We start from the raw sequence: 60,948 nt of genomic DNA on the forward strand, positions 1-60,948 counted from the left end.
AGTGTGTCCCTGCCAAGCTCTCAAGCTTGTTTTAGCTCACTTGTGCCATTGTCTCACATCCCCATTTAAATCTTTAGGTTGTAAGCTTACAGACTATCTAGAAAAGTAACCAACAGATGTATCACCAAAAGGTGAAAAACACAAATAGTAAAATATTTTACAATAAGTAGTACTTAGCTTTAGATCACGAATAACAGCCTCCCTAGGTCGTTACCCAGAAGCGACCTATATCATATATAGAAAACCACAACAAACAATTCGGGATATGGCTGTGTAAATTAGATGTAGATAAGTGTAAGCATTCTCAAGGTGCCTCCCCCGATGTAATGGGGGGCCAACAGATCTCTCTGATCACCTCCAGATAATTATACTTCCACAGGTCAGGGTAAAAAAATTAGAAATGTATTCAATAAAAAAGTAAGCAGTCACCAATCAGCATAGGATATGAAGAGCAGAAAAAAAAAAGTCCAATGCGTTTCATTCTAAATGAACTTCCTCAGGGACCGCAATAAAAACAATTGAAATGTATCAATACATATTACAAACAAACATATTGACGTTTGTTTGTAATATGTATTGATACATTTCAATTGTTTTTATTGCGGTCCCTGAGGAAGTTCATTTAGAACGAAACGCGTAGGACTTTTTTCCCCTGCTCTTCATATCCTATGCTGATTGGTGACTGCTTACTTTTTTATTGAATACATTTCTAATTTTTTTTACCCTGACCTGTGGAAGTCCTGTGGTGGAATAATTATCTGGAGGTGATCAGAGAGATCTGTTGGCCCCCCATTACATCGGGGGAGGCACCTTGAGAATGCTTACACTTATCTACATCTAATTTACACAGCCATATCCCAAATAGTTTGTTGTGGTTTTCTATCTAGAAAAGTATAGTGTGTATATATGATCTTCAGGGTCCTCTTTACCTTTTGTATTGGTCTTTCCAATCCCAATTTTACAGTGCTGCAGAATATGTTGGCACTTTATAAATGCCTGTAAGTAAATAAATATTAGAGAACCTAAACCTTTGTCATAATAGACTGATCCCACCTATAAGGGCAGTCTTAATTGTATGTATTCTGTACCTAAAGACTGATATATCACACTCCTTTCCTTAAAGGAATACTATAGGGTCAGGAATACAAACATGTATTCCTGACCCTATAGAGTTAAAACCATCATCTAGCCCTTGCCTCCTAAATATAGTAAAAATCCTAACTGCTGCAGGCTCTGCCTCTGATCTGCCTGCTTGGCTGACATCATAAGAAGTTATGAACTGAGCCAATCACAATGTTTTCCCATAGGAAAGCACTGGATTGGCTTAGACTGTTAGAGAGGCATATCAGTGGCAGAGCCAGCACAAGCCAAATACAGCTCTGGACAATAAGTTTGTCCTGATAGAGATGCATTGAATCCATGCATCTCCATTGGGGAAAGTTCAGCGAGACACTGAACTGTGCAGCACTGCCCCAAGAAGCACCTCTAGTAGCCATCTGAAGAGTGGCCAGTAGAGGTATCCCTAGGCTCTCTGAAAAGAGTGTTTACTGCAAAAAGCATGAAGGGAATGATTATACTCGCCAGAACAAATACAATAAGCTGTAGTTGTTCTGGTGACTTTAGTATCCCTTTAACTGTATACTTGTGAGCACTAGTTTTTGAACAGACTAAACTTCTACTTTTCCTTGACTTTGAGTACTCACAATGACTTCTGTGTTTGCAGCCCTTAAGGTAAATGGATAGATACAATCAACAGATATGACTGTAAATCAGAGGCTTTATAATATTGCTTCTGCCATTTGCTAGGAGTTGCCCACCTTTGGAATAATATCCAAAAGCTCACAAGCTGGTATATTTCAAAGACAGTTTTGAAGAAACTTGTCCTAAATGAATTCTGTGCCATGTGTTTTGATTTGCTCATTTGCATTTTGTAAGTTGCTCTGCCAGGAATTTCGTGTCTCTCTGATGTAAGATTACCGTTTAAGATAACATTACTACATGCTTGAGATTTGAAATGTGATCTAGTTCAGTGCACGCCATGAACAGCCATCTCTTAAATATTGTCTTTTTGCAGACCGATGTACAGAAGATTCTAAGGAATGCCAGGAAACTCCCAGAGAAAACTCAGACATTCTACAAAGTATGTGTAATAACTGTAAATTATTGTATCAGTATTTAGGAAAGTTGTTACTCAGGAAATGCAGTAAATGTTTCCACTACTGATTAGTGTAATTTTAAAAAGAGGAAGTAACTATCTCCCTGAGTTAACTGAGGCCTTGTTGTATAGAAAACCAGATGCAAATTAAGATGTAATTGTTTTAATGGGTACACTTTAGTATTAGGCAGCAAGACAGTTAATTTACCATGCGATCAGGTAGACCGAATAGTAAGTAGGAATCATTGCCTCTGTGTAGCCAATACTACTAAGTGAAAGCATGGTTGCTGCTAACTATTTTAGTTTTTCTAGAATACATTTTCCATACAAATTGGACAACTTCTTGACTGGTTGATATCCCTTTTCTAACATTTGGTTAGAAAAATAACATCGCTTGGGGGTCTGTAGTACTGCTTACCTTTGGTACCTTCCTTTTCATTAAGTGCTTGTTTTGTCTCTTTCCTCAGGAGTTGAACCGCCTACGAAAAGCTGCCTTGTCCTTTGGGTTTCTGGACCTGTTGAAGGGAGTGTCAGAAATGCTGGAGAGAGAGTGTACTCTTTTACCAGACAATGCACACCCGGATGCTGCCTTCCAACTCTCACATGCTGCTGCACAACTTAAACTCGCCAGCACTGGCAGCTCTGAACACTCCGTTTATGGCCTTAATATCATCCCATTACAGACTGATTTTTCTGGAAGAGGCTCTGACCGGCTCTGAATTTTTCTTTCCTTTGTGCATTCTGTATGTGCATTTGGATCCTACCCCCAAATGTTTGGGATTATACCACCACTAAGGAGATCAATTCTTTTTCAGGTTTGACAATTATTCACGCACTCAATTCAATGCTCCTACAGTGAACTGGCAATCTTGTAGGTTCAAGCTCACCAAACCTGAAGGAATAGCAGGCTTCAAAACTATGGAATCATGTGGATTTCCAGAACTATGGGATGAGAACATTCCTTTCTCAGTGACCATGCACTTGCAGTATCGAGAAAAGACATGATAAAATGTACAAAATGTCCACCTGCATCATATGGTATTAGATGCTGAACACATTGTCACAAAACTGGGATCACCTATAGAAAAAAATAATAATTTCACGCTCCATCCTGAAGACTGTCTGAAATGGGTTAACTATTGTATAGTCTTTTTGTCCCCCTCTCAAGAGACTGAAAATCATTTTGGAATTTTATATGCCCACCCCAAGTGTTTTGTTCTATTAATATATCCTTGGTAGAATTTTCTTAAAGTATTCAATGTTTATGGTCAAACAGTGATTTGTCAAGGACACCATGTTTTATTTTTAAAATCTAATAAAGAGAAAAAATATATAAAATAAATTGCTTCCCTCTCTGTATTGAAACTGTTCATATGTTGTCTTACACTCCTGACCATAACAGAGAAAACTTTCTTATACATTATATCATACCTGCCTTGAACCTGATCATACATGTGGCAACAGTTGCCACTTTCTCCATGTTTGCTGTGGATTCACATGCTGCTACTGTGTTGTTTTTTTTTTCCATGCTCCTTTGATTCCCTCTTGCACAGTCAGCATTATTAACCAAAGACCAAATTTGGACCAGGATATTCAAACTTTAGTGAATAACTTGCACGTGAATTCAACTTACCGCTGGGCAGTTCTGTTAACATGTCTCACATTGGGTTTTATTTACAATTTTGAATAACAAATGTTTAAAATATTATAAGATTACTTGCTTTCTTTAAAATAGAACTTCTGATTTAATCTAACTGAAACATTTACTCCATGATTTTTTTATTCTTGTTTATAGCTCTACCTCTGTTTACTTTCACGGCCATGTTATTCTGAGCTGGATTACCTATACCAAGCATGATTTGGGGTGGGGGGTGGGGAATAAGAATGCACTATGGAGAAAAAAAAAAAGTTGAATTAACCTATCAAGAAATAACCCGGTCTGAAATGTTGGTCATGACAGTCACTCTAAATGATGAATTCTAGTTTCTCATTTTACTGATAAGTCCTGTGATGCTATGGATTTTATATTGCTAATTGTAATGCATATTCACTATTCAGAGAAACTTGCAGAGTGGGTGCTGTTTAGTGTGTGTGTGTGTATAAATAAAAATGCATTGACAGGCAATAAGGAATTTGAGAAAGCAAAGATAAAGCTTGGTTTTTAAGAGTTATATCCTCAAACCACCACAATTCCTGGTTTAATAAATAAAAATCCTTCAGTAAACTTATCCCGCACACATGGGATCAATTCTAATATCTGCTGGGATCATGTGGTACAGTTTAGTGAAATTAATCTGTAAAGGAGAGAATGACTTAAACCACATTAATCCGGCTCTGACAGCGCTGCAGTTTGGCTACATTTTACATTCTCAACCCTTCCATTAACTCCTTCATTACAGTGAACAGGGTAATTGTAATTTTATTAGGACTGTTCTCAAGGATGTGGAAATATCACCAGATACCTGGAAATATGCAGTACCGAGCAGCCAGTTTTTCAAATTAATTTACCCCTGCTGCCCTGATGGGGATTGGTGCTGGGGCAGGTAGCCCACACCTACAGTGGGTGCAGATCTCCATAACCATTGACTCGCAGTCTGTCGCTCTGTAGTGAGCCAGAGCACAGCCTCCGTATGTTCCCAGCATGCGCTCAGACTCATTGAATGCTGAGACAAGGGAGTAAATACAGAGGTCTGCATTAGCCGGTCCCCCACTCGACCACCAAGCAGTGTTTACCCTTGCTGGACCACTAGGCATCATTGCCTACATTCCTGCATGAAGCCAAAACAGTAGAGGGGCTACACAGCATAACACCATCATACACACACATACAAATACATTACACAGAGCCAGCACACACATTGCAAATACACTATGACAAAGACTATGGCAGGACAGAAGGTGAGACAAATAAAATTGCCATGCTCAGCTATTTTTGCCTCCATTTTTCCATTGAGATTTAATATGTGAAAATTCTGAGTTTAGCAAATAGCCCTGTAAATGTCAAGGGGTCCAGATCTTTTTCATTTAAAATTGTGTCCTAGTCATACTATTGTACATTTATTTATAAAATATTTTACCAGAAAGGATACATTTAGATTTCTCTAGTTTTCAGGTATGTCCTGGGTACATGCCTCATCTTGTATTGCTTTATTTATGATGTCTGTCATAAAATACAATAAATCCACATCCCTGCTGCTATGCACAAAAGGTTTAATCACTAAATAATGTATTTTAGTGAACTGAATATAGAGTTGGAAAATTTGGGCACAATAAGCCAATAGCTTATTTGGAAATATTAAACTCTGCTGCAAAGGCAGCAGGCAAAAGAACTGAAGTTTTTTCAAGCTGTTTTTAGATATATCCCCAATGTAACAAATGCATGCAGCAAGTTTTCATTTTGAAAACATCTACTGAACAGTGATATTTATTTATTTTGTATTTAGGCAGTGGCGTGTCCCTTTTAACGATCTAGACAATCACTAGAGTGCATATTGGTGAAATAGAAATCTAATTTCATTTAACTTAGAAAACGATCACTCGCTACAGTCCTTGACCCTGTACTTTTTTTCAATTAAGTTTTATTTATTTAATGCTTTCCTTGTCCAAAATCTATTAAAGTAACTTCTATGCTTTGGGGACTAAACATCACAACACAATAACAGATACAGAGAAGGGTTTAAATTTTATTTTTTTTTTTTATATATTTTTTTTTAACAATGCATTATATCAGAACCTGCTGATGCGTCCGGATTAAAAATGTAACTTTGTAATTTCTACAGATACAGCATATTGTGGACCAGGCTGAAGAGTGCTACTTGACTAAAAAGTCAATTCCAGTGAATGGTTATTAAAAAAACAACAACACAATATTAAAACATGTGGCTAAAGGTCTTTAAAGAAGATCTGTCACCTTTTAAACTTCTCTCATTTACCTTCATAAATCATCCAAATGTTTTGTTCTACTCTTGGATAGTGTCATTTATTTTGGATAAGTTATAAGTAAGGGACTATTCTACCTTTGCATAAACTTGTACAGCTCACAAATCATAATTTGTAAACCAGCTGTCCTTTACTCAGCCACTACCCCTTATTTATTCTGAAGATGCCAGGACATAGCGGCTTTCACAAAAGAGGTAGATAATATTAAAGGGAAGTGGTTACGCTTTCAGGAGTCCACTGGTGCAGTCCTTCCATTCAGTGTTAAACCATTTTAATGGCTTAATGCCAATACAAGTCCCCAGCAGCCTGTCCCACTGTGCTGCTCGGCTAATGAGTGGCTACACTAAGTGGAAGGACAGTGCCATAGGACTCCAGGCACAATTCAATGAGATTAAATTATTACAGTGCCCAGAGAGTCACTTTAATCTAGTTGAACAATTATAAACATTTTTTTTTTACCAAGATGGCTCTTCCTGTGATCTTTTGGGAAAGTGACAGTGCCCCGTTAAAGCCTTGTTCGTGACTTGCCAAGTAGTCTAACCCCTACTAGAACGGATTAACTGTTAAACAGCTAGTCCCAAAACTGTATGAAACAGATAGAGGTGATGTGTCCATGCAAGACTCAGTGTGCGCTTTTAAAATGTAATTGATAAATAATTAAACATCACAGAATTTTCCAAAACAAGTCTAAAACTAAATTAAATTATGGTCCCCATAACCGTCAAATTGTATCACCCAGGCTCAGAATTAAAATACTTTCAAAAAGTAAAAATAGTTTTTTTCAGGACAGATGTGTTAAAAAAAAAAAAAAAAAATAAGCTGCTTTCAGTGCATTTTCCTCTTCCGTCTGCCCAAGCGCCTGCGTCTTTGTTTGTTCATGTGACGGCAATTGATAACCAACCCTATTAGAAAACAAGAATATATATATAAAAAAAAAAAAAAAAAAAATCAATTTCAAATTTCAATCACAGGACTCTTCCCAACTGTAAAAAATTATGTAAGAAAATAACAGTCTTCTGCATACATGGGTAATACCAAACAAATGATTAAAAAGTAGCACATTTATTAGAAAACATAAATAATTACATTTGGCATCACACAGCAGTCCTCATATGCTAAGGTAGTTCCAGTATGATATCTGAACAATTGTATCATGTGCATAGAATAACACAATCCAAAAAAAGGGAAAAATCAAGAAAAATTCATAATTATAAAGTAACTGAGCCACCCACAAATACTGTAAAGGGGAGAGACCACCCAAGAAGACGACCCAGAAAAAAGTAAAGCCCTAGACGCGTTTCGCACCACTCCTGGTGCTCTCTTAATGTGTACTTATTAATATTTTTTCTAATAAATGTGCTACTTTTTCATAATTTTTGGATTGTTTGGGATTACCCACGTGTGCGGACTGCTGTGTTATTCTCTCGTAATTCAGATGGTTCTTAAACTGCTCTTGGTCTTTGGTGTGGGGAGAAGCCCTTGAATATAAAATGCATGATTTAAAAATTCTAAACTTCTCATCCGTATATATACACATACATATACATATATATATATACACATACATATACATATATATATATACACATACATATACATATATATATATATATACACATACATATATATATATATATACACATACATATACATATATATATACACATACATATACATATATATATACACATACATATACATATATATATACACATACATATACATATATATATACACATACATATACATATATATATACACATACATATACATATACACATACATATACATATACACACATATACATATACACACATATACATATATATATACACATACATATACACATATATACACATACATATACATATACACACACATGTCTATAAACCAAAAAAAAGCAGATGGACTCACCTGCTACCAGGAAAACCAGGTAGATAATCAAAAAAATTGAAAAACTGATGGCAACATTCAGAAGTGGCACCCGGAGGCTGAATCTTTCTGTCTCATTGAAGACAGGGATCGCTTGAACAATGGAAGCAGCTGGAAGGTAAAAGTAACAGTTTTAATCCATATTAAACCAGAAAATAAATAAATGAATATGAAAGAAGGTCAAATAGCATACAAGATTTCAGGTTTCACATTGTGACTGAAATAAATAGCTGGTTTCCAAGCCAATGCATGTTTATTCGGTAAAGCCAAAATTTACGCAGAATAGTCAAAGCTCGGCTATTTAGACTGAACTTAGCCATTTAGTTTTCAATTTACCATAATTTGCTGTATAATAAATACATTAAAAAACAAAGTGCAAGAGAATACCGAGAATGGACCACAGCTTAAGTAGCTTAACCTTTGGTGGGTCCCCACTCAGATCTCAAGCTGGTTTTAGCTCATTGTGTGCCATTACTAGAGAACCTAGACCATTTGCATATCAGAGTGACCCCACCTAAATAGAGAGTCCAGATCTGAAATGCAGGCTGTCTCTACAGCACAAGAGATACAGCAACCCCAGATGATTGTTTTGACCTTGTTAGGCCTCGTTGGGGAGATATAAGCGATACCTCTCTAGGCACCGTCAGCAAGGGGCCAATGTCTGGATTACCCTTTAAATTGCATTCAGTTTTTTTGCTCTCCCTGTGAATAAATGCAATGCATAATTCCCTGCAAGTAGGTATACATATCTTGTACATATCAGTTGTACCTTCTGCCAGACCTCCCAGTGGATAAAGTGGAATCCATATGGTGTATCTGATCCACGTGAGCAGTTTCCATTCCATATCGATGCAGGCAAGCATGTAGAATGGGTACCTGGAGGGTGCAAAATCATATCTTACTTCCCATAGACAACAAGCAAAACACCATTTTGCACAACCAGGAAACATTTAAGTGCAGTAGCATGCCGCAACTCTTGGTATGCTTTCACCCTCACCCCAATAAGATGTCTGTTCTTTGGTTCAGTGATGGGCTAATATAATGAGCAGAAGCAATTTGCTTGATCGGCTGCGCTGGGAACGTAAGGGGTCACCAAACCAAATGCAAAAGGGTTGGTATAATAATTTTGAAAGCATGTTCATTGGACTAACTAAAAAGTGAACCGAACTCTTGAAAGGAGGAGACACTTGCCTTTCATTTGACACAGTAGCAAAAATCCATTCCTCATCACTAAGCATTTGTAATGGTTTCTGCATGGAGTTTCCATGAAATACTTACCCATTTAATGCCATCCCAGGAATATATTATAGTACTGTAACGTAATATCTGGACATACAGCTATTTAAATGAAAAGCTTGCAAGAGGAGTGCCATTTCCGACAGATCAGTATCTCAGCATCATAATATTTGAAATATCTCCTTCATAAGCATATTAATAAGACACAACTAACCATCACCTCAACAGGATTTAGAAACCCATCATGAATTTCTCACCTGATGATTTCAATGGTGCTCCACAAATAAAACACAAAAAACACCACCCCCTTATTCTGCATCTCTTCAAGTTGGCCAAGAACAATAAATAGGATGACATTTCTTCCCACGACCTAAAGGAAATCACGAGACAGAAAGTGTGATGATCTGATGGTTGTACAGTTCTTGAATCTGTAACAGTGTATAAGTACATGGGTCAAACAGTGACGCACAGCCGAGCCATATGTAGAGTTCACGCTTCATAAGAGCTACAAACCTGTATTTAAAGGGACACTATAGGCACCCAGACCTCTTCATCTCATTGAAGGGGTCAAGGTGCAGTTTCCCTATAGCCTGTCAGCTCTAGATAGCACTGCAATGTAAATAATGCAGTTTAAGACTGAAAGTTTTAGAGAAGCATGTCCAGCATCAAGCAAAACCCTATATGAAATTATTGATCAATGCTTTCATATTGGGTTTTGATTGATGTACAATGTGAAGAAGCACATTAGCTGATAAAACCTTTGCAACTGATAAACAGCTATTAAAGGGACACAACAGTGTCAGAAAACAAAAAGTTGTTTTCCGGCATTATAGTTCCCCATTTGTGAGTTCAAACCAGTGCACAGTCTGTCTCATAATACCTGGATCACTGACGGGAAGACTCCAGTTTTCACCAATCCTATTAAGGGATTTATAATCTCCAAGACAGCCAGTGTCTGGCAAAAGTACATCATGTCAGCCATGGTGTGGAAGGTATCATAGAAAGAGTCTATAAAAAAAAGCAGAAACAAGAACAAACTGTTACATACATTGGACCACAACTAGATACATGGCTAACAAGCTAAAAAGCAGTGAATTACTAACAGAATCTAAAAAAACACCAATAACAAGCACAGGATTGCAAACAAATGGAAGTTAGGAATCCAACATGAAGGGTTTGGTCACATGAGAAAGAACGATATTTTAATTTAGACAGTAACAAAAAGCTCTTGCTCACCTTTTCCCAGGATGAAGAGTCGTACAGTCATGTTGACAAAGATCCACGAGAAACCCAAGAACTGTACCAGGTTATACATAAACAAGTAACCTCGCTTCACATACAGGAAGGCTGGTAGAACAGATAAAACATTGCATTGATTACTACTACAAAAACAAAACACAAAAGCACAGGCAGCCTTCAGCTCTGTAGGTATTTTGGATTATATCTCCTATAATGCTTTTACAGCCATAATACTGGCACAAAATGAAAAGAGAAATAAGAAAAAAAAAAGAAATGATCTAGATTTGTTAGTCCCTTCTTCCTTTTATTCTCTCAACGCCCAGATCTTCCTTTTTTGCTCCAATATCAAAACTGCACATGAACTCTTTGCCAATGGATTAAAATTAGGAAGATGCAGAGTAGACTTTTCGTGAAGTTGTAGTACAGCTGTAAGCCTTCTACAGAAGGGAACAGAGAGCTTAACTACAGCTCTCAGAACACATTTTGCTTCACAGTTAATAGGAATTACCCAACACTGTCCATGGAAAGCTATGGAAGCATTAGAATTGGTTAAAGCCACTAACCTGGTTTATCTTCAAATCCTGGGAATTTGTAACATTAAGAGTTTTTTTTCCTTGTCTTATCTATATAAGCAATAGACATAGAAGGTTAACTCTTGGGGATGCCCTGAAGTTGCCACGATGGAGAGAAGTGGAATCTTCTGAAGTATGATTCTCTGATTTAATTAATCAATTCCCAGCATAGCCTTGGAAGCTGAAAACTGTCTGAGTCTTTTTATGTAATATATACTTGTGTACACAATGACAGGTAAATATTTGAGTATAGTAAAGAATTCAGGATGTGATCTCAATGTGTGGGAGATAGCATTTAAAGGGAGTATTCACCATAACCAATCTAGCTTATTGATGTCGTTATAGTACTAGGAAGGTTTAATCTCCTATTCGTCCATCCAATATATCTGTATGGGGTAAGCAGGATACAGTAACCTTGAAATCACCATTTACTCTTTTAGCACCACTGAACCGACACAGACTCATAGTCGGATTTGACAACACAGGAAGGGTTAAACGCTAATTGTGTAAAACCAAAAAAAGAAGTATATACACTAGAGGTGAAGAAAACGTATAGCTGAAAGGGATACCAGGTGTACTTCACAGCCACCTAAGAAAATATACACATATACAAGGAAGTGGAAATCACCCAGAATACGTATAGATCCCCTTGTGTGCTTTTTTTATTTACATGTGTTTATTTTATATTCTGCTGAAACTTACTGCTGCTCCCAACTCCTACTGTGGTTACTTTGAAGGAAGCATCCATCCAGGAGTTTACATTAACTTGGAGATACGCTGTTTTTATACTTCTTAAGTGTAAGTGCGACCAATAAATTTGTTATATATTATTTTATACGTACTTCACCATATTTGATCTTCTTATTTTGCATATCTGGTTGGAAGACATTACATCTCATATTCATCAAAATACCCCTGAGTGGGTTAAAGGCCTGATTTTCTCATCCGTTTGTGAGTGTATTCATATCACATTTATTTCACATCCTTACAATATACTATTTTACGCTATGTTAGCTATTTGATTTATTTACACAGAACATATGCCTGGAGAGTCTACTTTAAATACAGGTCATTCTATTATAGATTATATCTATACGTATTCTGGGTGATTTCCACTTCCTTGTATAAGTTAAACGCTAATTGTCCTTATGATCACACCTCAAACAGAAGAACTCAGCCTTAGGTGTAGAAAAATATTTGTGCTTATCAAACTGCTTGAAAACGGTACCTACAAGGAGAAGTATCTTTGAAAGATAGAGGGAGATTCATCAAAGTGTACTGTGCTAAAAAATGGTGAGATAAAAAAATTACAATTAAAAAGGCAGAAGTCTCCAATGGAATTTGCCTGCTGGTTCTACTAGTTTGTATGGTGACTGCCCCACTTTTAGTACTTCAGATCACTTTTTAGAATGGAAAACATATATAAAACTTCCTCCACTGATTTCATTTAGATCCCTTCACCCAAATCTTACGATCTTCACGTGTTCTGGATTCTGTCCTGATCTTTGTTATTCTTTGTTCCTAGAAGACAAAGAGTAAAGCATTTTTAATAAATAGGTCAAACTAAAATTAAAAAAATAGAAAGCTATATATAAATATATAGAAAACAGAATTTCACAATCAACTATATGACACTGTCTTGTCAGAATGCCTTGAAGCGAAGAATAAAAAGCATTTATTTTAAGGCTCTATGATTGTGGAAATGTTCAACATTCAAGTACAAGACAAAGCATGATGAAGATCTTTTGGTTCAAAAAAGAATTGGAGAGCAAAAAACAAAACAAAAAAAGCACACTATTTATTCCATACGATCTATTAGACACACCTTGTCGTGCAGCTCCTTCTCGGCATCTGATTCATCGAGCCAGCGATCAAAATCTGGGGATAAGAACAATGGCTTGCGCTCCTGCTTGGTCAGGCGCAGCCACCAATTGCTCTCGCATTTCTTCACAGTGATACCAACTTGGCGCTGTGTGGACCGTTGCTGAACCTGAAAAGATGAGTGAAAATGTTCTCCAGTGTGTTGTTAACCCTTTCTAGCCATTAATGAACTTAAAGGGTTACTCCAACATCCATGACCACTTCTGCTTTTAGAAGTGGTTATGGAGGAAGGAATCTGTATGTGAAGAGTTTAGGCTTAAAACGTTGCACATACAGGAAATTGAGCACTTTTGTGCTGGAGACTAGTTACACCTCTGGCACACGTGATTTAGGCAGCCTGGAGCTCTATGCATAAATTAAGTCTGTTGTCGGTGCGCATTGGGGACAAACTAAATTAGATTAAACCTTTGCAGGCAGTGCCAGTAGTCTGCCTGCAAGGGTAAGCTTGTTAGTCCACTCCCTTCCTTCCTTGACAGTTATTATTTTCTGATAATAATACATTATTATTATTAGTTTTTATTTTTCCCTACATCCTTTGTCCACACCCTAGCTCAAAACATGTGCATGGGCAATGAATGATGAAGACTGATATGGGGTTGGGAAGGGGTGTGGAAATGCTAGAGAGCTTTGCTTGGTCTGGTGCTGTATTCAAGGTAAGTTTATACTATTTTAACATGTTTAAGATTAAGAAAAGGTGGGTGGACAAGGTTAGTAGTGCCCAATAAGGCAGTATAAATGTAAAAAAAAAAATATTAAAAAAAAAAAAAATAATAAAAATTATATATATATATATATATATATATATATATATATATATATATATATATATATTAAAAAAGGGTTATAGCAATCCTTTAAACATTCTGTTCCCTAATAAAGAAAAAACAATTTAAAAAGCAAAGTGTAGGCATACCTCCTGCTTCACAGGTTCTAGGAATTCCAAGGAAAATTCATACGTATTAACTCCTTTAGCACCATGTCCTAGAGCTTGGTGGGGAAAAAAAAAAAAGTTATTACTCGATTTCTTAAATGAGTGGAAAAATTGTTACCCCTTAAATAAAACCCCTTTAATAAAATTTAATTAAAACAAAAAAATAGTTATGCAGTCCCCATGTGGCATGAGAGAAAGAGTAGAAAATGAGATATATATATGACAGAATCCATGAGACAAAAGAAGCATACAGATAAACAAATGACACATGGGAAGAAGATAAATACATCATTAGATAACAGGATGAACAGAATAAGAATGTCAGAATTCTTATCAATCTTAAAGGGGCACACTAAGCAACATAACACCTACAGCTCACTGCTTCTGTGGTTATTCTGGAATCTCCAAGTTTAATGTCAATGTTTAGGAACAGTTTGTCATAAAATGGGGCTCTTTCGAACACCCAGAGACCTCTCTCTTGGACATTGATACTCAGTACACTCTATGCAACTAAACCACTCCCTTGAATGTGTATCTATTTCAAAATACTTGCAAAATATTGTTTACCTTTAAAGCTAACGTCTTCATGAGGTTACTAAAACACAGAAGCAAACACATTTCCTTACACATTTTGTTTTGACTTCAACTCTTGCATAATGCACGGCAGCTTTTTAGGGGCTACCTCCTCTAACTTGCTATTTAACACCTAAAAACTTAGAAAAAGCGCAATGAACACTTTAGCAGATAGGGGCCACTTGTGAAAATCCCAGGACATTTATAAAGAGCACAAAATCACACATGTTTCGGTACTCCTGTCCCTTTGTTAGTGTACAATGCCATAACCTGCTATTGGTGAGGATATCCACAATTAAACTGTGCTCTTTCATCAGCTGATCATATCAAACATGCATGGAATTTTACACTTCCTGCTGATATTAGCAACACCAAACACAGCTCTGTACCCACCTTTGAAATGCAGGGTGTTATCTGAAATGTGGATTTCAGGACTCTATAACAAGGAAACATAAATTAACATTGTCACTGTGCATGTATAGCCATCAAATATTTTAATGAACATATAAATCGGTTATATTTCTAAATTTCATTTTAGACTGGTCAGTCATTATGCAAGATGCACCATAACCACTCTCACACGGTTTAGGAACGACTTGATACTTACCTTGATATGTGGGATGCCAGTGGTTCTTCCAGTTTGATTCGCTACCATAAAGTGGAAAATCATACCTCCACATAATCGTGTTAACTCACACCAGATTTACACAGTAATCATTGAGAGCTGAATTTAATTTAAATTCATTTTTATTGCTACCCATTTGAAAACCGTTTGACTTCTTTCTAGGAATCCATCTCTTATCTCAGCTTTCCTGAGCCAAGTCACTGGGCGTCAAGAGCAGTTAAGCCATTCTAAACACATTTCTACTTGCATATGGGGCAGGGTACAATTACCACTACAGTGGGTACAGTTACACACCATATCTTTGTTATAATTTACTGCAAAATCTGTATATTTGCTAGGAATTCTGCTAGCACAATGTACAGATAAAACACAATTTTATACATGGTGTGTATATATGACGAGTAAACTTTATATTAAAAACCCAAGATAAGCAGTTATTTATGGTATAAGACATCTCAGAATGTTTTATTTTAACACTGTCAAACTAGCATGTGCATTAAAATACTTTAGCCTCTTACTAGCATTACTTTACAAATTAAAACAAAATGCAGCTGCACGCAGCACATGCAATGATTTCTTCTAAGACTTTTTGTGGCTTTAATTTCCATTAAAGTTTCATTATTCTATCTAGCACGATGGTACATTCAACACTCTTCCCACAAGTATCAGTGGTTATTGCAAGAGGAAACAATCATTTGTGTAAGCCCTGTGATATATGCAGAGTAGAAGTTACCATGGGAACAAACTAGAATGTATGCAGAGTAGTGTGATAGTAGGTATTGTAGGTGGTCTCCATGGCAACTTCTATTTGCTCTGTTAAAAGTTTTGGACAAAGCCTTGCTCAGGTTTCAATGACAGAATGAAAATAAAGTTCCTCTTCAAACTGCACCCACTTACACCACTTCAATGACTTTTTAATACAGCTAAATTGTTTACTGAAAAGCAACTTCCCCTTTCAAACAGAGATAAGACAATACCAGCCAAAGAAACCGTTACTTGAACACCAACCCAAATCACTATGCACATTATAACGTAATTGTTTTTAGTATCACTCCATTGGCCATGAAAGTGTAACCTCACCTACAAAGTTAAGGCAAAACCACTAAAGAGAGTCCTACACTAACAATGTTACAATGCTGCCGCCCACCCCATGTGTTCCCTATTCAGGGTTAATAAGTGTGTAAAGATTTAGAAAATACCCCTCTTTATCTCATTAGAGATGTTAACTGTCAGCTTAAAGGACCACTATAATGCCAGGAAAACAAACTCGTTTTCCTGGCACTATAGGGTCTTTAGATCCCCCCCACCCTCAGGGTCCCACTCCGGGCTCCCTTGGCGCTGGGGAAATCTCCTCCCTCTTCCGACGTCAGGGATGAATGCGCATTCAAATTGTCCATAGAAACTGTCCTATGGACATCAGCATCTTCTCACTGTGATTTTCAATGTGACAGCCACTAGAGGCTGGATTAACTATCAATGTAAACATAGGAGTTTCTCTGAAATTGCTATGTTTACAGCTGCAGGGTTAACCCTAGATGGACCTGGCACCCAGGCCACTTCATTGAGCTGAAGTGGTCTGGGTGCCTATAGTGGTCCTTTAAAGAAGCAAGGTGAATTGTTAGTGTAGGACTCCCCTAAGATGTTTGCCTTGACATTGCAGGTGAGCTTACACTTTGAAGACCACTGGATTGATAATAATAAAATAAAAAATCCAGTCAATTAAATGAGCATAGGGATTTGGGATAGTGCACAAGTAACTCTTTTCTTTGTTTTTTATTGTATGTATTGTATGTGTACTATGGTCATTGCTGCCGCCCAGGAGTAGTGGGAGCTTGAGCGCAGGACTTTGTATGAGATAAGAGAATGTCTCACTACAACGTCTAGTTGTCCTTAAGGGGTTAAACACCAAAACCTCTATATTGTAATTGTAGCTGTTTTGGTGTATAGCTGTTGCTCCCTTAGTCTGAAAATGAGAAACCATTTTCTGCGAAATGTCATAGTTTACATTTTGTCAAAAATGTACCTCTAGTGCAGCTTCTTCTTAGAGCACTTTAGTTAATGAAGCACTTTGTGTGTGAAGAGTGTCTCTTTATTTTACAAAAAAGTGCAAATTTCATTATAAATTAATCTTGTTATACCCCCTGGCTGTCAATCAGACAACAGGTCCTGTTATTTCCTGGTTTGGTTAGATCAGTGGAGCTAAACTCAATAGGCAGCCAATTGCTCAGAGCAATTACCTTGCAAAGACTTCTCATTGAGAAGTCTGTGATTAAACAGCCACAGAATGTCTGGGCGGGGTAACAAGGGGAAGGTTTGCAAAGGCTGCAGATAACATGCCACTTTTACAAGCTGTTTTTAGATGTACCTATACAAATTGCAAATTACTATATTATTAGGAGGTATATTTACTAAAAATGTTTTTTTTGTTTTTGGGCCGTGGAATAGACCTTTAGGATCCATTAAATTGTTAAAGGTGTTTCACATTCGGTGTCATTACACACAGCATGATTAAACAGAGCACAGCCAACACTTCACATAGTGGACTAGGGATTAGTTTGTCGAATCTCTGATTACCACACATGTAAAATGTGTCCTCAAAGCATCTGACTGGATAACACATTATTATTATTTATATAGCGCCAGCAAATTCCATAGCGCTGTACAATGGGTGGACTAACAGACACTTAATTGTAACCAGACAAATGGACTCACAGAAACAGAGGGGTTAAGGACCCTGCTCAATGAGCTTACATGCTAGAGGGAGTGGGGTATAGTTCCACAGAAAAGGTGCAGCCCTGGAGAAATCTTGGAGGCGAGCATCAGATGTGGGAGTACGGACATAGGATAGTCGTAGGTCTTCATCAGAACGCAGGGGCCTCGACGGGACATACTTGTGTATTATGGAGGATAGGTAGGTTGGAGCAGCATTATGTAGGGACTTGTAAACAAGAATCTTAAATTGAGCCCTATACTGGAAGCCAATGTAGGGACTGACAGAGGGGTGAGCAGACAGGAAAATGAGCCTTGCCGCTGCATTCATTATAGATTGTAGCGGTGCAATCTGGGAACATGTAAGACCACTGAGAAGAGGATTGCAGTAGTCAAGACGAGAAAGAACAACAGCATGGACCAGCACCTTAGCTACACCTGGTGTTAAATAGGGGCAGATGCGAGCTATGTTTTTGAGATGGAAACGGCAGGATTTGACGATCGACTGGACATGAGGGGTGAAGGAGAGGTGCGAGTCAAAGAGAACAACTAGTCAGCGAGCCTGCGAGGTAGAGGTTATGGTGGCGCCGTTGACTCTGAGGGAGACAGACACGAGAATAGCAACTTGAGAGAGGAAAGACCAGATCATCATGATTGGCTGCAGTGAAGGGACTGTGTTTAAACTGATCCAGGTTAGACCTGGACTATTCGAACACCAGCAAAAACACATATTCAAATGAACTATGCAATTATTCCTTATTGGTCTTAAACTGAATTTCAATTGAGAATTTTGTGATGGAGTAACAGTGCATGCAGCACCTAAATCTGTCTCACAATGGTGGAGATGGGGTTAGAATGCAACAAAGGCATCTACCCCTCCTGTTCTTGTTGGCACATTACAGCCACAGCCCCTGCACATGGGGTGAGAGCATATAGCATATAAAGTGAATTTCATTACGCTTGAAGATATCTTATTTACCTTTTGTTTTCCTGATTTTGGAGAGCAAATTCAACTTTTAGTGTATGTTAGTACATACAGAGTTATTGACTAAAGTGAATTTCAAATTTAAAGCCAAACCAGCTAGATTATACGGTAAGATTATCTGTCTTAAAGAATTTTTCCATTAAGGCGATTATGACCTTAAATGTAAAATTGCCTTTGAATACTCATTTTAGTGAATAACCCTGGAAGTAATTACTGTAGTAAATCTTTGAGCTGCCAACAGTAGCATTTATAAAACTTATAACACATTATGAAGTATTGTGTGGATCGGTGTTTTATTAGAATTTGTTTATCTTCCCCTGTGACAGTGTTTCATTGTCCAATAAATCATACATTATTACACTGAAGGATAAACATTTGTATTTTATTACCTATTCAGCTAAATGCATGCTGTATCCTTGCTCTTGCCCATTTTAGTGAATTTGATATTTTGATTGCAATAATTTGTAGGAGTTATTGGTGTATCACACACCAGTACACCTATGTACAGCATCGCCATGGAGGGCTCATTTAGTGACAGGTATATGGGAGGATGAATCAGCACATTAGGGAGGTGCCAGACATGCAATGTGAACCAGGGATCAATCAGGAAACTGAAGGCCACCAAACCTGCACACATTTGCATTGTAGGGAATATATCCAAGAAGGAAAAACCTTTGATCCGATTTACAAAATGAATGTGTGCCTTGAAAGGTTGCAAGTTTTTAAACACTGCAACTGATACAATATATAGTTTTATTCCCAACTAAAACCAAGGTGTGTGAAGACCTAACAAGAGATTTGTATTTCCCATGCTGGAATATTAACTAAATGAGAGAGGTCACCTATTTAGGCCTAAAGATCTCTTGCTGATTTTATGCCAGATAAGTAAAGAACTTCTATCAGTAAATCATTATATTAAACGTTCCAAATGAATTCCTAGAGGGCTTATTCACTAAACTTCGAACTGTAGTGAACTGCAATGCGAATGGCACATTTTATGCAAAAACAAAATGATCTGCACCCACACAACTTTGCTATTGTAACCTCGGTTTTCCACATTCGGCGTTTAGTGAATAAACCCTTAGGTTAGTGATGAAAGACCTGTCATTCACGCTGATGTGGACTACGTTTCAGCTAAAAAAAAAAAAATAACGGAAGCCTAGTCTTCAGAAAAGAGGTGGCTAACGTTAGCCATGAGTGCTACCTGGACATCGCTGAGCTCCACCCGGAGATACAGCTCATGGTGCCGCTGTGCCCAAAACACCTGCGGGGTTAGACTCATCCTGGGGCCACACTTCCAGCCACCGCCGCTTCCACTCCTACAATACTGTCAGGACACTGCAGGCCCACCGGGCGGTGAGCAGCACAGCTGGGGGGAGGAGTCTGAAGATCAGTGAGCGCCATTGTAACTGAGGGCAGAATACCATGACTGAAGGTATCATAGCACTCTGCTCTTACTACTACTGGAAATTATATCTACATCATAGATTGAGTAATGATGATGGGGGGGAGGGGGGGGATATCTATCCGAATTCTATGAATCTTTACATTGTAACTGCATTCTAATCATCCTTTATCTCTGTGGATATCAGTTCCTCTCTCCTCCCGCCAGCAGGGGTCGCTGTTCGCCGGGCGCCCTGGTCGGAGCACATCGTCCAGGAAGCGGATGTTTGAGGTCTTCTCGCACTGGGTCTGGGAGGGAGTGGGAGCAGCCAAGTCATAATAACCGGGAGAGAGCTGAGCTGGCCCCGGCCGCTGAGACTTGCTGCAGACCCCATGCTAGGTGATTGTAGGACTTGTCCCTAGATACTGGGCATATAACCTGTGCGATAGACATGGGCTCTGCACAGAGATCTGAATAACAGCGGGCTGGGACTGTGTAACACAAGGAGCATTGAAATACAGGATGCTGAACACATAATAACAACAACAATAATAATAATAATATAGAAACTATAGCGATATTTTAAAAATGATATTAAAAGTTAACTTGCAATTGGGAACAAACAACACTGGAATCATCATAGTGAACGCTAAAACAGAAAATGGTTTCTTGGTAAAAAACCTATTACACCATTTATTTCAAAAACATACCTTGATGCCATGCAAAGGGGTAAATCCTACACACATGTAGTTAGTGGGGTTACAAAATTAGACCTTCTGGAAAAAGAAAACTTTACTAAATTAGAGGACCCTGACCCTATGTGTTTGTCTTTTCTGACCTGTGGATATTGTGCTTTCCATGAGTTGGTGCTGAATTCAAAATCTTTTCAAATAATTTTTATATGTGGATTGAAAAACTGGAAACACATTATGTTATGTTATGAGGTTATTGTTTATTTTAATTAAATTGTTAAGCCATAGTTGCTTTTTGATGTAAAATCATCTTACCCAATTTATTTATTTTATTTATTTTTCTTTTCCTTTTTTATTGCCCAGGATGCAACATGGCAGCAGCTATGGAAACAGAACAAGTTGGGGTAGAGGTATTTGAATCTGCAACTGGCCATGGGAGCGCAGAGTCTAGTGGAGCCGATGCCACTCCTGAACCATTTTATGTGGAACGCCACTCATGGAGTCAGATGCGCAAGTTGCTTGCTGACACAAGGAAGTACCATGGATTCATGATGGCAAAGGCACCTCACAGCTTTACATTTGTGAAACGAAATGATCCTGAGAGTCCTCACTCTGATCGCATGTATTATTTGGGTATGTGTAATGCAGGTAGCATGCTAATTACACGTATAAGCATAGCTCCATTTTTGTATAGAGACTGAAACTGGTTATGGGTATTCTGTGATTCCTAGGATGCCAATCTTTAGTCTCTACTTTATCATGGATTATCATGTGGTATGGGTTTTATGCATCAGCTATGTGCAAGATGCCCATCTTTTATTTTTATTTCTTTGTGTATTGTGTCTGATGATGCAGATTATTTTCTTGGTTAGACATTCTTACAACCATGCTCTACAATACCATGTACTCCCAAATGTACTTTGGAGTCCTTCTATTTACCTTGTTTGCCATTATGGTTCAAAACAATCTAGTATTTCTGGTATCTGTTACACACGGTCTAATTAATCTACCCAAGTTAAATACTTGCTTTATGGGAGGCCTGACAATCTTCCTAGTTAAATATTGTTCCTCTCTCCCGAGTTTCATACCTACATTACCCACCTATTTTTTTCTTTCTTGATGCTGTGCGAGATTCTTAACGCCTGTTGCAAGGATTTTCCACGTTTGATCCAATTTAGTTATACAAGTAAAACTATATTGATTTTATTTGACAAAGACTACTCAAGGATATTTTTGGAGCTTGACTATCAACTGGAACGCAGCGCTTAATAGACATTACATTCTCATCATTGCCTTATTGAGAATAGAATGGAATGCAATGTCTTTAATTGTATTAAAATCCAGGGCCAGCAGCGAGTGGATTGGCTCATATATACACCAATATTGATTCAGATATATTTGTACCTATTTAGTTGGGAAACATACTCTACACACCAACAGTGCAGAAATGCATCTATTCTTTCCATTTTAAAATTATTATTTTTTTTAACATTATTTCTGATGGATTGTTTTTGCAAACAGTGGAAATACTGCTTGAATAACTGCTTTACTTGTCTCCACTTCCAAAAAGAATTTGTAAGAGACAGCTAGCAAGTAACATGCGACTATTTTTAATCTATTTACAGTGTCTCTCCGTTATGAGAATCCTCTATATACATTTGATAGAAAATAAAGCAAATGGAAAATCAACAACGTACCTGTTGCTTATTTTGATTTTTCACTCAAACTAGAGGAAACTACTAAGCATTCTTATATGTATATTCTGTGCTCACATATTCTTCTGTATATAATGGTATTAAGGAGACCATAAGCTGAGAGATTTCATGGTTGAAGTGATGTCACACAAGTAGGTTTGGAGTCTGGGGATTTTATGCAAGCAATTAGCATTTAAAAATGAGTATATGTTTTACAGTGAACTTATGATCAAAATGTTTTACTTGCGTTAAATGAGAAGCCAAATACGTTGAATACATAATGTATCACAAAAATACATGAAGTATGCAATGTAAAATATTGAGATATACTCTCATCCAGCACCGCCATCTTCTGACCTTCATGAATGTTACTCTTTATGTAACACCCACATCTGATCCGCAATCCAACCTTATATGATTTGCCCTGCTCGGGGAGGCTTCACAAAGCATGGCAAACCTCCTGTGTGATACAAACATGCAGGCTTCATTGCCAGCATGCTGACATCACTCTGTTTCTATACTCCCTAGCAAGTGATAGCAGCTTCAGCTATGGCGTTTCAACAGAAACAACAGCACATGCGCTGTGGTTGCTTTGCTGGGAAGAGTAGAAGGACAGCCTGTTTAAAAAGGATTGCACAATCATTTTCAGAGGTATATTGAATGAAACACTGCTTACAGGTCTATTTAGATTTTTGTTTATCTCCCCGATAGTATTTATTAATTTAGATGAGGAATGGGATTCCTCCCTTTGCTCCCCAGCTCTTACTGTCTCATTACAATGTTATTTCATTGTTTACTGGTTCAGGCCTTACAGTAACTACTTTTTCACTTATAGAATCAATCACAAGTAATGGGTCTCATAAAGGAGGCAATATGTATTGAATGTTGTGATTGTGTTTTTGACAGCTTACTTATATTGGAATGTTGACTAAACTGATTAAAACACTGATTTTAATAAGTTTTGATAAGCTTAAACCTTTCTATCCTCCTCCCTCCCCCCATCAAAGTAAGAAAAAAGCTAGAAATTACCTGCATACTAGCGGCAAGGCCAAGCTCTTCCCTTTTCTTATCCTCCTCCGCTGATGTCACTCACATTGGATGTAGACTGAGGACATGGGCTACGTGGAGAACGTTTGCTTGCTAGTGACTCTCCAATGCTGCTGCTGGAGGTTGCCTATTACTTGCAAGACTTTATATTTTGTATTTGAAATTGTCTTGTGTGTCATTTTATGGCAAGACAGGAGGCATTATATTTGCTTTTGCCGTTTAACCATTCACTGAATACTGGTCAAGCATCTTGCATTTATATATGGCAGGTCTCATTTGTTTCAATTATTCTATCTAATTGTTATAGTTTTTGGTGTACATAGCTCTCTTAATTTTATCTGCTGATGCCTTTTCTTTTAGCAATGTCTGGAGAGAACAGGGAAAATACCTTGTTCTACTCTGAGATTCCGAAAAACATAAATCGGGGAGCGGTCCTAATGCTGTCGTGGAAACCACTTCTAGACACATTCCAGGTGAGATAACAGACATTTTCTGTAACTTCATAATACTAGTACATAGAAAGGGTAGGCACCATTTGGCAATCCAGATGTAGTGGACTACAACTTCCTGATGCTTTGCCAGCAATAAGGCTGAAACATCTGGAGTGCCAGAGGTTGCCTACCTCTGATCTACAGTTTGCAATTTATTTATTTTTTAAAGTGATGGTAACACACATACTATGTGGTTCTGATGAGTGCTCCTTTTGAATCAAACAATATAAAAAATTGTTTTGGTTGGAATAACCATGGCTGATTAAAAAAAAAAAAAAAAAAAGAGAGAAATTGAAGAAAACTTACCTGTGATCCCATGCCTATCCAAAGTTTGATTCCACACCTGACAGAACTCCCCCTACTGTAGGGGGATGGATATTCTGAAGGCAGGGCTGAGGAAGGATTTAGTGTGGCATGGGGGTGCGGCGTTGCTGCCATTGGATGTCTGCTGCCAGCATGCTATGACAGATCACTTTAGCTCTTGTTCTGGGCTGGTAATGGGGACATGTGGGTTCGTGTTCCAAGGGGCGGACTGATTACCTGAAATTCTCGGAGTCTTGCCCTTACTGTGTAGCCAGGATCAAGTTGCTATCTTTCCCTCTGTCCAGCCTCCAGCTCTGCTTTGTGGAGGGGCGGGACATATTGCATTTATCCTGCCTGACTGGCTGGAGACTGGGTTGAGCAATATGGAGCAGACACACTAATTGGGGTGCCTTTGGGGTGGGCCACTAATGAGGGAGGTTGGGGCAGGGACACTAATGAGGGAGGTTGGGGATAGGGCCACTACTGAAGAAGATTGGGGGCAGGGCCACTAATGAGGGAGGTTGTGGGCAGGACCACTTAATGGGGTGGGTTTGAGGCAGGGAACCAAATGGGATGAGTTAGGGACAGGGATAGAAAAGGGAATCGGTTAGGGGCAGGGTAAATGCAAATGTACTAATTTGGTGAGTGTTATTGCAGGGCTTGACAAATTTGCTTGAAATCCAGCCAGATTTTCAACAAACATGACAAAACTCTGATGATGTGCACCAAAGCTGAGCCAGAGAATAGAAAGAGGCATGTGATGTAGTGGTTCTCTCTCTCTCATAGATATATAGATCATCATAATCACTTTTTGAATTCTGTTCCTTCTGCAGGCTACTCCAGATTATGGCATGTATTCCCGTGAGGAAGAGCTGCTTCGGGAGAGGAAACGCATTGGCACTGTGGGCATATCTGCCTTTGATTACCATGTGGAGAGTGGGACCTTCCTATTCCAGGCTGGCAGCTCTATCTATACAGTGCGCGATGGGGGTACATGCGGGTTCACGGTAAGGTCCTTCCATGGCTACAAATGTTGAAGCTGCCCTTCTTGAAAAAGTAATTGCCTGATAAGCCAGCTGATCATAGGAATGATTTAAAACTGAGTTCATTTCCACAATCAGTATGTGTATCAGTTATGTAGCTGAAATACAGTTACTAACTGGCTAGAAAGAGAACATGTTCAAGTAAATTATATTACAGACATCACTAGTTTCAGGAGTAATTTGGACAACACAAATACAATGTTAATAGGTGTGACTGGAAGCATTGAAGATATACTAGAAAAAATTGAACTATAAAGTCAATTCAAGTGCTGTTAAGGAACAAAAGATGGGCATGCAAAAGTTCCGACGTACGCTTCACCGTTCAGGAGGCCCTTTAATAGGAGCACCCTCTACCGTGATAGGACGATAAATTAGCTCATCAGAAACCAAAAAGAAAGAACTGCGTCAATGGCTATCAGTCCTGCACATGAAGGGTGTGTTGAGTAAATATAAGAAGGTGCAGATATGACTGTAAAGAAGGGAACATCCCAAAATATAGTAATTTGAATAACATTTTAATAAAGTAAAAATAAAGCCTTTTAGTAAAATTGCCATTTATGAGAAAGGACCCCTAATACCTAGCTTGTATGGGTTATAGCTATATCAGTGTAAAAAACTAATTAATTTTTAGTTTATTATTCTTTGTTTTATTTTTTTACTTTGGGAGTGACTGCACATAGTATATTTTTCATTGTTTTCAATTGTATCAAGGGCTCAGAGAATGTTAGCTTTGAACCAATAGGTTCTATACATACCTATAATATGTATCTGGCAGGTTGGCAGTGCTTGTTACATTGTGGCATTGCAATTATTTGGGCTGTCACATTAATTAGCTTTTGGTGAGGTATGATCGGTACACTACTTCTCTAGACCCACATTCACTCTCTACCTCGTTTTCGTTGGATATTGGTACTGCACCATCTAGGATGAGCTTATTCAGCATAGATAAGTTGTGTTACCTTTAGCACAGCCTTAGCTTAGGTACCCTTAAGGGCACAAGGACATGTTGTGCTTTATGCTGTATGGGAAATCACTCATTCTCCTCTAATTTGATGGGCAGACCGTTTATATAGTTAATCTCTGTCTCTTACTGAACCCCTTTTTGAAGGATTGAGGCTATCTTTACTGTCTCATATTAAATGAAACAGGCATTATCTTTTTCTACACTGCTTCTTGCTGTATGTCATTCGCTTACAGATATAAGAACAGGGTAGATGTATCACTTCAGATTTTGTCCCATTTTTTTTTTGTCTTTTGTGTGCAGGTCTTATGGATAAAAAGTGTTGTGCTTCCTTTTGGGCTGCGCTGTGGCACTTTTACTATTTATGCCCTTATTTGCACAAAAAAAAAGCCTTCAAAAATTCTTTCCATTTTAATAATTTGTCGTATTTTGTGAATGTTATTAATGATAAAATCATCAGGGAAATATAGGAGCAAACTATCAGAAATAATCCAAAATAATAATCCAAAAACAGGTATTTCAGAAAAAGCTGGCAATAAGTCATAAGTGTATGTAGGTAGTCTTATTTAAACATAAGAAACTGAAGTGAATGTGAATGTCATGGTGTCTTTTTATCTGTGTACAGTATTGTAGTTTATTTTCTGCGATTATTTTCTTCTAAATTTAATTTGTTTGCGTTTTGGCGTGTAGAAGCAGCCACTGCAGCCTCAGTTAGTGGAGAGCAGCTGTCCTAATATCCGCATGGACCCCACCCTCTGTCCTGGAGACCCCAGCTGGATTGCCTTTGTTCACAGCAATGACCTCTGGATAGCTAATATTGAGAGTGGAGAGGAGCGCAGGCTGACATTTGTGCACAAAGGTGAGACTATGTAGACTGTCACCAAAACGTTCTTCTGCAGGTTTAAGCATACAAATGTTGAGCTATTGCTATCTGTATCATAACTAATCCCAAGCATTACAAACTTGGATGCAAGTCTGTGTATAACGTCAATAGTTTCAGATAAATTAATAATAAAATTACATGGGGATTTTCTCCTTAGCGGGATTGAAAGGAATTGGCGCATGCTCAGATTTTAACTGAATTTGCAGAATATTTGTTACTATTTCACTACATGGTTGATATAAACTGCATTTAACGTGTACAGATTACATTAGCAAAGTGCAAGTGTGTAACCATGTTAAAGGACCACTAAAGTGTTTTGGGTGCAATAGTTCTGCAGTTTTTATTATTATTTTTTATAAAGCGCCAGCAAATTCCACAGCACTGTAATAGGTAGACTAACAGACAAATATTTGCAACAAGACGAGTTGGACGCACAGAAACAGAGGCTGTTGAGCTGCTCAAGCTAGCCTACATTCTAGAGGGAGTGGGGTAGAGAGGCACAAGAAGTAAGGGTTGGATGTATTTCATATATGAGGAAAAAGTAGTACACTATAATAGTTTGAAATGAAGGGTTAGTTTTTTTGTTTTCGTTTTTGCATGACACCGTTGCAAGAAAGGAAGAAGGGTGGGTTACAAGGGTATGGGGAGTGTGATGTATTAACTGTTCGATATGCTTTCCTAAAGAAGTGAGTTTTTAGTGACTTGTTGAAGCAATTTAGATTGGGTGAAAGTCTAACAGAGCAGGGAAGGGAGTTCCGTAGAAACAGCGCAGCCCTAGAGAAGTCTTGATTGGCGGAGAAGAGGTAGAGGCAGAGAAAGATAAATTGAAAGAGCACTTGGAGAGGTAGGAGGAGAAGAAGCAGTCAGCAGTATCTTATAGATCCAGATTACTGAGGATGAGAAAAAGTTGTTGAAGTCAGCAGAAATGCCATAGAGAATAGGGACCACAAGATTTTGCAGCAATTACATAATTGTATACTTTGGTTAGAGCCATTTCAACAGAGTGATAAACACGGAATCCAAACTGTAGTGGGTTAAGCAGAGAGTTGGATTCAAGGAAGTCTGTCAATCTCGTATACACAACTTTCAAGGATCTTGGAGGCAAACGGTAGTAGTGAGAAAAGGCGGTAGTTGGATGTGGAGTTTCAGTCAAGGTTTGGCTTTTTTAGAATCCGGGTTATGGTGGCATGCTTGAAGGATGAATTAAATATGCCAGAGGAGAAGGAGAGATTGAATATTTTAGTGAGGGGCAGAGCAAGAAAAGGAAACTGTGTGAAGAGATATGAGGGAATAGAATTGAGGGAACAGGTGGGGGGGCGGGAGGACGGGTGCAAGTGAGCATAGAACATCGGAAGACGTTGAGTAAAGGGAAGTATTGGTAGGGGAATGACAGGGACTGGAGATCTGTTCCCTGATCTCAGAAATCTTCTCAGTGAAGTGAGTTATTAGGAGGAGGAGCAGCAACAGGGCGAAGAAGAGAATTAAAAGTATGAAAGAGGTGTACGGAAGAGGTTTTCGGGAAAGTGTGGTTATGAGGGTATTGAAGTAGTTTTCTTTAGCAGAGGAAAGAGCCAAACTGGAGGAGTGTAGCATAATTTTATAGTGGAGCAAGTCGGATGCAGAACAAGATTTTCTCCAGCAGCCTTCAGAAGCTCTGGAACATTTTTGGAGGGATCAGGTTAGCTTGGTGTGCCTAGGTTGTGATCGGGGGTGCTTGCTAGATTTAAATGTAGGAGGCGCCATGATATCTGGTTGAGAGGAGAGGGTGTTTCAGAGCTAGGGCAGGTGAAGTTTGAGATGGGTTCAAGGAGAGTTTTGTTTTTTAACTGAACATTAAAGTGTTAGGAATACAAATATGTATTTCCAGAATGAGAAGGTTTTCCCTACATTAAGGTGCCGCCCTCAAAGTGAGGATTTAAACGGTGAGTTTTACTAACCTTTACTCACTTGCCATGCTGGTCTTGCGCAGTTGCTATTCCTCGATTCGGAGGTTAGTGCTCCATGCTACAGAAATCATATGGTCTCTATGAGAACAACAGATGGAAGAGCCTTGTTTAACTCTGCACAGAGGGCACAAGCACCTCTAGTGGCTGTCAGGAGGACTGCCACTAGAGGGGAATTTAACCCTTCCATTGTAAATTTTGCCGTTTCAGCAAAACGGCAGTGTTTAACATGAAAGGGTTATAATTACAGTTCCAATGCACCCAGGCCACTTTATTGAGATGAAGTGGTCTGGGTGACTTAAGTGGTCCTTTAACTCTTCAAGGTAAAACATTGCTGTTTTGCAAAAATGCATACTTACAGCTATTAAAGGCATTGGATTCAATGCTTTACTATAAGAAGCACTGGATTGAACCAGCAGCAATCAAGCAAGCAAGAGACAACTACTCTGAGGGAGTCTCAGCAATAAAAAAAAAAAAAAAAAAAAGTGCGTAAAATCCAATTTTTATAATTTTATTGTAAGAGGGTGGCCCATTCTCCTATCTATGGACTACTGCACTATAGCATTAGAAATACAGGTGTGTCTGTACCTGCTCTCAACCAGTTGATTTTAATATTTTAGAAGCACTCTTGGGCTGTTTGGACTGTTTAATCTTGCATAAATACAGTCTCAGGTTTTATAGTATCATTTCGCGAAGCAGTCAAAGGTTTATAAAAAGGTTCTTAAACGGCATTAGCTATCTCTTATCTGCCTTTGATTTTGATCATTCATTCAAATGTCTGTCTGTTCCTAGATTCAGCCAGGGTGGAGGAGGATGCAAGCTCTGCTGGTGTTGCTTCCTTCGTGCTTCAGGAGGAGTTTGATCGCTATACTGGGTTCTGGTGGTGTCCACGTAACGAGAAAAGTAAGAATCTCTTAATTGTTTACACCTCTTTGTTGTTCCACTTTGTTTGTTTGGTTTTAAAGGAGCCCTCTCAGCATCCATGAAAGGCAGGGCTGGTGCAAGGATTTTTGCCGCCCTAGGCAAACAAATATTTGCTGCCCCCCCCCATATGCTCTGCCCACTATGTGACATCACGATGCCCCACCCATAAGATCTGCCTTACGAGCCAACGCCAGTGCTGCACACAGTGTCTTTTATCTGAAAAGAGTGTGTTTACATTAAAAAGCCTGCAGGGACAGGCTATAGACACCAGAACCACTACATTGAGCTATAGTGGTTCTGGTGACTATAGTGTCCCTTTAATGTGAGGTAAATTAGAGCTTAATGCCACTAATAATATACTGGATTGTCTACTTACCACCAGATGAGGACAAGAGGATGATGATGGGCTCAGCCTGCTGTCTGGCTTTACTGGTCTGGTGTTAAAACAGACTATCTGGAGGCATTGCTCACAAAAATCAACGAAACGGAAGCAGGTCCATTTTTTGGGACACCTTACACACATCACAACCTTACCGTTGTATGCCCATAAGCCTTATGCCAACAAGGCCCACCTATAAGTTTGCTAACAGGGAGTGGAGTGTATGTGTGTAGGGGATGTGTTATGGTAAAGGATGTAACGTGTGTGTGTTCTTATGGGATGTAGTGTATATGGATACCAGTTTGTGTAAGGGATGTAGGGTGTGTGTGTGTGTATGTATGTATGTAAGGGATGCATTGTGTGAATCTGTGGGTGTGTAAGGGATGAAATTTGTGTTTCTGTGTATGTCATGTAATACAGTGTGTGTGTCTGTAAGGGGTGCATTGAGTGTGTGTAAGAGATGCATTAAGAGAAGCAGTGTTTGTGTAAGGGATGCATTGTGTGCTTCTGTGTATGTGTGCAAGGGATGCATTGTGTGTGTGTGTGTGTGTGTAATGGATGCATTGTGTATTTGTGCGTGTGTAAGAGAAGCATGGTGTGTTTCTGTGTGAGTGTAGGATGCATTGTATGTTTCCACGAGAACTAAAATGTGCAAGCTTTGTACAGGTATGGAACCCGAAAGACGGCACTCACATTGATGAGAAGGACAGCACTTGTGTCTTAGAGCTGCAATATTCAAATGGAGGTGGGAATAGTTGCCAATAATTGCCAGAAGGTGGGGGATCACTGTCTTCCAAAATATATAAATATGTAAGCAGCTTGGACTCTTCATATTTTTTTAATGGTTTAGCTGAGATATAGTGAGAGGGATATTATGATGGATGGAATGCATAGGGGAATAGAAGAGGGATCTAGCATAAATAAAACAGACATGACATGAATCGGATGAAGCTGACAGGGGAGGGAAGTTGAAAATGCTGAGGGAATAGTAGATGAAACTAACATGAATGAGGGGTAATGATATGGAATCTGGAATAAACACGAAACTCCTGTACCGTGTAGTAAACAGAAGCTCCTGTACCGTGGTCTGCGCAACCCGGCCACTCTACACTGAGTGACTGACAGGAGGGAGCGCTGTGCGCTTCCCTCCTGCCGGGTCACTCAACTCTTGCCCCCATCCGGGCCGGGGCGCCCTAGGCGTCTTAAGTCGCCTATAGGGTGCGCTTGCCCTGATGAAAGGAATGCAATTGTTGTGTGGTTTCCTTTATACATTTATCTTAAAGTACCACTCCACACTTGAAATAAAAACAGACCCCCCCACCCCCCAGTTTAGTAGATATACTCCCAATGATTAAATGCATGTACATTTTTATGTATCCATTGGGAGTATAGTCTAAAACAACTTGCAAAAGCTGCAGTTCTTATGACTGCAACCTTTGTATGCCCCCCCCTTTTTTTTCTTTTTTTTTTTTACAGGAAATGACTTTCAATCACTTCACAGAGAATTCTCCAATCAGAAGCCTCTGTTCCATTCTATTTCAGGTGTCTCCCCCAGTCACACTTTGTGTCTTAACCCCGGACCCTTTTAATGGTTTTTGCTGTATAAGCCCACTCTCTTCCATACCTGCTGTATTTCCTGTGTTCCTGCAGTATGTCATGCAGTGACTTAAGTTTATGGAAGTTGTTGTCCAACTGTTCTACAGAGGAAAGCTGACCATTTTGGTTACAATGCTCAAAAATGCCTGCTGTTCCCATAAAGCAGTGCTATTTTGAGTTAAAGAAATTCTCCACCGTAAAAAAAACAATTGCTATTTAGTAGATGTACCGCCAGTGAAAACATGCATCCATTTATTAGTCATTGTGTGTGTATATCTAAAATCAGCTTGCAAAAGCTGCAGTTCTTATACCTGTAGCCTCTCCTTATTGAGAAGTCTCTGAATGGTGCCCTATGTGCATGTGCTGCACCTACGGTTGGGAAGGATGCTGGTCTGAAGTCTGTGGAGGGGCAGCAGGAGAGAATATAGGCGCGCTAAGAGGATCTAATAGAAGGAGGAAGGAGAGGAAAGAGGTGTGATGACCCTGTATACAGAGATGTGTATATTTGCTGCTGGAGGTGTAACTCCACCTTGGTCACATTTTATTAGCCAGCCTTAGGCCATAATGGCATCCAGCCTCTGAAGCCCTATAGAAACAGATGTTCTTCTGGCACCATTAATGCCAGCTTAGCACTTGGCAGGACCCAGCTTAGTGTTATACCATTGTTAAATAGTTTGCTCCATTACTCTGGAACAGAGCCAGGGTACTCTTGAGAGTCACTACAGTAGGCTGCATGGGCGTACATAGAGCATTTGGCACCCGGGGATCCCCACCCCCTTATTATGCCACTGGTAGACTCTAATGGTTGTGATCATCCACTATTGTGTGTACATTCTTGCTGTAGCCAAATTATGCTAAAGCATCATTACTCATTATCAGCGTGTCTTTATTTTCCAGCTTCATCTGGTGGTCAGATATTGCGCATTCTCTACGAGGAAAATGATGAGTCAGACGTGGAAATAATTCATGTCACCTCTCCAATGTTGGAGACTCGAAGGACTGATTCATTCCGTTACCCCAAAGCGGGTGAGTATGCGCTTCAAGTTGCAGATGTTTTCCGGATTCCTTTATAGCACTCTCTAAGGGAATGTTTATTAAGTGCTTTGCAACCTGAGCTAGCTCTAATATATAGTCTTCATGATAACATTGTACTTCAGTAACCAGGAATTGACAGGAATTGGCTAGGGAATTTAATGCCAAAATAGATTAACTAAAACACGTCTGTCTCCATGTCTTTCTTATTTTTTCTCCTCCCTCTCACGGCTCTGCTATTTTGGCCTGAAGTTTGAAATTACCTTGTGCATTCATAATTTAGTGAATACATTCATAGTGTTTGGTGACACGGATGCTTTAAATCTTTGACTGCAGGAGTGGAATAAAAGAGTTGCTTTTAGATGTTTCTACAATTGCTCAGATGCTCAACATTTTAAATGATTACAATTTGCTATTGTTTTTCATAAGACTGCAAGATGAAAGTAACAACACTTTGTCATTGTATTACTGGAGAGCCATTTCTGTAATCACAGTTGGTGATTGTTTACTCAGTCTGCTTCTGATGTGCTTTTCCCCCCATTATTTTCGCTTACATCTCTCTCAAAATCTCATCTCCTCTTTCAGGTACCTCAAACCCTAAAGTAACATTTAAGCTGTCTGAGATTATTGTGGATGCAGAGGGCAGAGTGAGTTATCTTGTTTTTGTTTCTATGTTTCTCTTCTGGACATATTCTGTGCTATTTACAGTTACATGGACTTTTGTTTAAAGCACTTACATTGAAATGTTTTTTTATTGTAAAAAGACTGCTACAGGGAGAGTATTATAAATGTTATGTAATGGTAGCTAGCATGTATATTTTCAAAATGAGGTCTTCGCCGATATATACTGTAATCTGAAATCTAAGCTGTGTATGGGCTTGTTGGGTCTCTTCCTTGTTGTTCACTATAGAATAGGACTGGCAATTGTAGATTATGCTAACGTAGTGTACCTATAATCTTAATTTTAATAATGACAGGAGGCGAGTATTTTGCATAACTTTCTTTACTTTATGCCTCCAGCAGCACAAGTCAATCAGAAAACTTTAAACCAATCAGTAACAGGCATCACATCCATATATAAAGCCCTGACAGTCACATGATTTCCTCTTTCTTTGATGCGAAAACAGTCCATTATGACGTCAGGGAATTCAAATAACAGTCTTGAGTAACGTGTAGAACATAATTTGGAACATGACTTGAAAAAACCTTCCAGCTTTATCTTGATCTTTATCTTTATGATGGTTACTCTGAAAAGAACAGAAATACGTGAAAGGTGGTGGAACCCAACTGATGTCCACATTAAAAAAACAGTACTATATGCATCTATATTTATATTACGTTAAAAATTTTTAACATTAAACAACCATGGTTTACTATAATAATCGCCACGGCTGTAACATCCGTCAACTATATAAGCATCCCATAAATATACTGAAATATCCAAAATCTTATAATTAGACTGAAAATGATAACCAGAAAAATTAGAATTTCCCAGAGTATAGGGAGGGAAACAGGGAGGGAAAATACTCGCCTCCTGTCATTATTAAAATTAAGATTATAGGTACACTACGTTAGCATAATCTACAATTTTATCACATGACAGGAGGCTTCATATTTTGCATTTTTAACCCCTTAAGGACCAAACTTCTGGAATAAAAGGGAATCATGACGTGCCACACACGTCATGTGTCCTTAAGGGGTTAAAGCTGTGGTATGATCGAAAGGATGCGTGTGCGGTTGACGAAATAAATATACGGAAGTTGTCTCGCCGTGTCCAATTCGCCGCCTGTAAAAAATATAGAGGCCCCTCATGAAGGCCGGAGAAGCAGCCGTGCCTCGTACCGAATGAGTACCTAAAGCACGTCTCCTCCCCCGTAACGATGACAACCAGTGAACCCATCTAGACGGAGTGTTCATGGTAACTGGCTTGTATGGTTGTTATAAACCCCACCGATGTCTTAATGTGTCAATCTAAGTGTTGTCGGGATCTCCATATAACCAAACACCGCTATAACCGCACAAAGACTGTGTAAAAAACGCCGGGAACAGGGTAAAACACGGACGCGAAAAAGATTTAGTTCTACGAGAACCGTAGAGGTCCTTCCTTCAGGTGATACCGAAAAACCATATACGTCGAACTCCAGAAGATCTGATATCCGATGAAAATACAAGATAATGTGATTATGACTGACGGCGGGATAGGTTCGTGTTATCTGACTAGTTCCGAAACAAACCCAATCAAAGTCTCACAACAGTGATACTTTAACTCATGGTTTTGGACCGTATGCTACCCCACGGAAAAACGGTCTATCAAAGGTTCTTGATCGACCGGAGTGTCGTGAATCGTACTATGCGCTGTCGAAATAACGGAACGTATCCCGTTAATGGAGCGGTCGAATCGTTCCGATCGGCCCGTCGTGAAAAAATTATGGGCAAGATTCAATATCGAGGTAGCTAGGGGTAATAAAAGGATCGTAGTCCCTTTCCATACCCCCGTGACTTCCAAGTGTTCCATGTGGATAAATCATTTCGGGGAATACCTGTTGTCCATGAGTCTCATGACTCTAGTTGGTTGCGATAGTCCCTTGACATACCCGTCTCCCTTGGAAGACACCAATCCACCAACTCTAGCCGCTCCTGCGTTAACAATCGATGATGTTCTCCCTTTGATCTGCCCGAAGGCAAGTTAAAACTGAAGAAGCAGAGGATGATCCCAATTAAAGACGATCATTCTAGAAGTCCCGCTTAGCTCCTTTACCTCTGTAACGAGTACTATCGAAGTCCTTGCCGTTCTGATCCCAATTTCGTAGGTGTGCCCGGATCTCATGCAGTGAGCTTTCAGCTGATGTCTGGCCCGTCAGTGAAGTGGTCCTGGGAAGTAGTCAAGGTACTATGGAGCCTTTCCGTCATATCCGTCGAATCTCCTTACGAAAGTCGTTATCGCTGATGTGGGGAAGGTGCAATCCGTCCAATGTGGCATCTATTCCGAAGTAGAGATATGTAGTTACTCGGAACTGGAATCGAACCGACTCCGCTTCGATCACTATGAATCCCAACAATTCCAGGAACTGTGACAATAAATCTCGTTTGTCTACGCAGTTAGGAATTGGGCTTGCCAAGGGTCAGCAAGTGTTACGGCGGATACCCTTTGCTCTTCAGTGCGTCCTGACCAGCTTCCAAAACTTCTTGAGGGACTAAGTGAGCCAGTAGGTAAGTGTCCTTTCAAATCTAACCTTGCAGAAAACCTTTTCGAGGAGTAGGTCTCCTAATAGATGTATACCTTCCTTCTTGAGATGTCGGTACGTCCCCAAAACCATTGGGTTGTCCTATGTTGATGACGGTGAGAGTCTCCTGTCTTCTTCTTTACTACTTTACGTGGACCTCGGTCTGATCGTGGCATGAATATCCCTGTAGTGACACCGAGCTCACTGTTGAGGATTATCTTGTTCGTTCCTAGATGACATGGGTATTCCATCCTGAGCTTGTTTCGTACTTCTTTTCCCCGAAGCCGGAGGTTTGCAAGGTGTGCCCGGTGCTTCGGCAAAACCCCTTTTCGGATGATCCTGGGTGTCTGGTGGTACGCGAGTCAACCGAGGTTTTCCAGTGTGCCAAAATAAACTTTTCTTGCCAGGCGGGTTCTGACTTTTCCTCTTCCGATGGAGACTCTCCGTTCTCTTATGATCTCCAGAGAAGGGGAAGAATGGAGTCCTCGTACCCTGATGAAGGGGTCTGAGATGTTCAATGTGCAGAACGTTCTTAGAGACGGTTCCGCTAAGTCGGGGTGTTCTCTTTCCCCTTTGGGAAAGTCGCGTTGGGCCCTTCCCATGGTGTTTAGGTGGTAAGGTGTCCGACTTGTTAGCCAGCCTCTTGGAGAGGGCTTCTTCCCCCGGAGCTGCCCTGGCGGCTTAATCTTCACCTGGAAATTTGGTCGGTGAATTGAGGGAAATCTGACCTGTTGGTTCACACCCTTTCGGTCTGTGGAGTCAGGATTGTACAACAGTACGCTTATTGCCCCTCAGTGTGTCTCTGTGTATAACCGGGGTCACCCAGCATTTCGATTAATCGGTACCACTTTCGCAGGATCTGGGTAGTGGTCTGAGAATGAGGACACCCTCCGTAGGACCGGGACGTACCCTGGTATGGGAGACGTGAAAGTATGTATAATCTATGTATAATCTAATGGTTCATCCTTATATGTCCTAGAGTTGTGGAGTTTGGCGGTATAGTGAGTTCTCCTTCTTGGTTAAGGGAAGGGCGTACGGGTCCTTCAATTGGGGCGTAGAGGTGTCGGAACACATGCATGTAGTGTGCCCTGGTCTGTGCATGCAATGCCAGAGCATATTCTGAAGGTAGAAGCCCTGGACAAGGGCGCGGTGGTCACCCCTTCGTACCTACGCCACTAGCACCGGGTAAGACTATCCTGGGGTCATGTTGGGACCCTCTTCCAGTCTGTGGGGTACCGAGACAGGTGTCAGGTACGGTAATACACTTATTGCCACTAGTGGGTCTCCACATACCGCTGGGGTTCTCCGGGAACTGTTTCTATCAGTACCACTTAGAGATTTCCTGGAGTGGTCTGAGGAGGGGGTTGCCCTCAATAAGACCGGGCTGAACGGTCAGGAATGTCTGGACGTAAGCCCGTATGGGGAGGTACGGTAGTCTCCAAATTATCCAAGGGGTCACCCTTATTGGGTATAGTACTGTGGAGCTTTGGCAGCACCGTGAGCTCTCCTTTCTTGGTGCTGTCGACATACATGTATCCATTGTGTTCCGATCTGGCATACAGTAACAGATCGTACTCCGTGGTTATCAGCCCGTCCTAGGGCATGGGGATTAGACCCCAATATCTATATGTCCTTAGCCCTTCCGGGTCTTGGTTGGGTTCTCTGACTTCCTGAGGTATGTCTTGCCAGACCTCCTCCTCCGAGGGAGAGTCCTCTGCCCTCCGTTCGTCTATGATTTCTAAGGACGATGGAGATAATGGTTCCTCATCCTCTCATGAGGGTCTTGTGGAGTGTCTGACACAATGGTAGTATGATTTTTTCCCGTCTGTGGGGAGACAGAGTATACGTCAGTGCGTATGTGTCTACACAGTGGCTTCCACGTACAACTGGGGGGTACCCAGGTACCAAATAATCAGTACCACTAGGAGTTTGACTAGTGGTCTGAAGAGGGGTCGCCCTCTTATCGACCGGGGTGAACGGTCTTTAATGTTGGGACGGAGCCCGGTAATGGTCGGGACGAAGCCCGGTAATGGTCGGGACGGAGCCCGGTAATGGTCGGGACGGAGCCCGGTAATGGTCGGCACGGAGCCCGGTAATGGTCGGCACGGAGCCCGGTAATGGTCGGGACGGAGCCCAGTAATGGTCGGGACGTAAGCCCGGTAATGTGAGGTATCGAAGACCTCAGTACGCTTTTGCAAGGAGTCACCCTTGTGTATGGAATTTTGTGGAAATTTTGCCATTGTGGATTGTGCGTACTTCGTTATAAGCCCTTGATTGGGCGTGGTGGTCACCCTTGTACAACAAATTGTTGTTGTTGATTGTTTGTATGTAGTGATTTCTGGGTAGTTCTTCAGTGCTTTGTAACAATCATCATTGCCTTCTGAGTGTTCATCTAATTGGGCAGTGCAGCCTGAGCCTGATGGGAGTTGTTCCTGGTTTGGCGTAATACAATCCCAACGGTGAGTTACCTGCAGTGGTCCTTTAGCACAGAGCTGTAGGAGTTAACTGCAGTGAGGAGTGTGCTTAGCCTGATGGGAGTTGTTCCTGGTTTGGTGCAATACCATCCTCACGGTAAGTTATCTGCAGTGGCCCTTTAGCACAGAGTTGCAGGGGTTAACTGCAGTGAGAAGAGTGCTTAGCCTGATGGGAGTTGTTCCTGGTTTGGTGTAATACCATCCTACTGGTAAGTTATCTGTAGTGGCCCTTTAGCACAGAGTTGCAGGGGTTAACTGCAGTGAGAAGAGTGCTTAGCCTGATGGGAGTTGTTCCTGGTTTGGTGTAATAGCATCCTACTGGTAAGTTATCTGCAGTGGCCCTTTAACACTGAGTTGCAGGGATTAACTGCAGTGAGGAGTGTGTTTAGTTACACATTATATTATGTGAGCATGAAGAATTAATTCAAATAATAGGATAAACAACAAAACTTCTCAATGTACATGACAGAATATTTTGTCAGCTTCAGTGTAAAGCAATCATAATTTTTTGCTCTTTCAATCAAGTGGTGTACCTGTGATGGCACACATACTGTAATACTTTAATGGCACATAAAAACGTTAATAGAAGCAGAAAATCTGTGCCAGTTCGTGGGAATCACGAACTGGCGAAACTAAGATGGCCGCCGAGGATCTCGCGGTATCGCGAGATCCAAGATGGCCGCCATTCGCGCGCAAATTTGCCGCGCAGTCCGTGACCGCGGCCCGCAATTGCGGTCCGACGGACTCGGTCTGCACCCCCTCGCGCCCCCCTACCCACCCCTCGGTACCCTGGGACCCTTAGAGGAGCCTGGTGGTCCCGCGCGATCGCGGTAAAATGCAGCGAATCGCGAGGGACAAACAGGCAAGCAAGCAGACAGTAACAGATCCCAGCAGGGGAAACACAGTGGGAAAAACCCACCTAACAGTCCAGGGAGAAGGATGGATTTAGCAGGGGAAATAGAGGAGGCAGATGAAAAGGGAGGCAGAAAAGAAAAGGTACAATACCAAAACCAGTTAAAGGGACCACAAGATCAATATGCATTATATATAGAAAAACAGTTGAGAGCTTAATACTCTGACCTGTGCCTTGGCTGGAAGCAGCAAAGAAAGAGGAAATCATGTGACTGTCAGGGCTTTATATATGGATGTGATGCCTGTTACTGATTGGTTTAAAGTTTTCTGATTGACTTGTGCTGCTGGAGGCATAAAGTAAAGAAAGTTATGCAAAATACGAAGCCTCCTGTCATGTGATAAAATTAAATGCAACTGGATGTGTGGATGCATCTCCCATTGTGCATCTAAATATAAAGTTGATCTTTCCATCTCATCAGGTTCAGGATGTGGTGGACAAAGAACTTAGGCAACCTTTTGAAGTGTTGTTTGGAGGCAATGAATACATTGCCAGAGCTGGATGGACTCCTGATGGAAAGTAGTGAGTATTGTTCAGAACTGAATAATGTTTGTTTTTGTTACAAAGCGCTTCATATTGAATAGGACACGAGGGAAGAAATGGGGAATGTGGCAGTGAAATGCACTGGCTTTCCGCATGTATTAATCCACATAATGGTTGGGTTTAAACACCTTGCAAATGCATCTAAAATCCTTTATTTACAGTTTAGGTTTTAGCACAATGCTGCTTTCCCCTAAGGGTATTTTTTAACAAATTGTTTTATTTTATGTTATTTTATTCATTTGGTTCCTGGGGAAGTCCCATGTGGGACCTTTTTTCTTATTTTCATTTATTTTATTTAATAAACGTTCTGTAGAAGCAGAAGGATATCGTTGGCAAGCCCCCCAAATTATCTTAGGGGAGGCACCCATAGGCGATTCTAATATCATCTATGCTGTGAGTGTATTTCCAGCTGTGCAGTTTCATTTTGCTTTTACTATATTACATGTTACATTATGTTCTGATTATGTTTTTTTCTGTAGATCAGTCAGCTGTATTCCCTTTTTTTTTCTGATAGAGTGCAAATAACACCTTAAATGTCACTGTGTATCTGCAGCCCACAGAGCTTTATCTATCCAGGGATTCTCTTTAATAGCCTGTGAATCGCATTAACAGGTTCTGAGGACATAGAAACCCATCTAAGATTCCTTCTCTTTTTATAATCTAATAACTTTTTTTTTAATCTTTACTGGAATTTTAGAACTATGCTTTCCTTGAGTTTGTATTCAGAATGATCATTCACGATACCACATATTTCTTTATGGCATCAAATCAATCTACATTAAAATGTGCTGAATGTGTCCAGCTAAAAAATTGAAAAAGACCTGTTGCTGGCTGGCTACGTATGTAAAGAAAAGCTATTCAATACATCTGCTGCTCTTCCTGTAAAGTAGCAGAGGCTACAACACTAAACAAACAGTCTTTCTAGGATTCACATACAGGTACTCTTCTATTTTTTTTAAAAATTGTTTTGGAGAGTATAACTACTATATACCGCTATAAATTCATTGTGCATCTGATACTAAAGCAGTGATATCTGAAGAGACCAGGAAGTTGATAAGCTCTTCTTTAACTGGAACAGGAGCTCTGTTACCATTACCAATACACTTTTCTTCATTCATAAGAGAGAAAATTAATTGAATGTGATTGGTAGGTGACAGTTGCATTCCATTCATGTTGAGTGCTTCTCATGCCTATATTCCTCAAATGAAAAAGAAGACTGTTGTTTGTATGCATGCATGTCTTATGTACATTCACACTATAATACCCAGAGCAGCAATGTTCTTCCCAAAACATGCATTTCATATAATGTAAAAGTTGTGCATGGTAAAATGCATGGTTCTCTATTGGGATATCCTATGGCAGTTCATGCATTGTAATATCAACTTTGCCTTTGCAGTGCCTGGGCCATCCTGCTTGATCGCCTTCAGACTCGTCTACAGATTGTTCTCATCCCACCAGCATTATTCATCAATTGCTACACAACTTCTCCGGATCACCCACTCCTGTTTGACTCCTTGCCAGATAATGGGACTCCACTCATAATATATGAGGAGACAACAGATATCTGGATTAACGTAAGAATGTTTAAGCTATATTTCTGTATGCTATATTTGGATTTAAAGTCTGTTGCAGCAAATATCCTATTACTGAACAAAAGCTCACACATACCCAAATGGAAATCACAGAATATATATGTAGCTATCACTGCACTTTAACCCCTTAATGACCAAACTTCTGGAATAAAAGGGAATTATGACATGTCACACATGTCATGTGTCCTTAAGGGGTTAAGTAACAGCATAGGCCAACTAAAAATTGGATTTTCTCAAAAAACTGTTTATTGAAGGGTTTTTATCACTTTTACAGTGTAACACTTATCTGTCAGAAAGTCAATGTTTTAGAAAGTAGCATACAATATAGTTATTTCACACACCAAAACTGGCTTAGGTCAAGCAGTGAGATTTCAATTGGGTGAATGTGATACTATGCATTTACTTTTCATTGTTACTTATCAAGCTTACTCAAGTGTAGAAAGTAAGATTAGCATTGCTTGGTTACCAGAAGTAAATAAAAAAAAAAAGTTTTAATGTCTGTATAGTGCCTGTGCAACTCGGTCAGAATTTTGTGATTTTTGTTTTTCTAACATAGAATTTACAGTGTACGTGATTGATTAGTGACCTTGGGGATTGTTGATTATTAACTGTAGACTACAGAAATAGTGAGGTCCTGCTGTATGCATGTATGTTTGTAAACCATGTAGGAATTCTTCCCAAAGGTTATTTCCCTATTTCTACCATGATTTGAAATGTATGTACTTGGAGTAGTAAATAAATGCTTGTTCATTAGAAGTGATACATGAAACATTAAAAAAAAAGTGCTATGTAAACATGGCAATCATTTATTTATTTATTTGTTTGTTGAAGTTCCTGACAGCCTGTCTTCATTAACAATTGGGGCACTTGGGTCTAAATAACTATTTAGAAACAGTGTGGTAAAAATTAGTGACTGGCTGTATTTGGGAGGCTTTTCTTGGATCCATTGGTGATCAAATTTAATATTCCCTGCTAATCACTTAAGAAGAGCACACGTTTTAAGAAAAGCAAATATGCAAAAAACCCTGAGAAAGTACAAGGTTTTATTTAATTTTGGATTGAAAGGGAAACTAGAACACCTACAGCTTAATGTAGTTGTTCTGGTGAGTATAATCATTCCCTGTAGTCATTTCTATGCAAACACTGCCTTTCAGAGAAAAGCCAGTGTTTACATTACAGCCTAGGGACACCTCCAGTGGCCACTCCTCAGATGGCCACTGGAGGTGCTTCCTGGGGCAGCAGCACTGCTGTACAGCGTCTCCCCGCTCTGCATGGAGACGCTTAATTTTCCTCATAGAGATGCATTAATTCAATGCATCTCTATGAGGAGGTGCTGATTGGCCAAGCTTGAATTTGATCCTGTCCACTTCTAATGCTGATTTAAGCCAATTCAATGCTTTCCCTATGGAAAAGCATTGGATTGGCTAAAAAGCGTAAATTCTGATATCACCAAGGAGTCGGATTGGGGGTTAAGGAGGGCAAGACACTAAATGGTGGTTTTAACACTATATGGCCAGGAATACGTGTTTGTGTTCCTGACCATATAGTGTTCCTTTAACTGTATCCAACATATGGTTTTAGTAGGCTAGAATGGGGAACTTTGTATACACATACATATAAGCACAGGCAGATTTAGGTTTAATATTTGTTTTTAAGATAGTGATGGGCTGTAAGAAATGTTCATAAATGGCATATTAGAAATTAGCTGAAAGTTTATTTCTGTTTTGTTGTGTTTTTTTTTTTTTTAATAAGCCTTCTCTTGAACCTCTGGCCTCACATCAACTCTAAGCCGTGTAGGTTTTAAGCATATAGAATTGTTTATGGGTCATTCACTTGTATAATATTTACATTTATACCATTCTGTTTATGGTAGAAATTCTCATTGGTTTCCAACATACTCCAGGCTTTCAGAAAACTAGCAGTTTATTATTTAGTGCCTTGTGATGTTATGTTTATATATATATATATATATATATATATATATATATATATATATATATATATTTATTTGACATTTAATTAGATTCAAAATCACCAAGCTGCTCCTAATTTTCCCTCTTTCATTCTCACTGTGCAACAGATTCATGATATTCTTCATTTCTTCCCCCAAACTCGGGATGATGAGATCCAATTCCTTTTCGCCTCAGAGTGCAAGACTGGATTCCGCCACCTTTACCGAATCATTAGCATATTGAAAGCCGGTGGTACCGGTAGAGGAGGGGCTGACTCCCTGGGACTCTGTAAGTTACTTGCCATTTGATTCTTACTGGTGATATACAAAGCTGAATGAAGGTTATTGGAATAGGGTTGGGTGTTTTGAATGTGTTTGTGTGTTTTTTTTTTTTGTTTTTTTTTCATAAACTAGAATATCCCATATCAAGCTTGAGGAAGGAAATATTTAAACCCACAATGGAATAACATTGGAAATTGATTCTATTCAAACAATACTCCGTGACTAGTTACGCTGAACTATAAGAATACATTGTAGCATGATATCATTGGTGTTGCAGTGCCCATCCATCTCTAATTGTACAGACGCACAGCTGCAGCGTTTGTGATTAGAGTTCTTATTTTCTAAATTGTATTTATGCGAAAATAATACAATTTTAAATCAAAATAGCAAACTATGGAAGATTTTTAAAGCTCTAAGTTTATGTAAATTTATGGAATCTAATTTTAAACTGAACGATATTGCCATGCTGATCAGAATTGCAGCTTCCCTACTGCCATGCGAGCTATCAATCAGCAGCCATTTACATTGCTTGAAAATACAAGTTTAGACCACCCAGGTGCAGTATACAAAGTAAATAAAACAATTACTTCCTTTTTGTTAGGTGAAGGTATAGCAAAGGATTCCTCTCAATCCTCAATACAACTTTAGAAAAAATAGGATATACCTAAACCTATAAAACAAAAGAAAATGCGCTCATAGGGGATTAACGTCAAAACATAAATTGCCCCTTGTTACTATGTTTCACTCACAAGATTGAAGTGCTTTTCAGGCACATCAGATAAGTAAATCTTCACGACTTTCTAACAGTTGGAATGATGAGTGTATCATGAAAAAGATAAAAAATTGCATAGTATAGCACTGTATTTAAATATAAACTGGCTTTTAATGTTTGCACTTACAATATAAAAGGTATAAAAAGGCCCATCAGTACAAATCTGTTTGTCCCATCGCTGTGGAGTATAGTAACCCTCAAGGAAATATCCAGCAGGAGAAAAACAGGTATATAGTAAAATAAAATACAGTGACAAATAAACAGCTCACTCTACGCGTTTCGTCTGTCTTCCAGACTTCCTCAGGAGTGATGAGATGCTTCAAGTTTTCTGTGGACACCATCTTCTTTTTATTACAGGGCTTCCCGCCGGTTTTTGGTCCAATTTCCTCTATCAGCTGATTCCGATTTATGCGAAAATAATACAATTTTAAATCAAAATAGCAAACTATGGAAGATTTTTAAAGCTCTAAGTTTATGTAAATTTATGGAATCTAATTTTAAACTGAACGATATTGCCATGCTGATCAAAATTGCAGCTTCCCTACTGCCATGCGAGCTATCAATCAGCAGCCATTTACATTGCTTGCTGTGGCCATCTGCTCAACACTTCTCTAGCTGCCTGCTATTTTGAGACTTAAGTGACTGTATATAAACATAACAATTAGAAAAGTCGAAAATATGGAGTGTGTTCTAAAAATCATCGTTTTAAGGTAACCACAGTGCCAAATGCAGTCTGGATTCTGTAATAACTTTTTAAATATGAATTTATTATTAGCACTTATATAGCACCAACATATTACAACAAGTCATTGACATACTAAATAATAATGACAGACAAGAACGTAGAAATCACAGTTTAAATGCTATTACAATCTATCAGAATTACTTATCCTTTCTTTTTTTTTAATAAAGGATAGCCACTCATTCATTTTGAAATCAAAATGAATTATATATAATAAGTATACAGTGGTACCTCGGTTTATGAATACAATGCGTTCTCCAGGACGTTTTTCGTAAACTGAAACGTGGTTTATCATAGGAATGCATTGAAAACCAATTAATCCATTTTGGAGGTCAGAAAAAAGTCAAAATGAGTTGGCATGGAAACCAACCAACAATGCAGAACACACAATAAAAGGCATGCAAACGACAAAGCTCAGCTCCCTACCTTTCCACAGCTTGAGAAATGCACCAAAAAATCCCAAAACCGCTGCAAAACAAATCCAGAATGGCTCTAAAACTCGATGCAAAAGCCTCTCCAACACCTCCACACTCGACGACACGTGCTACCCACAGACTCCAGCATGCACGGGGGCGATGCTATAAACCTCCCATGCCCTGAACTAACTCACAAAACTAAACAAACTTTTATTGAAGTCATTCAACTTGCCTTTTTGTCTCTAATTTGAAAACAATTACTGGAAAAGGGAAATTGGAATAATTTACTCAATTATTTATTATACATAATTTACTCAAAATGGCACACTTGTTGGGTTCAGGCAGCAAAGGTAAGATGATTTGTTTTTGAGTTTCACACGTTGATTATTTTTGCCAAAACCACATTCATTAATAGTCTAATAGAACGCAAAAAAATATCACCAGTAGAAACAGGAGAGTTCACTTTTAAAAGAACATTGAAAATGTATTCAAGCTATAGACCCAAAATTATTCTGTGTCTAGGTGACTTCCGATGCCCAATAAAACAGGAAATGGCTGTTACCAGCGGAGAATGGGAAGTCCTGGGGCGACATGGATCCACTGTAAGTTTAATGCTGCCATCCTTTTCCCCTGTTCTCATCAGTTAGGGCTCTGAAGCCTTTTTAATGTGATATTTAATGTATGTATCATGCTTGAAATCTGCAGCAATTGTATAGGTTACAGATTGTATTTACCTGTATATGCTTCCTGGATTGGGACTGTAAATGCAAACTTTTATCAATTTTGAGTGCATGACTGTACATATACGCATAGTGGATATGCACAAATGCATGCTGCTGCTCATGTGTGTTTATGTGCACAGAATAGATCATGTGTCAAATTCTGTATGGTGTGTATTAAAAAAGGAATTCACAATATAAAGAGAGTGAGCATTGCATGGTCCATTACTATTAATGCAGGACATGTATGCCCTGGGCCGCCTAAGATTGATGGCTCTCACACTGTAGATCCTACCTATATTCATTAAAGGGATATTACAGCAGCCACGTAACAACTTCATGTCAATTAAGTCTTTATGGGGGTTAAAATCTCTCAGCAACTTTTTAAAAGTACTATTACTTGCAATGGGTGGCAAATGATAGACTGAGTGTTAGCTGATGTTCACAACCTATCACCATTGCCCAAATCAATCCTTAGAGCTGGTGGAGGAGACAGAAGGCAATGTGGATGGGTGCCTGGTGTTAAAACACTCGAAAACTGTTTAAGATTGTAAGAGAACAAAGGAACCATGGACTCCATCCTCCATTGGGATGATGTTTTTACAGGGGGAGGGTCAGAAAGTCCCTTTAAAAACTTTCATGCAGTATCTGTTAACATGGAAATGCAGTTTCATTCAGGCCACTTGCTGTACCACTCTAAATATGAAACTGAGATCTGTATTACATATCCATTAATTCCATTATGCAAGACTACCACTGGAAACCATAACTGAAAGAGTTCTGTTACTTCCTGGTTTCTGCAGAATATGTTACCCCAAGTGAGAGAGCGTTAGAGACAATATATATGGTTTTATTTATTTATTTTATGAAGTACATTTTTTTAATACATTATTTCCGTAATTGCTTATAGAAAGGTTTAGGAATCCAATTCCAAACTGGAGTGTCCTTATCCGTATACTGACAGGCTTTTATGGTGCAGTGTCGCATTTTATTTATTTTTTTATTTTCCTTTCATATCTTAAGGCGATTAGATTCTGTAAATATTTCTGTTTATTACAACTTTCTGTTGATCCTTCAGATTCGTGTTGACGAAGTAAACAAATTGGTGTATTTTGAGGGCACAAAGGACACACCTTTAGAACACCACCTGTATGTTGCAAACTACGAGACGCCAGGAGAGGTTACCAGACTCACAGACCTGGGTTACTCCCACTCTTGCTGCGTCAGCAAGGTAAACATGAAGGGTGCACTTTTCTCTAACATTTCAATGAACTTTATATGATCGTGTATTAACCTTCAGGAAAATCGTTTAAGTATGCAGTGTAAAAAGAAGGCTAAAATCCGATTTTACACAACTTCAGCACTTTAGGGTTACAGTGGGATAGATAATTACTGCAATAATTTCTGTAACAAATTATACTGGGCTTTCATGTTACTGGTGGGTAATGTCAACATGAACCATAATTTAAAAGACTGATTTCACCCTTAGTAAGGAGTAATATTATTTTTCTACAGAATGATAGCTGGTGTAAAAATAAAAAAAACAAAAACACAAAAACAAACTAAACTAGTATTCACAAACATAATTAAAGGATTAGTCCAACTGGCCATGTTTTCTCAAGTGCCGTCACTTTTCGTCCACCCACACTGCCAGATATGCACAGAATTACCATAAGATATTCCACAATTCTTGTTACGGTCTTTATCATGATGCTCATAGAGGTGAAGATACAACTCTAGCGTCAAAGGGCTTTAACTCCCTATGTTCACAGAGTTCTGATTCCCCAATTGCACCAATGATTTGTTTATGGAAGTAATGTTTTTAGTGGATTAAAGTATGGTCCACAGAAAGTCCTGCTTTTATAAAGTTTTAAGTGTGCTCTATTCTTCAGAAGCTGCACTTCGGAATACATCTAAGTACCTACCACTTTTGATTCCCTTGTCCTCATTTGCTTAATAGCTACATTAGCCTTGAATTATATTAGGTCTAGCATACTATAGTCACACAAGGTTGTGTTTTATTGGGTGTAAGTGAGAGAAGTGCTGAATATACCTTGAATAAAAACATTTTTATTTTATATTGACTTTCTATTCTATTTCATGCTTAGTGGCCTCTTACCTGCTTTTCTTTTTTTTAATTCCCTTTATTCAACTTTGTACCTCCAATTTAGACAAGTAATACTCATTCACAAAGGTGTAATATTATTGTAGTTCTCAAGCACTCTTCAGCACAGAACGTACGATTTTCTCGGTATGCATAATAGCAATAAAATAGAGCATATTCTCGTGTTCCTACTTTTGCAGCATTGCGACATGTTCATTAGCAGATACAGCAGCCAGACCCTCCCGCACTCTGTTCATCTATTCCGTCTGACAGGCACTGGATCTGATGCGTTCCAGAGGGACAAGGAATTCTGGGCCACACTTTTAGAGTCACCAGGTGATAATGGAATGTTATTAATGAATGGTATGATGCTATTTATGAAAGCTTACGGATGAGATTGTTTAAAAATAACACCCTAGCCCTTTTTTGTTGTATTTGATATATTTATATAATATGTATATGGAGTGTTGGAAACTCATACACTGTTTGTCAGTATTAATCTGTCTAATGCTACTCCCTTAGGAACACTACCTGGATACATTGCCCCAGAGATATTCTCCTTCCCTAGTCGGACAGGTTTTACTTTGTACGGGATGATGTATCGACCTCATCAGTTGCAACCAGGCAAAAAATATCCAACAGTTCTTTTCATATATGGGGGACCTCAGGTAAGATCACTATAACAAACCATAACAAACATTTATATGAAAGGGTAGTGCACTAAAAATTATTAAAATAGCTTAAAGGACCACTATAGGCACCCAGACCACGTCAGCTCAATGAAGTGGTCTGGGTGCCAGGTCCATCTAGGGTTAACCCTGCCTGCTGTAAGCATAGCATATGTTTACACTAGGGTTAATCCAGCCTCTAGTGGCTGTCTCATTGACAGCCGCTAGAAGTGCTTCCGCGCTTCTCACTGTGATTTTCACAGTGAGAAGACGCCAGTGTCCATAGGAAAGCATTGAGAATGCTTTCCTATGGGCTGACTGAATGCGCGCGTGGCTCTTGCCGCGCATGCGCATTCAGCCGATGACGTCGGAAGTAGGAGGAAAGTTTCCAGCGCTGAGGGAGCCCAGCGCTGGAGAAAGGTAAGAATAACCTCTTAACCCCTCTTGAGCCCGGCGGGAGGGGGGGCCATGAGGGTAGGGGGGACCTATTAATACTATAGTGCCAGGAAAATGAGTTTGTTTTCCTGGCACTATAGTGGTCCTTTAACCCCTTAAGGACACATGACGTGTGTGACATGTCATGATTCCCTTTTATTCCAGAAGTTTGGTCCTTAAGGGGTTAAAGGATGACCACACATTGTGCTATCACTATATAGCCATTGGATAAATGTGTATACATACCTCCCAAGTGTTCCTATTTAGGAAGGACAGTCTCTATTTTGGACCCAAATCCCTTTGTCATTTTTTTTCTTTCTTAATGTCCCTCGTTCGTATGAACTCAATATTATTGGTGTGTGAGTGTGTAACAGAGAGAGTGTGTAATACTTTCCCGGCGTTAGGGAGTGCTGTGCAATCCTACAAAATGAGGACTTTAACACCATTAGAGCGGCATAGAATGATCTGGCCCTCCCTTCACCTCAAATACTTACCCTCCATGTTGATCGAAATCCGTGGCCTGTCTGACAATCCAGGCAGTCCCCCTGCAGCCAATCCGAGTCATGGGACTGCTTGAGGAGCTGGTCAACCCCAGGACCTGACATGACCCACAATGTCTAGCAGCACAAATCAACCAGCTACTAGCAACAGGCTCCCACCATGACTTGCTAATACAATGAAGAGCAATACTAGCTGTTGCTAGATCCTTGCAACCAAGAGGTGGAGCTGTACGGGCTCCACAGTCAAATCCACCTACTTGATTTCAAGCATTAGCAAGTCAGGAGAGGGTGTAGGAGTGAGGTACCGTGTTTTGGGCCAGGTGTGGATCGTCCCGCTAGTCTCCTGGTGTCTCCTCCTGGGGATTATCGGTTCCTCCCGCCATGGTCAAGTGCACAGTCCGAAATGCCTCTGTACCTACCCGTGCCAGCCAGGGTCTCCATGTGTCTAAGTATGTCTGCGTTCGGTCTTGGGCTGAATACCAGTTTTCCTCTGTGACTCGTAACTCCTCCATTCTAGTAAACCACAGGGAGAGCGTTGGGGTTTTTTCCAGTACAAAGGTATTAGGTGTTTTGCGACATTAAGAATTCGGATGGTCAGGGAGCGTTTGTAACGTGATGTGGGGGTTGTCGTGTGGTGTAGGAGGTACGGGGCGGGCTGGAAGGGTGGGACATTGTCCGTGAACAGGGCCACTATGGCAGCTATTTTCTCCCAGAACGGTACTATGAGTGGGCATTACCACCATATGTGGAGAAAGGATCCTGCCCCTCTCTTGCACCTCCAGCAGAGGCAGTCCGTGTCTAAGTGCATTCTCTGTAAGCGTTCTGGAGTCAGGTACCATTGTGTGAGGACCTTGTAGGCCGTTTCCTGGGTTTTGCTAGCGATTGCGCAATGATGCACTAGGTCGCAGATCTTGTGCCACTGGGTCTCGGTAAGTGTTTCCCCTACGGCAGTCTCCCATTTGGACATGAAGGGGAGTGGGGGGTGTCCCTGTTGTCGATGTAGCATAGAGTAGAGGTAGGAAATGCTATGGGGTATGGGCTCCGGGTCCTGGCACAACTGTTCGAATGGCGTAAGGTCCCTATATACGTCGGGGTGTTGTGGTATAGCGGTGATGTAGTTCTTAATTTGGGTGTATCTAAATGTCGTCATGAAGGGGTGGGTGGGCGTGCCCGTGAGCGTCTGTAGGGACACGATTTTCCCATTGGCAGTCATGTCTCGGAGTCTGGGTATGTTTTGAGGGAAGACGCAGCGGAGGTTCCCCGGTCTTACCCCCGGTTCAAAGTCCGGATTGTACACCAGAGGTAGTAGTGGGGATGGGAAGGAGGAGAGGCGTCCTCCAGAGATCTTATTGAAGTGTCCATCTTATGCTCCCAGTGATGGTGATTGCCGTCACAATCACTGAGGCACTAATCCTAGCAGCACAGGAACAGGCACCAGATCAATAGAAGCAGGGATCTACCAAACCAGACAGGACCCAAGGAGCAGACTGTGTAGAGGCCTCTTAGACAATCCAGCACATAGTAGCTGGGTGCAAGATGTTAGCAGGAACAGCATACACTGAGAGGCACAGCCAAGTTGCTGGGATTTTGTACTGAAATATCTGTGCAGAATATGGGCTGGATCTGCCTATCTAGTAGGATAGGATGTGCTGTAGTACTCGCAAAAAGATTGCAGAACACAACGAGGGTGGTTGAGCAGTAAAATGTATAAGGACTACGATATCATGAAAGTGCATTTTTTGTGTGTGAAAAATGCAGAAAACAAATATGAACACTAACTTTGATTACAAAAAAAAAAAAAGAATGGACAATATCCCATTTTGAATACCCTTTGTGTTTACTTTTGGTAGGTAAATGTCATATCTGGGCTGCCATGTGTTGAAATTTCAATGTTTAAAAGCTGAAATGGGCAAGCCCTATATTTGACCCTGTAATTTTCAAAAACATAATTAAACCTGTACGTGGGAAGCATTGTTGTTCTCGTGGGACATCACAGCATACAAATATGTGTATTTTATGGGAGTAAAAGCATGGAGAAATGCATGTTTAAATAGTAATCTCCTTCTTGCAGGTCCAGCTAGTAAACAATCGATTCAAGGGAGTGAAGTATTTCCGCCTCAATACTCTAGCTTCACTGGGGTATGTTGTAGTTGTCATTGACAACCGGGGCTCTTGTCATCGTGGACTGAAGTTTGAAGGTGCCTTCAAATATAAGATGGTAAGGAACAAGGCTACATGTATAGGATTACTGAAAGCGAGCCGAGCCATCCCTTTAATAAAATGTATGTCACTTACAAGATATGATGATCTTTTTACTTCCTTTCTGGAGAGTAACCAAGAGGAATGATCCATTCTAGAGTTGAATATTTAGGTAATGCAGAAAATACAAAAAATGCAAACCTTAAATGTTCACCTTTGGTTTTCCTCAATTTGGTGGAAGTTCCCAGGGTCTACAGAAACAAAAGAGTTTTCTCAGCCATGCCCCATCCTCGGATAGAGTGCAGATGATTATCACATATATCTTTGTGTGAATTTTAACACGTGAGATTTTTGAACATCCGAATAGTTAACTTTAATTAACCCCTTAAGGACACATGACATGTGTGACATGTCAAGATTCCCTTTTATTCCAGAAGTTTGGTCCTTAAGGGGTTAAGCCATTGGTAGTGCTTTTTTTTTTTATTTTATTTTATTTTTTTAAATCTACCATAGTTTTTATCTATTTTTCATTTACATTCTCTACTGGAGGTTGACATGTATCTGCAACAGTTCTTCACATTTTTCAAGCCAAACTGAATGAGGAGAAAGGGGTCAGTGAGCTTCATGCCCCTGTAACCTGTACAAAGGGCATACGTTATTTTGATGTTTGAAATATCTCTATTTTGTACCCAGTAGGACAAATTAAACTCACGTGTTTTTTGGGTTAAGTGCACATTTTCATTGCTTGGTAAAATGACTATCCTTCGATGCCAGAGGACACAGACACACATGCTACACCTTACCACATCTGCTTTTATTCAGCCACTCTGCTTTTGTATTGCTAGACATCTGCCTGGTAATTTGTGGTAACATCTATTTAAATGCTATAGAATAACTTATTTATTTTGGGACACCTGCAGAAAGGGACACACTTTTCTTTCTATCCTCTTTGTGCATTGTTTTGATTTACATGGTTGACAGACTTGGCCTTCTCTATTTACATTTAGGGTCAAGTGGAAATAGATGACCAAGTGGAAGGGCTGCAGTATCTGGCTGCTAAATACCGGTTCATTGACCTGGATAGAGTGGGGGTCCATGGATGGTCTTATGGAGGTTATCTGTCCCTTATGGCCCTTATTCAGAGACCTGATATATTTAAGGTAAGTACTCCTTGGGCATGTGCCTTAGAAACTTGTAGCATTTGAGAATACCATGGCAATAATGTCCATCCCTTGCATCCTAATTTTACATCATAATTAATGAATTACATTCTATTCTTCACTAATCTTAACATGCTTTCCTACCTGATTGAGTAGTTGCGAAAATTAAGCAGCTCCTGCTTACCTTTTTTTTTTTAGGAGTTTATATTTGATAAACTCGTTGAGGCTGCAACTGTCAATACACTATCTTAGCATTTCTGTTCCCCTCTGCTAGGCATGTGCCACTGTGTGTCATAACCTTGACCTGGATCAGTAATCTCATGATTGGGTCAAGCCCCAGGTAAATATAAAGGTCAACGAGTTGTCTGTTTTCCTCATAGTGGTTACTGGGGGATGAATTTGAATCTTTGTAATAGTTAATTTTGGATGCAGTTTAATTAGTTACTCTTTCCTCTTGGTTATAAATGTATCTTCCTCTCCCGTACTTTTAGTTTTTCTTGTGAAACTTTCCTTAAGTACAATATCTGTTGTCAATCTCTTGAAATTCCCACATTTTCAATGCCCCCTTTTCTTCTGATATAGGTGGCCATTGCAGGAGCTCCTGTGACTCTCTGGATCTTCTATGATACAGGATATACTGAGCGGTACATGGGTCACCCAGACCAAAATGAGCATGGCTACTACCTTGGATCTGTGGCCATGCAGGCTGAAAAGTTCCCATCTGAGTAAGTGTCAGAATACTCTTTGTTGTTGTTTTTTATCATAATAGCAAATTGTAATCTTCTGTTCACTACATTAAATACATAGCTTCGCATACAGTTCTGCCCTGTTGTTCTCCATATCTTGAATAATAACAATGAATAAACGTGTAGCATCACTAAGAAAAAGTGATTTGTACTCCAGTATGGGCTTATAAAACTTTTTTTGTTTCAGGGCTCAAAATTTTCACTCACCGCTAGCCGTGGGGAGTAATTTTAAAGACCCAGCTAGTAACATAGGACTTAAAAATGTTTAAGCCCTGCTTGGTTTATTAATTACTTAACACACTATACACTTTTGGACGTTCCAGTTGTAACACCTACTATCTGTTTCACAGGCCTAACCGCTTGCTCCTCTTACATGGCTTCTTAGATGAGAATGTGCACTTTGCTCACACAAGCATTCTGCTCAGCTTCCTTGTACGCAGTGGGAAACCATACGACCTGCAGGTGAGATCTCAAAAGTACCTTCAAAGAACTAGCCCAACTTACAAAGTGCTTGTCACTATGTATGTTTAGTATATATCTCATATTAGGTGTTTGTAGAATTGGGGGAAAAAAAGAAAACTGGTCGTAGGGAGGTCCCTTTCCCATAGGGTGTTTGAATGTTTGATTCCAGACTTTGTGAAAACAAACTTGTATTTGATACATATCTAGATTGCATGTCAAAATATACAGTCAAAAACTCCCAGATTTCCTATAATTTATTCACCCATCATACATTGCAACCCTGTGTCTTACCTAAGAAGTAATTTTGGGATTGGTAGAAAAAACCTGACAGAACTGAATTGGTCTGTGGGATGTTTTTGTTTTTTTGTTGTTTTTTTTTTTTCCGGTAACATATTCGAATTGGCCAAAAATCAACCATAGTTGGGTAAAATAATGAAAATGTGTTCCACGCCTGCTCATCATTTTTATTTTATTAAAAAAAGTTATGTGCTGTGTGCTTTCTATCATTCAGATATATCCTCAAGAACGTCACAGTATCCGGGTACCTGAATCAGGAGAACATTATGAACTACATCTCCTCTACTACTTGCAGGAAAATTTGGGTTCCCAAATAGCAGTAACCAAATCTTTATGAGATGGTTAGGGTATATGGGTCTTGCAGCCCTACAGCTGCCAGCAGAGTTGGACACCTGCTGGCCTTGCGTACCTAGCCTGTTTCGAGGTAGGCTATCAGAGAAGAGGGAATCATAGGACTTAATCCATACTGTGCTCATAGATATTCCAACAGTGTTTCTTTGGACATTCAAGGGATAATCTGTGCTCATGACAGCACTAAATCAGATTTCCATCTAGCGGGAGAGTAACTTTCCACCTCACCCTCCCCATACATCTTTAAATAGGTGCCATTGTGTGGTCACTGATCTCCTTTGATCAATTATGAAACCATGAGGGTGGCTTTTTTGCTTTTTTTTTTTTTTTTTTTGTGGCATGCTTCAGAACATGCATAAAGAAAATCACAGCCACACAAATAACAACACACTCAATACATATGAAAAGAGACTTGTACATACCACCTGAAAAAGACACAAACCCGATATTTGCTCGCTTTGTTCTGATGGCCTAGACTTACTGTCACTGGGCAGAAGTTGTAATTTTTAATTTTATTTTTTTCCTTTTGTCATGTTTTTATTTATTTGTGGATCATGCTGTTCAACCAGGTGCACATTTTGGAGTGCCTTCCAGATTCATCTCTCTGGCCCCTTCCTGTTTACTTCTGCTGACTGTTTTGGCAAATTGAGTACCAATGCATGGGTTTTTGAACCACGTAAATCTGTTACCGTTGCTGTTGGTTATCATTCACCATTGTCCATCAGGTGCTTTGCTTTCTGAATGAGCAATGCGTTAAATCAAAACAAGTTTCAAGAAGAGAGGTGAGCATGTTGGTTTCTTATTAATGGCTGCCAGACACCCTCTGCAATTCTGCAGAGAAAAGGCTACACTCAAGCTTGAGCTCCTACTCCCTAGGCTTTTTCACCTCCTTTATGCCGCACTTTTTCTTTAAATTCCTGATAGTGCCAGGGTTCCACCCTAGAGGTGGCTTACATAAGTCAACCTTTTTCAAAGCACTTTATAATGGAAAGGTGCTATCTTAACTGCTACTTGAAGATTTTATTAGATTGTTTGCAATTTAGATTTTCATAAACCCACCCTGTCTGCAGTAAACCTTTACTTGCAGTCTGGGTTTGCAGTGATCGACGACCAAGTGCTGCAGGAAATGGGATTTCTCAGACCATAAATCCTCCTGGAATTGTATCTCAGGCTTGTATTTGCAGGGTGCATCCTCTGTTACATTTCTTTGTGCAATGAGAAATCGGAATTTTAATGCTGACCGTGTTCCAAGAAATGATAGATCATGGCATCTATTTTGAACACACAAACCTTTCCCCAGGAAAAAGCACCACTCAGAGTTAGGATCTGCAAGGGAGCCTGTAACATGTTGGGATTCATGGTTAGTCTGCCTGGCATCTGTTTCAACAGCAATCTACCCCTCTAGAAATAAGGAATCGAAGTCAATGAATCCAAACTCCCTGCAGCTGCTCTTCCAGGTGCATTAATTTTCATACATGAAGGCTAGGCTAATATGAATTTCTTGGCACAGAAGAAAAACACATTGACTCGAAAGGCCTGGTAACTTCCCGTGTGTTAATTATCATGAACATAGACATCCTCCTCTACAGGATTGTATGTCTGCTGCTGAATTTTTACATTTGGCTATGCCTGTTGATTACATGCCATCGTACACAGGACCTCTGAGAAGAGGAAATTACAACTCCGTTCCTAGAAGGTGCTGAATTTGACTGAATCCTGCTCAAGTTAATGATAAAGAGGAAAATGCATTCAAATTCACATTTTAGGAATCAAAATAGTGACCTATAATGACTTTAAATTATTTAACTTTATAGTCAATATATTTTGGCAACACCCATACTTGTAGGCATATATATATATATATATATATATATATATATATATATATATGTGTTAATACATGCATTATCTTTTTCCTGCCTTATAAGTTGTTTTGTTGCTAAGAATTTTTCTTTGTGTGTTTTTTTTTTTTTTTTTTTATGTGCAACAAATGCATAGATATTATTGATTTTGCCAGCCACCTAGAACAAAACACAGGCACCCCCCTTCAGCTATCCTGTACATTTTTTCCAGTCTAAAGTGTTTTTAAAGGAAATGTAGTAATATGAATTTTTATTTTAAAAAGAAACTGTAGTTATATGAAATCTTATTTTAATTGTCCATCCTAAACTATTAATCTTCATCATCATGTCACTGGTATAGTTCCGTTGCTCCGTTCACACAGAAAACATAAAGGTGCCATACACTGTGCTGTTTAAAAGATATGCTATGATCTTTAAAGAAAGGACAATACACTAATTATGTGTCTTGTCGTTATTTCATTCTACTTTTTAGTACATTAGCTATCTTTATTTAAAATTGAAAAACACCCTTTAAATGGGAAATTATTATGGGGATAGATAATAGCATTTGATGACCACATTCATAATGTTGCAAGAGGTTTTGCTCTTACAGGAATTATAATTTCATAATTGTTCATTGTGGATACTGGTTTTCCCCTGAGTGACTGGGATGTTTCTCGCAACCAGTCTAGGCTGAACACTAGTCTCCTTGCTTGCATTCCACCTATACAAGTATTGAACCAAAAATTTAAATAGTTTCCCATAGATGATTTGGTTCATTCATGGACATGACTTAGAGCTGTACAATGACTTCCATATGATTGGTGTTTCATCGCATTGTGCAGATCTAATAAGTCCCTGTTTTTATTAACATGGTAATTTAGGGTGGAAAGACTTAAATATGATATTGGATCCAAGAGCCACTACACCATTACAATATAGGGTTGTTAGTGAATGCTTGAGGATTGTTAGTTTAGTTCAGGGGTAGGCAACCTACGGCACTAGTGCCATGCACGGCACTCAAGGTGCCTTTGCACGGCACTCAAGGCTGCTAGAGACAAACAGGCTCTGGCCTATCAGGAGTCCCAGTAAAACTTCCGATATCTGCTAATACGAAGAGGTGGTGAAAGACAATCCTCAATTTATGCACTGCAGCACGTAGAGGAAGTGATCTCAGAGCACTTTATTCCTGCACTTGTGAATGGGAATCCACACAGTAGTAGAGCAGCTCGCAGTTGTTGTTGCAGCTCCTGTCCTTGACCTGTACCTGGCCAGCCTGGTCCCCACTGGAACCCAGGGAAGCCACCCACGCTGCTAGATATACACAGAAATGCAGAAAGACCCTCCCCTCATACAAATAACACGGACAGCCCACACACAAACATTCACACAATCCGCACAAACATACACACAATCCGCACAAACGCAACACCAATAACAATCCACATACATGCACACAACCCCACATGCAGCCTCACACATGCTATACCCCAAACAGCCCCACACATACACACACTACCAAACACACAATGTGACATATCCATCCACACACACAATTCCACAAGCTACCACATACACAGCCCACATTCATATGTATCATACACGATACCACAATCTGCTCATGAACATATACAATATAATAGCTCATATACGCACAAATACAACGATACAAAGCAATTACAGTATAAATAACACAAGCAGAATACAGCAGCATACACACCTCAATTAAAAAAAAATTAGGACCGGCACGCTCTGGGACATCACAATCCTATATCGGCACAGTGCTGCTAAAAGGATGCCTACCCCTGGTTTAGTTAATTAATAGCCTCTGCTGTCCTGGACTTATGTATATCTAGATTCTGAGCATTACAGGAAATATTTTACAGATGATATCCTCTCACAACAAAGTAGGGGTAGTTAATTTATTGAAAACATGACCTGCTCTATGTAATAATAGGTAACTCATGTAATGTGCATACAGTGTACCATACACCCAAAAATTCAGAGACTCAAGTGACAGAGCTGATTTAATTCTTCTTGGAAGGCTTGCTATAAATACAATAACAACTCCAACTGACCAGTAGTGGTTATGGAGCAAAGGTAATGTTGGGTGTCAAGTGTCTGATGTGTGTACAAACTACAGATCTTATGGCAACTAAATCTTAGCCACTTGCTACTAAAGCGGAAATTAACTTCTCTGTTAGCTGTCCAACTTTAGTAAATCATGAGCACAGATGATGGTTTTGTTCTTAGCACAAATGTTTCAGTGGGGTTGATGTCAGGGATCTATATAGGTAAGTCATATTGCTTTACCCAATCTCAAGAAAGTATTGCCATGTTACCACACTTTGTGTGACCTGAGACAGGGTGATGGTGGAACCAGAAAAGGCATTTGTACTACAATTTGTGCAAAAGATGTGATGAAAAGTTTGGGTATAATATTGTATGCTGCAGCGTAAAGGAAGTCTCTGACATTTCCATTTTATTTTAGGGGATGTGGCTAAAAAAGGTAAAATCCTCTAAATAAAAGGAGTGTCTGCATATTTTATATCATGCAAGGTGTATATTCTGCCAGTTTGGGGGACGCATTGCAATCTCACATCACACTTGTAATCACTGATTACAACATTGTCAGAGTAAGATGTCTCAACAGCTTAATAAACTCTTCTAGAACATAACATTGTTTTAGTGAAAAAAATTAAGCCGTTAAAGCAGTTCTAACACTTTGGGCTTGGGGGTCTTTGCACATTTTGCAAAGATCCTCGATGGTGACATCCCTGCTTGTGAGGCGTGGGGAATGCAAACATGCTTATCTGAAGTGTTCCCGTGTGGACACCACCATCTTTCTTCATCCTCCCGGAATGGGAGTCACTGCTGTACAGTACATAAGTCTGTGTGGAATTCTATGAGACCACAGAGACTCCATCAACCAACTTTTGCGATGCTATAGCTGTGGGGATTGATAAAATGTGATGGTAGAAGCTCCACTTGTTTTCAAGTTCTGTTGACTTCAGACTTGTACATTAGATAAAGTACTTCATACTTTGTTTCATATCTTTTACTTATGTTAAAATTTCAAAAAAATTCCAATGCAGTTGACCAACGTAAAACTAAAATAGAAAACATTTACTAGACCTCAATATAAATATATATAGAGAGAGAATATGAGAATCTGAAATCACAGTGCAAACTTTACAAATTGAGATTGCTACTTGTGCGGTGAAAATCCCACAAAATAAAGTCAGTACTTTATTTAGCGCCACTGCATAACCAGGTCTCAACATTTCCTCTCACCACTTGTCATTGACTAGTAAAAATGTAGCCCTGGTGAGTGTGCCATGGACCAGCCAGACTTGTAGTGACTAGTAACTTTTCAAGCCTGGCTAGTGGCGTAAGAGCTGGAATTTTAAG

The 60,948-nt window shown here is 39.6% G+C and overlaps 3 protein-coding genes and 1 long non-coding RNA gene across 4 annotated transcripts in view; 3 read left to right on the top strand and 1 right to left on the bottom strand.

Moving 5' to 3' along the window:
• INTS14 (integrator complex subunit 14) overlaps positions 1-3,472 on the top strand; it is an 11,197-nt gene extending 7,725 nt beyond the window's left edge. The window contains exons 11-12 of the mRNA XM_063448775.1: positions 2,075-2,140; positions 2,623-3,472. Of these exons, the coding sequence (XP_063304845.1) occupies positions 2,075-2,140; positions 2,623-2,874 (318 nt within the window). The 3' untranslated portion in view covers positions 2,875-3,472. The remainder of the gene's footprint in view (positions 1-2,074; positions 2,141-2,622) is intronic.
• A 3,422-nt stretch (positions 3,473-6,894) lies between these two features.
• HACD3 (3-hydroxyacyl-CoA dehydratase 3) lies at positions 6,895-20,136 on the bottom strand. The gene is made up of 11 exons (XM_063448776.1): positions 19,982-20,136; positions 14,852-14,894; positions 13,868-13,941; positions 12,899-13,063; positions 12,546-12,594; positions 10,499-10,609; positions 10,143-10,270; positions 9,520-9,632; positions 8,796-8,902; positions 8,009-8,137; positions 6,895-6,996 (listed from the first exon to the last, which is right to left on the bottom strand). Exons 1-11 carry the CDS (start codon positions 20,057-20,059, stop codon positions 6,920-6,922), a joined length of 1,074 nt encoding a protein of 357 aa, XP_063304846.1. The 5' UTR covers positions 20,060-20,136; the 3' UTR covers positions 6,895-6,919.
• A 327-nt stretch (positions 20,137-20,463) lies between these two features.
• Positions 20,464-57,558, top strand: DPP8 (dipeptidyl peptidase 8). Its single transcript, XM_063448777.1, has 20 exons — positions 20,464-20,560; positions 21,217-21,486; positions 23,955-24,067; positions 25,222-25,395; positions 27,083-27,251; positions 30,011-30,121; positions 33,015-33,143; positions 33,735-33,796; positions 40,179-40,279; positions 41,697-41,874; positions 43,973-44,132; positions 46,578-46,657; positions 47,853-48,005; positions 49,079-49,214; positions 49,401-49,546; positions 52,553-52,699; positions 53,688-53,840; positions 54,423-54,565; positions 54,937-55,048; positions 55,560-57,558. The coding sequence occupies exons 1-20, from the start codon at positions 20,554-20,556 to the stop codon at positions 55,680-55,682; spliced, it is 2,667 nt and encodes an 888-aa protein (XP_063304847.1). The 5' UTR covers positions 20,464-20,553; the 3' UTR covers positions 55,683-57,558.
• An 8-nt stretch (positions 57,559-57,566) lies between these two features.
• Positions 57,567-59,639, top strand: LOC134603116 (uncharacterized). Its single transcript, XR_010090453.1, has 2 exons — positions 57,567-58,513; positions 59,352-59,639. It is a non-coding gene; the product is annotated as an uncharacterized LOC134603116 (long non-coding RNA).
• The last annotated feature ends 1,309 nt before the right edge of the window (positions 59,640-60,948 follow it).

Source organism: Pelobates fuscus, chromosome 3 (genome assembly GCF_036172605.1).
Source record: "Pelobates fuscus isolate aPelFus1 chromosome 3, aPelFus1.pri, whole genome shotgun sequence".
Classification (NCBI taxonomy): Eukaryota; Metazoa; Chordata; class Amphibia; order Anura; family Pelobatidae; genus Pelobates; species Pelobates fuscus.

Coding starts and splice junctions, on each gene's coding strand:
- HACD3 (XM_063448776.1), bottom strand. CDS start 20,059: ATGAGTCTAACCCCGCAGGTGTTTTGGGCACAGCGGCACCATGAGCTG. Junction 14,895..19,981: donor TGGAGCTCAGCGATGTCCAG/GTAGCACTCATG, acceptor TCCTTGTTATAG/AGTCCTGAAATCCACATTTC. Junction 8,903..9,519: donor AGCACCATTGAAATCATCAG/GTGAGAAATTCA, acceptor TGCACCCTCCAG/GTACCCATTCTACATGCTTG.
- DPP8 (XM_063448777.1), top strand. Junction 27,252..30,010: donor GCTGACATTTGTGCACAAAG/GTGAGACTATGT, acceptor GTCTGTTCCTAG/ATTCAGCCAGGGTGGAGGAG. Junction 53,841..54,422: donor AGAGACCTGATATATTTAAG/GTAAGTACTCCT, acceptor CTTCTGATATAG/GTGGCCATTGCAGGAGCTCC.